This window comes from Gordionus sp. m RMFG-2023, chromosome 1 (genome assembly GCF_954871325.1).
Source record: "Gordionus sp. m RMFG-2023 chromosome 1, tfGorSpeb1-WG-v2, whole genome shotgun sequence".
NCBI lineage: Eukaryota > Metazoa > Nematomorpha > Gordioida > Chordodea > Parachordodidae > Gordionus > Gordionus sp. m RMFG-2023.
This window is the reverse complement of record NC_088775.1, coordinates 62,961,911-63,033,999: the sequence shown is the minus strand read 5'-3', so window position 1 is coordinate 63,033,999 and position 72,089 is coordinate 62,961,911. Positions and strand designations below refer to the sequence as shown.

General features: G+C 26.9%; 4 protein-coding genes across 4 annotated transcripts; 2 read left to right on the top strand and 2 right to left on the bottom strand.

The window, feature by feature from the left end:
• Positions 1-14,469: 14,469 nt before the first annotated feature.
• On the bottom strand, positions 14,470-14,853 carry LOC135928328 (ATP-dependent DNA helicase PIF1-like). Its single transcript, XM_065464776.1, has one exon. The coding sequence runs from the start codon at positions 14,851-14,853 to the stop codon at positions 14,470-14,472; it is 384 nt and encodes a 127-aa protein (XP_065320848.1).
• An 11,328-nt stretch (positions 14,854-26,181) lies between these two features.
• On the top strand, positions 26,182-27,708 carry LOC135928321 (craniofacial development protein 2-like). The gene has a single exon (XM_065464765.1). It carries the CDS (start codon positions 26,182-26,184, stop codon positions 27,706-27,708), a length of 1,527 nt encoding a protein of 508 aa, XP_065320837.1.
• Positions 27,673-29,410, top strand: LOC135931279 (uncharacterized). Its single transcript, XM_065468277.1, is given in 2 exon segments — positions 27,673-28,166; positions 28,169-29,410. Coding segments are annotated over 2 exon segments (1,620 nt in total). The 5' UTR covers positions 27,673-27,761; the 3' UTR covers positions 29,384-29,410.
• A 384-nt stretch (positions 29,411-29,794) lies between these two features.
• LOC135922027 (uncharacterized) lies at positions 29,795-48,617 on the bottom strand. The gene is made up of 4 exons (XM_065456431.1): positions 48,441-48,617; positions 47,523-48,007; positions 30,040-30,485; positions 29,795-29,945 (listed from the first exon to the last, which is right to left on the bottom strand). Exons 1-4 carry the CDS (start codon positions 48,483-48,485, stop codon positions 29,863-29,865), a joined length of 1,059 nt encoding a protein of 352 aa, XP_065312503.1. The 5' UTR covers positions 48,486-48,617; the 3' UTR covers positions 29,795-29,862.
• Positions 48,618-72,089: the final 23,472 nt, after the last annotated feature.

Genomic DNA, 72,089 nt, shown 5'->3' with positions numbered 1-72,089 from the left:
TAATAAATAAAGAGAAAATCATGCCATGGTATTGTGTAATTTTACTCATGCCTATTATTCCCAAAGGAAAGATATGAATGGAGTGATAATCGGATATGAATAATTTTTCAAAGGCAGTTAAACGGCAAAGAATCAACCGCTCATTTGCAGTAGATGATTCAATTAAAAACATTTGGCCAAAATCGTATTAAAAATATGATAGATTCGATGCGCACAATATCAATCGAAAAGCATAATTCTAAAGTCAAATAAAATAGATAAATATTAAAAATATCGATCAACTCTATATGTTTACTTGGAATTCAGGAGCGTATTCCGTGGTGATAATGTATCTTCTAATTCAGTATATAGAGGAAATTATATTCAATTAATTTATTTGCTCGCGGAAGAAAATTTACTATTGAAACATCATTTAGAAAAAGTGCAGTTTTTATTGGATTATCAAGCAATATTCAAAATGTTGATTAATTCTATTTCATATGTCTTACACCAAAAAATATTAAATATGTCGAATATTTAGATATTAGTAAATTCCAAATAATCAAAAAAATATTTATTAGATAATTTAAACGACACTTATTCTCAATTTTTCGACTTACACACGCTGGAAACCGAATTAAAGGTAGTGTTTCTGGATGTTGAAATTAGAAAGAAAAAGAATGTTAATGAAATACTTGAATTTTTAATATGCACCGATTTGATAAAAAGTTTTAAAGAGTTTTTTAAATTATGCAAATTCATCTTAACTTTGGCTTCAACAACAGAAGTGCAGAGCGGAGCTTTTCATCTTTAAAAAGAATCAAATCTTATTGCAGAAACAGGATGAGCCAAAATCGATTATCGAATCTATCTTTGATTTCGATTGAAAAAAAATTAATAAATAATTTAAAATATAGCGATAACTTTTATAATGCAATACTTGATCATTTTACTCAAAAACAAAGACGAATACCAATTATTTATAAATCTTAATGTTTTTATGGTTTTTGAGTTTGACTAAAATAAAAATAAAATTCTTTTTTAATTGCTTCCCTAGTAATAAACTTGACGCTTCGTCAATGAAATTAACCATCTATTATTTTCGAGGCTATGTAGTTTAAGATTATTACTCCTGCTCCTGAGAGCAATTGATTGCATAATTTAGATGAGCCATAATTGTCAACTGTCTATTCGTTTATATATAATTAAAAATGGAAGATAATCTTTTAGAGATTTAATATCTCACAATAATATTCACGATTACTTATCTAGCTTCCATAATATTATTTATTTAACCACCATTTGGTTTTATGATTTGGATCAGTCTTTATATTCTCTTCAAGAATTATTGATTTGGTTAGGCCTAAGAATTTTTCCTTATTAATCCATTCTATAAAACATTGTCTAAAATGGTAACACAACATTATATTAGTAGTTTCATGACTTTTTGTAAATATAGGTTGCTAAGAATTATATTGCCTTATATAGTTTTTAAATCATTATCAATTGAGGCAATGTATGAATTAATTAACCTTTTTTTTGTAATTCTCTAGAGGCAAAACTTTTTTATATCCACAATCGAAAATATATAATGCTGTAATAAATAAATAAATATTTTGTATTAAAAAATATTATCTTTAGAAATCTCTTGTAGCTGTAATAAATAAATAAATATTTTGTATTAAAAAATATTATCTTTAGAAATCTCTTGTATTGTTTTACTTCATTATTTATAAGCATAGTTAATGACAAAATATGAAATTCAGAATAATTAGCCATAAAAAGTCCCCTGAGATTGTTAAGGAAAATGACGCCCCTACTGTTTATGTAAACCCTTGATAATAAATGCACATATAAACTTATCAATTTTATTTTGTGCAATTACTGGTTTTATTTTATTAATGACATTAAATGAAGCTGATATACAGGGTTAAATCTAGTGTTGTTAATTGGTTGGTTGTGTAAAACCCAGACACGGGGTTTGAGTCTAAAAATCGACCAAACCAGCTCTGAGCATGAACCCCGAGCACAGACCCATGGTTCAGACCGGGGTCAAAAATATTTACCAAAAATATAGAAACAGCAAAATGCTGGCATTTTCTATAATTAGATGGTAAAATCCTACAAGCAACTCAGCTTAGGGTTAAAATATTTTTAATCGGGATCTCTTAGGGCTTATAAATACCAAAAAATAGGATTAAAATGAATTATTATGTTGGTTAGCCGAGCGATTATTTCCAGCTATATCATTCTAGCTCAGAATTAGATATGAACTTTCTGGTTGGATTTGTTTAATTTAATCACTATTTTTTAAACACGTATTGATTTTTTTTTGTATTTCTAATTTTAGAAATGTATGTTAGACAAGTACATTTGATAACATTCGTTTCTAAATACGGCAAGATTGAGCTTACACAATGTATTTGATAATTTTAAATATGGCTAACTCAATAATCAGCAAGAACAGGGTAGCATAAGAAATTGAATTCCTATTAGAGATCTGTAAAACACGGCCGGGCCCGGGTCAATTTTTTAAATATATCATTACATTTAAATTGATACATTTTTAAAGATGAAAAAAAAATATCATTTTTCATCACAAATTATAAATTTACACAACATAATTTCTTTTTATTATTTAAACATGCATGACGTTTAATCTTATTTTTTTTCCATATTTAATTTCAATATTTATTAAATTAAGATCTTACTTTGTTTACTCCCTTTTATTGTATATTTAAAAATAATAATACTCGTCGATTCACTGTAATCAATTATGAAGGGGAGGAATTTGTTTATAAAAAATAATAAATATACATATTGTTAAAAGAAAAGTAAAAGAAATAATTTTTTATTTTTTATTTATTAATTTTTAATTATATATTATTAAAAAAGAAAGAAAAGTCACTGAAATCAGGGAAATTTTTTATATTTTTTTATTAAAAAATAATAAATATCCTATTCTTATCGCTTGGATTGGATACTGGTGGAAATTTTTTTGTAAAAATTTTAACAATTCTTTAATTTTACCAGAGTTGTTAAACCCTACCTACATTTAAAAGTAGCACCGCTATAGCGGAAGAAATTAATATATAACGCCTCAATGTAACTGATTTTCTTCGGCATGCGCCTGAAGATTGAACCGAGTTAGCTTGTCAATTATATCAATTACACAAACTCTATAAAAAGTGTAAATTGAAGATTTTATATATTTTGACTTGAGATAGGCAGAAGAAAAATATGCTTGTTTATACCCCCCCCCCCCCAATAAATACGATCCAAAAGTATTCTAAATATCCCATTCAAGCTTAATATTGCCGAATTTAGAAACTAATGTTATCAAACGTATTTGTCTAACATAAATTTCTAAAACTAGAAAAAAAAATCAACACTTGTTTAAAAAATAGCGATGAGATTAAATAAATCCGGGCCAGAAGGTTCGAATCTAATTCTGAAATAGGATAGTATAGCTGGAAATAATCGCTCGGCTAACCAACATAATTGATTTTTATCCTATTTTTTTGGTATTTCTCAGCCCTAAGTGGTCCCTGTCCCGATTAAAAATTTTTTAACCCTAAGCTGAATTGCTGATATTTTATATTTGACCCTAGGTTCGTACTCAGAGCAGGCCCGAGCACAAAATTGGGTCGTAAATTTTACGACCAAGCAAATAACAACACTAGTTGAATCATTTTTTTATGGTGGTGGAGTTTGCTAGTTTCATCTGTTCTTTTAGTACAACTTTGGGTATAAATGCCTAAATGGCATCCCTAATTTTAAAAAAAATATAATTATATTATATAATAAATTATTATATAAATAATATACTTTAATATGTTTAGCAAAATTTGTAGAGGAGTGTATTGAGTCCTATCATCGTTTTGTTAGTAAGATTTGACTTTCAGCTTGTACATTTTCTGAACTGAATTAATTTGAAAAAAGTCCCATCTAAAATTTAAAATTGGGATTTGATTCAGGGGAAATCTATTTACATAATTTCACTATCTTCTTCTTCGCTACCAAGTGTTAATAATTCAGCAAATTAAAAAATATTATATAAATTTGGTAATGTATGGGTTTACAGTGTTGTGCAGATTTAATTCAAAACATTTGCATATTTATTAAATTTGAAAAAATTATTTGACTTGCAAAAAATTGTTATAATAACATATATATTCTTATCAATTTTTACAAGTTAAATAAATAATTTTATTTACGAACAAATTAAAAAAATATGGAAATGTTTTAAATTAGTAATTTATGGTTCAAAATTTCCAAAAATATTTTGAATAATTTTTGATATTGTGGGGAATTCAGATCAGTAGTGGGTTGGAGTAAAAAATACTATTGATAGGTTTAGATATAATTATATTACTGATCTAGATTCCTTACATGGTGAAGGATAGTAACACAAACTTAGTGCAAGCTGGCGGGGGGGGGGAGGATAATTCATGCACTCACATGGGACTAAGGAGGAATAGCTTTTACATTCAAGAAATTTCCTTTTTTTAAAATCTTCAGACCTTAAAATATAAATTACACATTTAAAAGAAGATTAATTTTTACATTAAATATAACAATTAGTAAAATCTCATTATGATAGTGTAAGGTTAAAATGTAATATATAATTTTAATCTATTTTCAGTTGTTAACGCTCCTTTTTAAAAGTAGCGAGCTCCCGCTACCACTCCTACCTTCTCAAAAGGAGCGAGCTCTTGCTCCCGCTACTACATACTAAAAGGAGCGCTTGCGCTCCATAACCGCTCCTTTGATTTTCATTTTTTTAGAAGGTACACGAAACAAAATCATATTTTTTTATCAAAACGTTTTATTTATATTATATGATATATCAAAATATTTATAATCTTTTATTAGCTTTTAAAAGTAATAAATTTTCTAAATTAGAATCTAACAAACACCCACGCGTCTCCCCTAAGACCTGTTTTGCAATACTAAATAGGCGCTCCACAGGAGCACTAGAGGGAAGCGGGGTATTGTATTTTATATAAATATTTTTTAATTCAGGGAATTGTTCAAAAATAATAATTTTGCTATCATTATTTAAAAAATATCTATCCAATATATTATCTTCATGGTGATCAATTTCATGGAATCCAAAGAAATCTTCCAAATCATTGCAAGGTTCCCGTGAACTAGTAGTAGCTATTTTTCCGTCGGGTATTTGTTTCCTTAAAAAATTAATTAATCTGCCTTTTAGTTCCATATTTTTTGGATTTTTTATCCATTCCCAATTCAATTTGAATGCAGGATGGACAAAAGCTGCAATGATATTATCATCATTATAAATATTTGAAAATCTGCAATAAAGTTATTTAAATAGATATAATTTATTTTTTATTATAAACCTTTTATTAATACCGCTTATAAGAGACTTTACAAGAGGTTGACAAAACTCTAAATCTGTTAATTCGTTTAATTTTGAAATAAGTTTAGAAATGGTTGGACTTAGGAAACCCATGTCCATATGAAGCTCCCCTTCTAGGATTTTTAGAGCTTTTTTCATAGGCTCCATAACCTAAAATTTATTTATTTCACTAAGATAACGATTATATTAATATTTACTTGACTATACTCTTTAATAAATTTACGTTCTAGGGAGTTAAAACGTATAAGCCCATGGTTATCACACAACTCATCAAGGTCCTTTTGTTTTTCATCTAATATTTTATCTAGCAAAACCATAGACTCATAATACGAATTCCAGTGGAATTTGGGCATATTAGATACCTACCCAACTTTCTGATAATATCGTCCGCCATATTTGTAGACATATTTTGTTTATTCCACAAAGATTGACACTTTTGGAATAAACTTTGAGATACTATTTGAAAGCTTCTATCCCCTAAAGCTTTCTCTGCGTCAACTGCCACCAAATTGAGATTGTGGCAAGCACATCGTGAATGTTGAGGGAGATAATCAAAGCTTTTTGCCCTATTATTTAGGATATCATCAATATCCAGAAATTGGAAATCATCATCCATCTCAGAACTTTTATCTTCAAACATTCTAAAAAATAAAAGGAAAGTTATAATTTTAAAATAAATATTTAAGATTACCTGAATGCTTTCACAAAGTTCCTACCATTATCAGTAATGGTTTTTATCACTTTATTCTGATTATTAAAGCTTTTATGTATATCAATTATCATCTTGGCCAAAACATCAAAAGTATGCTTGCCTTGAACACGTCTTAGGGCTAAAGCTGCTGATTTTCTTTGCAATGATTTTGTGTCAATCCAATGAGCTGTTACACCCAAAAAAGATATTTATAAGTTAAATTAATCAAGTACATTTAAAAATATAGGCACTACCTTCTAAATCCACTCCAGCAATCAGCTGCGGTACACACATAAGATACTCCAGAAAGCATTTCTATAATATTATCCATCAATTTATCATAACGCAAACCAGTAGCGTACGCAGGAATTTGGTCTGGGGGAGGGGGATAATAAATTTTTTTAAGAAATATTATTGTTTTTTAAAAATATCAAGCATAAATTTATCAGGACTAATAACTATTTCTAATACAAAATTTTAAATTAATGTGAATTATAAAAAAATTATATGTAAAGAATCACTTAAATGACCCAAAATAGAAATTTGAATTTTTTGAGCTTTAAAATTTAAAAGTATAAAAAATTTAAATGTTAGAAATATAAATTAATACACAAAAAGCTTAGGGAATAATTGTATTTTGTATGTTATATATTTACAATGTAAAATCCAATCTTCGTTGGGATTGAGCTAATTTTTCAATTATCTCATCCTTGCTTGTTGTCAAATGCCTATGAATATTCAAAAGATCCAAACCTTTCAATCTACTTTCAAAAGTTGTATTTCTTGGTATGTTTTTCAGAGACCTGCAGGCCTGGCCCCGGGCTGAACAGTATGGCCGGGCCCGAAATTTTTAAAAATAAACACCCGGGCTGAGCCTAAATTTTTTAAAAAAAACATCTAGGCCGGGTTGAATTTTTTTTTTAACAGTCTATACTTGAAATCGTTATTATTAGCTATAAAAATCAAAAATAAATATAATTTATTTTTAAAAAATCCGGGTCGGGCCTGAAAATTTTATTTTAAAAAAGGCCGGGCCGGGCCAGAAAATTGAGCTTAGCCGTAAAAATCTTTAAAACAATCCGGGCCATGTCCTGCAAATAGTACCTCTGCAGGGCTCTATTATTCTTCTTAAAAAAGAGAATGTTCTCTCATTAGTTTACTATTCGGAAGAGTTGCTAATATATATAAACCCATTTAATACATTGGGAATATAATCTAAAATGTGTTTGAAATAATGCAGAGCATCCATAGCATTTTTTGGGACTGTATCAACCATAGTTAATCTTATAAACATAGTTATTCAGCTAATAAAGCATCATAATATACTTTAACATCTTCATGATAAAAATCCAACAAATATTTTTTTTTCTATCACCATCTGAAAAAGGTTGGGAAGGCTTTTATGAAAATAATATTTGCAGATTGGTAAGTGCTGCATAATGAATTAAAAACCATTCATTTATTTGGTTTATAAATGTATTTGTATCTAAGATATACCCTTCTACTGATCCTATATTAATGTTTTAACTATGAGCTTGCCTTGCTGCAAGTCGAGTGAGACAAATATTAAACACGTATAGCTCTGCTTTTGACTTAACAATAACATATAAAATATGAAATTCTTCATAAACATTAGCCCTAATTTCCTTGAGTTCTAATAAAATGCTCTTCGCTATTCTCATCTTCTTAATCAAGTCATCATATTTTTGAAAAGTAATACATAAAATAGTTGTACATTAATGAGAAAAAAAATTTGGAATAAGCATTGAATCCAATAATTTTCTTGCTTCTAAGGAAAATTTCTTTCAGGTTATTGTGATATGTCAGTAATAGCAAATAATCGGCTCTTCTAACTCCATAAAAGCTGTTACTGCTTGATGGCGGTGACTCTATCTCGTAGGACAAGGTTGCAATTTCTTTCTCCCTGATGGACAATTTCAGAATAATTATTATTTGACTAGAAATTTCCTAATGGTAGATAAATATTAGGGGAGACCGGGGTAAAACGATAGGCATTTTGCATATTTACCATAAAAATATTTTAAACAAGAGTCAAACACAACAAATTATAAATCAATGTGTAGCCCCATCTCTCTTCTACAAGATAAAAAAAAGTGTAGCCCTCTACCTATAATATTTTAGGAGCTATGATTAGTTATGTAAAACTACTCATTTTCGGATAAGCACTAGGGTAAAGTGGTTAAAATAATATTTGACACATATTTATTGTTTTATTTAACAAATATTACAAATTTAAGATTTATTTATGATTTTTATTTAAAAACTAATCGATACAATAAGGACATGTAAAATAATTATCATAATTAGCACATTTAGAATGTGCCCATTCAAGGCACATTGTACATTTTAGCCATTCATCGCCCTCGCGACTATTTTTATAGTTTTTATTACAAATAACACATAAACAATTATTTTTTGATATCTTTTTTTTTCTCTGAATTAATAATTTTTTTTTATAAGGTGTAGATGTTAATATTTCTGAATTCTTTTTTTTAGATATTTTATCCGATGAAATATTGAATAATTTTGGAATAGGTATTATAGATGAAGGATTGAATACTTAATTATAATTTTTTGAGCATGATGGTAACATATCATGATAAGGTTCATCAATATCATCTGGAACATTTTCGTTCAATAATATAGATAAATCACTATCATTATTTTGAGTCACTGTAAGATTTTGAATCACTCTAATATTTTCATCATTATTTTCAAATTCAATATTTGAGTTAGCATTTGAATTATTACAGCAGATATAATCTTGTTCTGTAAATATATTTGGGTTTAAAGGAAATATGCCACATGCTAAGAATCCATTTAATATATTATTTGATGTCACTGCCCTTGGTATTTCATTTTTTAACACTCCTGGAATATCATAAATCTGAAATTGTTGCCCCACATGATTTTTAGATTGAGCATTATTAAAATTATGAAATACAATATAATTTCAATTGAGCATTTTTATTAAAGTTACCAAATTAATAATATTTAGATTGAGCATTATTAAAATTATGAAATACAATATAATTTCAATTGAGCATTTTTATTAAAGTTACCAAATTAATATTGATATTTAGATTGAGCATTATTAAAATTATGAAATACAATATAATTTCAATTGAGCATTTTTATTAAAGTTACCAAATTAATAATATTTAGATTGAGCATTATTAAAATTATGAAATACAATATAATTTCAATTGAGCATTTTTATTAAAGTTACCAAATTAATATTGATATTTAGATTGAGCATTATTAAAATTATGAAATACAATATAATTTCAATTGAGCATTTTTATTAAAGTTACCAAATTAATATTGATATTTAAATTGAGTTATTAAAATTATGAAATACAATATAATACAAACAATATAATTTAATTACTTGTTTAGGCGTTAATCCCATAAATGACCTACTTGCTTCTAATATGTAGTCACACAATCTAGATTCTTCTTCATTTGTAAATATTTGTTTATGATGATCTGAACTTTTAATACCAATTTTACATCTCCTTCTCAACGTTGTATAAGGTATGTTAAATTTTTTAGCAGACAAATTTAATGAAGTATTATTTGTTATTTTATATTTTATGGCTTCATTTATTATATTTACATCTCTCTGTATATGGTTTTTCTTTTATAATTTCTCATTATTTGATTGATACAATAAAAATTATAATAAATGAATTAATGAAAAATTAATGTGAATAATTTTATATTTTAACCGTTTTACCCATAACAGCTTTACCCCTAGGTGACATATATTATAAATATCGTTATTGCGTGACTTCTAATATAGCTAAAGATGTCAGATAAATTTTATTTTATAGCTAATACATTAAGGAACATGTGTGCCAAATTTTGAATCCTGAGGATATGTAAATTTTACTAAAAGCAAAATATACTAGAGAATGATTTTTATATTTTTTGGGTAAAAAACAGTTTTTTGACAAAATATATAAAACCAGGTAAGTTTTTTAAAAGATGAACATAGGTAAGAAATTAGATATAAAAATACATCTTCACACCAAATTTAAGGTCTTTATACTCAATGGTTAAAAAGTTATTTGCGTTAACATTGTTACCCCGTCAATCGCTTTACCCCGGTCTCCCCTACGCCACTAAAAATTTGAAAATAATAAGATAATATTAAGCCGGAAAACTTGAAATCGAAATTAATTGATAAATTTCCATATTTATTAATTTATTTGAAAATAAAATTATTTGACTTGTAAAAAGTTGTTAAAATAACATATTTATATATTCTTATTAATTTTTACAAATTAAAATTTTTATTTACAAACGAATTAAAAAATATGGAAATGCTTTAAATAAAATCTGCACAACACTCTAAACAAAAATATTTTAGAAAAATATATTCGGCATCTGCATTTTTTGGCTTTGGGGGGGGGGGGGGATTTGTCCCCCTCCGCTGCGTACGCCAATGACGCAAACCTATCTTTGCTATTAGTGTTTGGCGGCACATTACCTTTGCTGAAGGGGAAAACGTTTTTATCATTTTGACAAAGCTAGGATTGTCTACAGTTGATAAAGGAACTAGTGTCTCAATGACATAATCAATGATTGCATTATCTCCTTCAGTTTTTTGTAGGTTCATATATTTTTTGACTAAAATTTAATATTGACTGTTTTTTCTTGGCTAATATCTTTTTTATTATAACTATTGATATGATTTTCAATTTTTGAATATTGATTAACATGTACTCTCTAAATATAAATTTATAAATTAAATTAAAATTTATTTTATAAAAATCAACTTTATTTTTAACTGATAATCTAAAACATCAAATTATTAAGGTAGATTTTTTAAATAAGAAATTGACAAATATTTAATGAGCAGTATAAATATCTTTTTAGGTACTTTTTTTTTTATTTTTGTAAATTTTTTTATTATTTTGTTTTACTTATTTTATTAATATAAAATAAAAATAAATAATTATTTTCCAAGTTTATTGATCAAAATAAAATAAGAAAAAATCAAATTAAGATTAAATAAAATATAAATTTTACCATAATAAAATGTATATTTTTAATTTGGATGTTACAATTCAATTTAAAAAAATACTTTAAATTTAGAAAAAAAATGTATAAAAAGGAGGTTGAACAAGTAATGAGAAAATTAAAATAAATATTAAAATATAAAAAAGCATCATATCTGACAACCCAAGCTCAACTAATATAATGAATTGCCCAAAAATAATTAAAACCATCTTAAAAAAATTATTACAAAATAAACAAATATTGATTTTACTTTTTAATGTTTTTTTAAATTAAAGCTTGAGATTTTAGAGAAAGATATCCTTTTGTTTTAAGTTGACTTTATCATCTGTATCATCTATAAGCTTGAAATATTTTTTATATGGTGGAAATGGAAATTCGGTTTCTTCTTCTATGATCTCTAAATCCATAATATCTAAATCTATTTTTTATTATATATCTTATCTATAAAATGAATATTAATATGACTTACAAGATTTTTCAAAAAATTTTCAATATAAAAAGGAAAAACTGATGTTTAATGTTTAAAATGATTAGATGAAAAATAAATATAAAACTCGGCTCAACATTTAGTAATGAATAAATTTAAATAAAATAAAATTTTTATTTCATTAAATTTTAATTAACAAATATTATTAATATTTAAAAAATAATATAATTTATATATTAAATTTAAAGGAGCGGTGGAGCGGCGCTCTTCCGCTCCAGCCTTAAAAGAAGCTACTCCCGCTCCCGCTCCTCATTTTTAAAAAGGAGGGGCGCTCCGAGAAAATGTAGCGGCGCTCCATGAGCGCCGCTTCTTAACAACTCTGCTATTTTATATGAGATTATATAATAACTAGTTGATAACCCGTCAAAAATGACGGGGATGAGAATTTTATTCCTTCTTTTACGATAATTCTTTTTACCCCTCCCCCTCCTCCTTCAGGCCAATTCCAACCCATTAAGACTAAGAGTGATGAATTGTCTTTTTTATTCAATGATTGATGAATAATATATTTTACCTTTATTTGATAATGGAGGAATCAGAAATTTTCCTATTTTATGAGATGTGATTTCGAAATTTATATTTTAAATTACAAAAATGAATAAAAATGAAAAAATATCTCATATTAGCATCACACTGATCACCCGTCAAGAATGACGGGGAATTATAATTTGAGATGTGATTTAGAAATTTATATTTAAAATTACAAAAATGAAACAATATCTCTTATTAGCACCCTAAATACTAACATTATTTACCAGACACTTATCACCCGTCAAGAATGACGGGGAATTATAATTTGAGATGTGATTTAGAAATTTATATTTAAAATTACAAAAATGAAACAATATCTCTTATTAGCACCCTAAATACTAACATTATTTACCAGAGCTCCTGTTAGTCAGAACTGCTGTTCACTCCCCACCGCGTGAAGGTAGGAGATGGATTTTAGGGGAGAAGAATGAAAAAAAGAAGGAAGAAATAGAAAAAAAGAGACAAAGATATTAATTATAAGAAAATATAATAAATATTTATACTTCAAGAGTTGATGATTATCGGGTTACAACACATATGCATTTGTAGCCATATAAAAAATATAATATAATAAATTTTATAATATAGAAAATTTTACCTAAAAAAGGAGATTTAAAATATTTTCAAAATTGAGAGGGATGTAAGAATTTTAAGCATTAGTCGGGTATATCACCGTATCTTGACTTTTATTTGTTAATGTTTTGCCATGGCTCGTAGTTTGCCGTAAATATCCTGAAATAAAACGTGTAAATTGAAATTATAAAGTAGAATTTACTGTTGTTGGTGAGCAAGATGGTTTAGCGATGGTAAAGAAGTTCTCTTTTCTTTGCTCAATGTGGTTTCGTTTTTGAAGATGATGTTGTCTTGCTCGTAGTTTGCCGTAAATAACCTGAAAAAAAACGTGTAAATTGAAATTATAAAATAGAATTTACTGTTGTTGGTGAGGAAGATGGTTTAGCGCTGATGAAGAAGTTCTCTTTTCTTTGCTCAATGTGGTTTCGTTTTTGAAGATGATGTTGTAATTTCCTTGCTCGTAGTTTGCCGTAAATAACCTGAAATAAAACGTGTAAATTGAAATTATAAAATAGAATTTACTGTTGTTGGTGAGGAAGATGGTTTAGCGATGGTAAAGAAGTTCTCTTTTCTTTGCTCAATGTGGTTTCGTTTTTGAAGATGATGTTTTAATTTCCTCGCTCGTAGTTTGCCGTAAATAACCTGAAAAAAAACGAGTAAATTGAAATTATAAAATAGAATTTACTGTTGTTGGTGAGGAAGATGGTTTAGCGATGGTAAAGAAGTTCTCTTTTCTTTGCTCAATGTGGTTTCGTTTTTGAAGATGATGTTGTAATTTCCTTGCTCGTAGTTTGCCGTAAATAACCTGAAAAAAACGTGTAAATTGAAATTATAAAATAGAATTTACTGTTGTTGGTGAGGAAGATGGTTTAGCGATGGTGAAGAAGTTCTCTTTTCTTTGCTCAATGTGGTTTCGTTTTTGAAGATGATGTTTCCTTGCTCGTAGTTTGCCGTAAATAACCTGAAATAAAACGTGTAAATTGATATTATAAAATAAAATTTACTGTTGTTGGTGAGGAAGATGGTTTAGCGATGGTGAAGAAGTTCTCTTTTCTTTGCTCAATGTGGTTTCGTTTTTGAAGATGATGTTGTAATTTCCTTGCTCGTAGTTTGCCGTAAATAACCTGAAAAAAAACGTGTAAATTGAAATTATAAAATAGAATTTACTGTTGTTGATGAGGAAGATGGTTTAGCGATGGTAAAGAAGTTCTCTTTTCTTTGCTCAATGTGGTTTCGTTTTTGAAGATGATGTTGTAATTTCCTTGCTCGTAGTTTGCCGTAAATAACCTGAAAAAAAACGAGTAAATTGAAATTATAAAATAGAATTTACTGTTGTTGGTGAGGAAGATGGTTTAGCGATGGTGAAGAAGTTCTCTTTTCTTTGCTCAATGTGGTTTCGTTTTTGAAGATGATGTTGTAATTTCCTTGCTAGTAGTTTGCCGTAAATAACCTGAAATAAAACGTGTAAATTGAAATTATAAAATAGAATTTACTGTTGTTGGTGAGGAAGATGGTTTAGCGATGGTGAAGAAGTTCTCTTTTCTTTGCTCAATGTGGTTTCGTTTTTGAAGATGATGTAAGTGATTTGATAGTGAATAACAAAGTTGGTGACTTTTTTAAATTTCTTACAAATTATGAATTTAATATTTCATTATATATGATATTTTGTGTGAATGTTTTATCATTTTTTAAAATTTTTCCTTGTAATTCTGATGGCAAAATCATAATTTTCATATTATTTTGAGATTTACATCTAGTAAGAGCCACATATAGTTATCCATGGGCAAAGACGGGCTCAGGAAGGAATAAGCCTACATGATCAAAAGTTTGTCCTTGACTTTTATTTATTGTAATCACAAAAGCGGGAATTATAGGAAACTGTCGTCTTTTTAAAGTAAATGGTAACTGAGAGTCACTTGGAGCTAGATCTATTCGTGGGAAAAAAACTCGATAACGCTTAGTAGTGCCTGTCAATACCTCAGCGTCGATAAAATTAATATGTAAATGTCGTATGATTAAACGGGTACCATTACAAAGTCCTTTCTTTGGGCTCAAGTTGCGTAATAGCATAACAATTGTACCAACCTTAAGTGTTAGCTTGTGAGGTGGCATACCGGATGGAGTTTGTGAATGCAAAAATTCTATTGGAAAATTCATTATATCATCCTTATTATCGCCTTCAATGGAATCTGCACTTTAATAATGTTTGATAGGGCCTGAAATTATATTAATGATATCGTTGTTGAGGGTAAGTGCAATTTTATTTTTGGTGGTTAATAATATTTTAGTAGAAAGACTATCTATATCAGCAATTTCTATAGAATTACCATACACACATTTTATTAATGAATCATTTTCAAGCAAATAAGGTGGGATTTCAACATTATTTGTAGGAAGATCAGAATTGCTGCTTGATAGCCCATCTCCAATTTTAAGTAACCAAGCATTGTAATCAACTTGCTCTGATAAAATACGCATATTATCAATCAAATGTATTATTTTAAAATGACTCCATAAATCTGAACTTTTTATACAGGACTCTATAATATCGACTTTGGAGCCTTTAGGCACTACTTATAAAGTCTGTCTAAAATCACCACCTAATAAAATAACTTTTCCGCCAAATGGGTGGGAATTTTTCATAATGTCTTTAAGTAATCGGTCAATGCATCGCAAAGCGTGTTTAGTCATCATTGTGACCTCATCAATAATAATCAATTTGCTATTTTTAATATCTAGTGCTAGCTAACTATGTAAATTCATATGGGATGTAGAAGTTTCAAAGATAGGCTAATTTAAATCCGCTATGGATGGTTCTTCCCCCCTTTAAGAGAATAGAGGATATGCCGGTGGTTGCAAAAGGCAATACAATTTGATTTTTTGCTCTTATATAACACATTAAGGTATTGTAAAGATACGTTTTACCTGAACCTCCAGGGCAATCCACGAAGAAATATCTTTCTGGAATATTTTCTAATTCAATCGCTTGTATAATTAAATCGAAAGCATATTTTTGTAATCGGTTTAATTTAGATATACGCTCGATTGAATCGGCAGCTTCAACATGGGCATCATAATGTTGTTTTGGGGGGATTTTTGTAGGTGAAGGAAGATCAAAACTTTGACAGCATAAACCATGATCAAGAAAAACGTTTTCAATGTCCATTAAAGCCATGTTTATTGCAATTACTTCTGAATATTGACGCAAATAATCTTCAATCATCATAAATCTGAACCTATTCCATAGATATGCAGGATTTTCAGGCTGACAAAAAAATGCAGATAAAGGCAAAAGTATTCCGAAGTTGTGACGGCATTTGATATATTGATCCCTCTTCTAAGCATGATTCCCACTCTTTATCATCTGATAACAAATTTCTTTTAATAGCTGCCTCTTTAAAAGTACTCATTAAAATTCCATTAATAGTTTTTAAATAATCAAAACTTGTAGCCCCGCAAACATGAAGTAATAATAATCGAAGGAAGAATCGTTCACCAGAATTAGGATGAACGGTATACATTCTCGAAATTACATTTAATCGTTTTTTTCTTAGTTTCCAATGGTAATTTGTAAACACATAATGATAAGGTATTTCCCCATAAAGATATTGTCAATATGAGCATTGAATTTTAACATTAGATATCGATTATCTGGAATAACATAACGATTATCCGTAGGTTTACCGGAAAGAATTATAATACCATCTCGCCTTTTATAATATGGATACCCATCAATATTTGGTCTTGTTTCCATTTGAAAATCCTTAGGAAATATTTTGGTACATATGCCATTTTCCATGCAAGGCGATTTGGGGTTAAATATCCCGCAAGGACCATGTATCATAAAATGAATAACAATCTGAAAAAGTTTAGGTTCGAGAATTTTATCTGGCATTTCTGCACAAACAAATTTATCTATAGCTTGAGATGTTTCAATTTTGCTATCATCGTTTAAAATAATAAGTATATGGGCATGATGCAAACCTGTTTTTTGGAATTCGATTGTATATATAAAAGCCATAGATTTACCAAATAAATTTTTTTTTATTTATATCGAACAATAATTCATTTAATTTCAATTTAAAAACCCGGGCTATTAAATCTGGTCTATCTGTAGGACTTTGCCCGGGAAATAGATTTTCCTTAATTTTACGCCAATTAGGATTGCATGTAAAAGTAATAAACAAATCAGGTTTGACAAATTTGAGCACAATGGCCATTGCATCGTGATAGCGTTCTCTCTTTGAGAACCTTGAAAAGATGATGGTAAAATTACTGCTTTACCGGGAATTATATTGTTTGACCTTGTTTTCAAGTAGTCCATTAATCCAGAATATTCATCTACTCGTAATTTTGGCTGATTTTGTCTAATAAAATTTAAATTATTCGCCTCGACCTGTAAATAGGAATCAACAATATATTGTTGTGATAATTTCCCAGCAAAAAGGATTGGGTTGAACTCATTTTCACGAATTGCTAATCTAAATATTTTAAACTGTAGTAGTGAGATATTTGCCCTTGTACGCCCTGTATCTTCACCCTTTAAATCTGGTTTCCAACCAGGGTCACCAAAAGGAAATAATAGAGGATATACCATTGGAACAAGATTAGGGCTTAATATATTTATATTTATCAGATCACTACCATCAACTCGAGGATAGACCTTGATATCCCGTTTAAATGGGGGTTCACCATCATCATTTGTAAAAATCATAGCTACTTCATCTATATTAGGAATGTTATATCTTCGCTTGTCACTTGAGCGATCTGCACAAAAAATCATATTGATTTTTTGAACTGGACGATTTTCTTGAATAGCCCTATTTTTTTCTTCTTTCTCAATTTCTCCTTAAAACTAATAGAAATGGGTTATTCTGTCTTATTAAAAAATCTAATCTTTTCAAGAGATCCTCATTGCAACCAGAATTTTCTTTCATGTGTAACCTGCCATTAACAGCCTGGGTTGTCTCAAGGACATATAGTTGTGCAAATTTAGGAGGCATCCCAGTGGAAGGATATAAATGAGATGTTCGGTGATAAATTTGCCTATGAACTCTAATATGGGCCCGGGTTTAACCTATTTGAAATCTGTGCTCCCATGGATACGAACGCAAGTGAACTATTATAAGATCTTATATATTTCGTAAAGTTTGAATGAAATTCATTGTTAGGATTAGATAAAAGGTCTTGTAAAAAAGGATATATTTCATAAAGTTTGAATGAAATTCATTGTTAGGATTAGATAAAAGGTCTTGTAAAAAAGGAATATATCGGATTGATGGTATCTTAACTTTACCCTTATGACAGCAATTCTTAAATTTGCCATCTGTGGGTTTTTCCAATAAAAAATTTAGAGAATCGCAATAATCGCACTTAGTGTTGAGTAATCCACAATAATGTTCTTGTACTAATGATTGTTGTGCAGAAATATTTATCTAAAATAAATAAAATAAATTTGAGGCCTGCTAAAAATTATACATATAATTTAATATTTTTGTAATTATTCAGAGACCTGCAGGCCCGGTGTAGTATTGTAAAATCAATACCATCAAAAATCAATACGTTATTGATTCTACAATATTGTAAAATTAATACCGTATTGATAATTTATGACCGAACCTCAACTTTTACGAATAAAATCGAAAATATAATTTATAAATCTTTGATTCGACATTTATATATGAATCACAAAATTTTAAAACTCAATCAATAAGGTCCATTTAATTTATTTGAATTCATAATATCATTTATAAAACTTTGAATCAACAATTATATAGCACTTCACAAATTACAAATAATGAGTAAACAAATATAAAATATTTAGGATATCAAGAATTGTAAAATAAATAAATTCCCTGATAAATTATATAAAAGAATAGAAAATCATATTTATCATTTAAATATATTTAAAACTATTAAATCTATTTTAAATAAATTTTTTACAAATCGAAAATGGCCACCAATATTTATAAAGCGATGAAAAAATATATAATAAATAAATATTTTACAATTTTACTGGCCGCCAATATATTTGAAGCGATGCAAACATCTTAAAAATCTATACGGTATTGATTCTACAATAGCAATATATCACTACGGTATTGAATCTATAATGATAATATCAATACGGTATTGAAGTTACAATGGGTATTGATATAACAATCCTACGCCGGCTCTGATGTAAACATATGCCAGGCTTATAATAATTTTTTCTAAAATATTCCATGGGTAATTACGATTATGTAGCACATACTTATTTTATCTTATATTTTGCCCATCAAGATGATAGTGAAATAAGAATTTTCTCCTTTATTAGTTGATGAAATATATTTTTTATTGTGGACATAAATTAAAATTAATAACCATATACTTCATAAATAAATAATTAATTTTGAATAACCCCTGATGATGGATTAATCAAAAATTTTCCTATCTATCTTATAAGATGTGATTCAGAAATTTATATTTATTTAAATATTTGTTATACATAAATTAAAATTTTTAACTTGGTTTGTTTCTATTGATTTGGGTAGATTAAGATTTTGTTGAATAGTAGATTTTGGTAGTGTCTAATTTAAAAAAATTTATTTGTTAACATAAATTAAAATTTTTAACTTCGTTTGTTTCTATTGATTTGGTTAGATTAAGATTCTGTTGAATGGTACATTTCGGTAATATGATTCGTAGAATCTAATTTAAATAAATTTATTTGTTAACATAAATTAAAATTTTTAACTTTGTTTGTTTTTATTGATTTGGGTAGATTAAGATTCTGTTGAATGGTACATTTCGGTAATATGATTCGTAATCTAATTTAAATAAATTTATTTTTTAACATAAATTAAAATTTTTAACTTCGTTTGTTTTTATTGATTTGGGTAGATTAAGATTCTGTTGAATGAATAATACATTTTGGTAATATGATTCGTGGAATTTAATTTATAAAAATTTATTTATTAAGATAAATTAAAATTTTTAACTTGGTTTATTTTGATTGATTTCGGTAGATTAAGATTCTGCTGAATGGTACATTTCGGTAATATACATCGTGGAATCTAATTTAAAAAAAATCTATTTGATAACATAAATTAAATTTTTTAACTTCGTTTGTTTTTATTGATTTGGGTAGATTAAGAGTCTGTTGAATGGCACATTTCGGCAATATGATTCGTGGAATCTAATTTAAATAAATTTATTTGTTGACATAAATTAAAATTTTTAACTTGATTTGTTTTTATTGATATAGGATCACTGAAAAAATTATACTTAGATATTGTACCAAACCAAGTAAAAAAATTTAATTTATATACATTACAAATCATACCTCATAAAATATGAAAATTCTGATTCATTTTGATTTTAGAGAAAATTTCCTATCTTATAAGGTAATTAAAAATTTTAACCTGGTTTGTTTTTATTGATATAATAATTACAAAAAAAAAATATACTTGGTTGTTGGACATTGATGTAAATAGCGTATTCTGATTTATAAAAAATAATATAATTACAAAGAAACTGAAAAAATAATACTTGGTGTTGGACCAAACCAATTTTAAAATTTTAATTTATACACATTACAAATCATACCTCATAAAATAGGAAAATTCTGATCTATTTTGATTTTAGATAAATTATTTTGTAAAAATAAAACAACCTAAAAAAAGTGGATCCACATTTATTAATTAAGGCCCCTGATTACTTAATTCAAGAAATTGTTGGACTGTGATCCTCAAAATAAATCAAAAAAATTTAACCTTGTTTTGAAATTTTAATTTTTTTCTAAATTTATGTTAATTGAGGTTGGCTTTTTAAGCTAAATTATTTTGTAAAAATAAAACAACCTAAAAAAAGTTTATCCACATTTTTTAATTATAAAAAATACAATTCCATTGTCATTCAAGGTATTTCAGATAATAAAGCTAAAAAAATTTAACCTTGTTTGAAATTTTAATTTTTTTCTATGTTAATTGAGGTTGGCTTTCCTAAAAAAAGTGGATCTACATTTTTTTAATTAAGGCCCCTGATTACTGGATTTAAGAAATTGTTGGACTATGATCCTCAAAATAAATCAAAAAAATTTAACCTTGTTCTAGATTTATAAATTTTTTAATTATAAAAAATACAATTCCATTGTCATTCAAGGTATTTCAAATGATAAAGCTAGGTAATTATATATTTTCTAAATTTTAATTTTTTTCTAGATTTACGTTAATTGAGGTTGGCTTTCTTAGCTAAATTATTTTGTAAACAAAATAAATCAAAATTTTAAAAAATACTGGATTTAAGAAATTGTTGGACTGTGATCCTCAAAATAAATCAAAAAAATTTAACCTTGTTCTAGATTTATAAATTTTTTAATTATAAAAAATACAATTCCATTGTCATTCAAGGTATTTCAGATGATAAAGCTAGGTAATTATATATTTTCTAAATTTTAATATTTTTTTAGATTTATGTTAATTGAGGTTGGCTTTCTTAGCTAAATTATTTTGTAAACAAAATAAATCAAAATTGTAAAAAATTTTTTTACCTTGTTTTGGTTTCTTTAATCAAAATTGTAAAAAAAAAATTTACCTTGTTTTGTTTTCTTTCCATTATTTTGTAACCTATGAAAAAACTTTTTATATATGTGTATTAAATTATATATTATATATATTATCTTTAATCAAAATTGTAAAAAAAATTTTTACCTTGTTTTGTTTTCTTTCCATTATTTTGTAACCTATAAAAAAACTTTTTATATATGTGTATTAAATTATATATTATATATATTAATAAGAAATATCTGTAAGATGTAATAGTAGATGAAATTATGATTTTTTTTGTAATGATATGGTTAAAGAGTGATGTGGTATGGTTTTTATGGAAGTGATTTGTGAATGAATGATTTAGTTTTCACGTTGATTACCATTGATCAAATTTGCTATAATTATTTTGATTGGACAAATAATATTTAAAAGAAAACTATTGGCTAAATTTGATTGACATTTTTTGAGGATTATATATATAGATTATATTTATCAGGCGAGTACGCAGGGGGGGGGGGCAGGAGGACAAATACCCCCCCCCCTTAAAAGTCAAAAAATGCAGATGCTGGATAAATTTTTTAAAAATATTATGTTTATATTAAGTTGTATTTTATAATATTTATTTCATTCTCTTTCTTTTTCAGTATATATTTAATTACATTTATTTATCACATTCATTTACTAAGTTACTTTATCAATTAATTTCGATTTCAAGTTTTCCTTGGCCTAATATTTATCTATTATTTTCAAATTAGTCAAATAATAATTATGGACATAAGAAACTTTTTAAAACATATTGCTGATGATGAAAATCAGTCATCTTACAAAAAAGTACAAATAATTTTTTAACATTTTATAATTAGCCTAGAAGTAAGACATATGCTTCTTAAAAAGGTATTAAAGATGCCTATGATAAATATTTTATATAATAATAGATTTATATTCCACCACTCAAATTTCAATATCCACAAACTTTATGTGCAAATTGAAAGTTAAAATTTTAAAATAGCTATTTTACTAGATGGTTTTGGCTAGAATTCTCTATCCAAGAGAATGAAGCTTATTGCAAGATATGAGACCTGTTAGATAAGTCAACAAGTACAAAAATGCTGGAGAAATCTTTTACAATCAGCAAAAAACAAATTATCACAAACGCTGTGAACTGATTATTTCTTCAAATAAATCAAAGTGGGGATATGATTCCCATTTTATCACATATTGACAAAAATAGGTTAAAATAGCAAAAGAAAATAGATGTAAGATCAAACAGTTTAAATTTGTCTCCCTCGACTTGCAGCGAGGCAAGCTCATCGTCCTAACATTATATAGGGTCAGTAGAAGAATATTATATAATAAATGTCTTTATCATACTCTAGATACATTTATAACCCAAATAAATGAACGGTTTTTAATACATTAGGCAGAATTTAGCAATCTGCAGGTATATCTTCCACAAAAAACCTTTCCAACCTTTTTCAGATGGTAATAGAAAAAAAATAAAATATTGATTTTTTTCATGAAGATGTTAAAGATGTTGCCTTATTAACTGAATGCCAACTATATTATAAAAGATTAACTATGGTTGATATAGTCCCAAAAAATGCTATGGATGCTTTGCATCATTTCAAACATCTTTAAGATTATTTTCCCAGAGTATTTAAATTATAATATATATTAGCAACTCTTCACATTACTACTGTAATGAGATGACATTCTCTTCTTTAAGAAGAATAAAAACATACCTGAGTACAACTTCTGACAGTATATTGAATGGTTTGGCCCTTTTGAATATTCATAAGCATTTGACGCCAAGCACAGATGAGATAATTGAAAAATTAACCAGTTCCTTTACATTATAAATTTATAATATGCTTCTTAATATTTTTTGTGCGATTTATTTTTTAATGTGTTATATATTTTTTCATAAATACTTTTTAAGTTATTACATACAAAATACAATTATTCCTAAGAAACTTGTGTAATTAATTATATTTCCAACATTTAAATTTTTTTTACTTTATATATATTAAATTTCTATTTTGGGTGATTTATTTTATAGTGATTTATATGCTGTTTATCTCGACTTAATATTTTATAATTCACATTTATTTTATAGTTATTTATATGCCGGTTGAAATATTTAATTTTTTATAATTCACACTAATTTAAAATTCTGTATTAGAAATAGTTGTTTGTCCTAAAAAATTTATGCTTGATATTTTTAAATAGCAATATTTTAATTACCCCCCCCCACCCCCCCCCACCCCCTCCCACCAAATTCCTCCATACGCGCCTGACATTTATTATGATTATTATGCCCCTATCGTCCACCAATATGAATTCGTTATTATTAAAAATTGATGAACGGAAAATGTGCAAAAATTTGCTATGTTCAGGGATTTACTTATAAACTAGGTGGTAATAACTAACGGGAATCCTTATAGTTAAAATCTTAAAAAACTTCTTCTTGCGACGTCTGAAACAAAGAGCAACCATGCTTATTCCTATTACAATGTTTGGGCACAGAATGTCGCTTAATATATTACTGGGAGACAATTATGAATCAATGACATCGGATAAATTAACTAATTCATTCACAAGATCATTTGCTAAAATGTATTTTTTCGCTAGTGTTTTGGAAATTAAAATTACTGGCATTTTTTTAACAGCGCTTTATTTCACATTTAATTTGCTATCGAATATTGTGGCAAATGGAAAAAAAATTTTTTAAATGCGATCGATTTGAATATCTATCTTCAACTAAATTTTGAAGCACCACCTATGAGATGAAAATAGGTTTCTATTCTGAATTTTGCTTAGGAATCAGTAGGACCATCTAAAAAATTTGTAGCCAAACAATCTTTTATACGATTGTTAAGCATTTTTACTAATCTCTCAGCTTTAGAATAAACAATTTAAAAATGCTTTTATTTATGGACTTCCATTTCCATATCGAAGTACTAAGAATATTTCTGAATTTAGTTATTTTATTCAAATCCAGTCTGAATAACAAAATTTTTACTTAAAAATATTTATAATTGGCCAATTTAAATGACCGAGCCGGTGTAACGTTGTAGAATGACTGCGATTTACAATATCGAAAATTCACACTCATACCAATCTAATAGTGTAAAAATTGAGCGTTTGCGTTTTGCCGTACTTTCTTTAATAAAAAAACGTAAAGCGTTTAAATTGAGACAAAAGTATCGTCGATTCATAATTTTAACTAAGGTTTCATTTATAGTAAACATTAATCTTCAAGCGTTGCGTTATTAAAAAATAGCGCCAATAAATAGGTACAAATTTAACGCTATGATAAAATTTGAAAAATATGTTATGATGCGTTTATAAAAAATATGCGATACAATTATAAAAACAATAGTATTAAAAAGGATTATGATTTTTCTTAAATATTAAATAAAATAATTATCACTATTTTAGCTTATCAAAATTGAATCAGCTGTAATAACGCTGCGTTTAACGCAACACTTGAAGATAACGCGTTTACTATAAATGCAGCGTAAGTTATAAAAAAAAATTGGTTTTTTATATTATATTATCGTATGCCTTTTTATTTTATTAATTTTCGAAATGCACTTTTTAAAATAAGTTATTTTTTTTAACATTTCATATAATAATAATTTTTATTTACAATATAATTGAGCTAATAAGATTTTAGGGCTGTGCTGATCCACATATTTTTCACCGATCCGATATTTTTACTGATCCCCCCCCCCCCTTGTATTAAATGTAATTAAGAAATCAATATTTTTTATGCAAAAAATCGAATTCTGCATAATTTTTTATTTCTACAATAATTAAAAAAAGTTTACGGATATTGCTAGTATTAAATAAATTTTACATTATTCCTCCCCGCGAAATTAGAATTTTTCAGATAACGGATTTTGCAAAATTATCCTTGTCCTTTGTAAAATATTTCCATAATTCAGATACCATATTTAAAAATATTCTTTTATTTAAAGTATAAATAATAAAATTGGAGTCATCATTTAAAAAGATTTATAATATAAAACTTTGGGTGTTCCTTTCTATTTTATAAAAAAAACTTTTAAAATACTATAAATCTATTTTAAAAAATAAATAAAATTTAAGGGGTTTTGTGCATTTGCATTGTTTATAAAAAATTAATTAGAAAATATTATTAATGTAAAATAAATATACATAAAATAACAAAAAAAGGAGAAGTAAAAAGATCGGATCGGTTTTTACAGGTATCGGCTCGATCCGATATTTTTGAAAAACGCTAAATATATTTTTAGTATCCCCCCCCCCTCAATTTTTAGTTGGGTAATACGATTTTGTCGGCTTTCTTTCCAGAAATCAGAGTTTATAAAGAACTGGTCATAGACCAACGTCCAAAAAGAATGAATAAAACAGTACTTGAAAGAAGCAAACAAGTTTAAGTTTCTAAAATGGTTTCTAACGCCAAGCGGTAATTTGACCAATTTGCACGATACAATAATATAGCTTTGTTATATATCGTTCTAAATTTGAAATTATTATTGATAAATATTTCTATTAGTAATTGATTTTAGACATTTAAAAAAAATATTTTTTCCTTTTTTTTGTCTTAACATATATTCAATGCATATGATGATTCATTTATTAAATCTAAAAAGTTTAAATAAATATAAAATAAAAAAAACCATAGTATAAATAAATTACGTTGACAATTAATAAATATTATAACATAGGGTAATTTAATTTACAAACAATAGAAAAAGTTTGATAAATCTCTCCCAAAATCCTACCTTCAGCCTCATCGTGGCGGGGGAGTGGCAACGTCTTTTGGCGGCAAATGGAGGTCTAAAAGGTTCCCTGTGATCTGGGTCTAGAATAGGATCACCGTCTCCTCGACGGGGTGTAAAAACCACTTAAAGAGGTTGATGTCAGGAAGGGCATCCGATTGTAAAAACCATGCTACAAAAATTTCCCTATGGTTACAACAAAGCATGGGCGGGGTACAGCCCAAAGTACCCCGTGGGCCTCCTCATCCGCCTACGACAAAAAGAAGGATGGGAAACCTGGTGGAACCACTATTCATGAAAATGAAACCTATGACGGCCATAAACGACCTAATAAAAAGTGGAGAAACCAGTTTACGGGTGATCGAGTTAGGGTCGCGACATGGAATGTTGGGAGTATGACGGGAAGAGCGGGAGAAGTCGTCGATGTATTGCACAGAAGACATATAGATGTGTGCTGCATACAGGAGACTAGATGGAAAGGAAATGGGACCAGAATGATTGGCAAGACTAGCGAAAAGTATAAATTCTTTTGGCAAGGAGGTAATGATGGTAAGGCTGGAGTTGGGGTATTGGTTGCGGAGAAATTGGTAGACAAAGTAGTCGAAGTGAGAAGGCTAGACAACCAGATAATGGTTATCAAGATGATTATTGGTAGAAAGCTATATAATATGATCTCGGCATATGTTCCTCAGGTTGGAAGAAGTGAAGAAGAGAAAGATGTATTTTGGGACAGTCTATTGGGGGTGACATCGAGACTGGCAAATGAAGAGGGGATTATCCTGGCTGGTGATCTGAATGGACATGTGGGAGCGAGTAGTGAGGGTTATGAAGGAGTACATGGAGGGTTCAGTTATGGCATGAGAAATTTGGAAGGAGAGAGGATTTTAGAATTTAGTGATGCTATGGATATGATTGTTTGTAATACAATGTTTAAGAAAGAATCAGAGAAGCTGGTGACTTATAAGTCGGGTAGTACCAAAAGTGTTGTGGATTACTTGTTATTAAGGAGATGTGATCGATGTATAATAAAAAATGTGAAAGTGATACCGGGAGAGGAATGTATAAATCAGCATCGACTAGTTGTAGGAGATCTCACTCTTAAAGGTGCCAGGGTCACTAAAAGAAAGTTTGTCCCAAGGCTGAAGGTTTGGAAATTGAAGGAGGAGAATGCTAGACGTCAATTCAATATGGCATTGGCGATTAGGGAGGCGGAGGTGGCACAAGCATCTGGGGTGAATGACAAGTGGGAAGCCATGAAGAAAGCTTGGGTAATGACAACTGAGGAGGTATGTGGATGGACAAAAGGGCCGCCTAGACATAAGGAGACTTGGTGGTGGAGCCCAGAGGTAGCGAAAGCCGTGGATGAGAAACGGAGGTGTTTCAAAGTATGGTATAATAGCAAAGAAAATAGTGATAATGATATTTACAAGATGGCTAAAAGAAATGCTAAGAAATTAATAGCGAAGGCTCAAGAAGAAAAAAGACACGAGTTTGCTAAAGAAATGAAATGCGCTGATGGAATTGGAAATATGGTTAGAATGGCAAAACAGATGTCAAAAAAGAGGCAGGATGTGATAGGTGTAAAGTGTTTGAAAAATATGGAAGGAAAAATGACGATTGATAGTAGTGGTATTAAGAACACCTGGAAGATTTACATGAAAGGACTTTTGAATAAGAAAATGAATGGAATAATAATATTAGTTGTGCAAAGGTAGAAGGTCCAGGGTGTAAATTTGGCAAGGACGAGATAAGGAGAGCAGTGAAAAAGATGAAGAAAGGGAAGGCATCGGGTTTAACGATGGTGGTATCAGAGATGTTTAAAGGTTCTGATGATTTAGGGATTGAATGGTTAATGAATTTAGCAAATCAGATTGTCACAGAAGGTACTATTCCCGAGGACTGGCGAAGAAGTATAATTATCCCAGTATACAAGGGGAAAGGTGATCCTTTAGATTGTGGGTCTTACAGAGCTATTAAACTCTTGGAACATGCAATGAAAGTTTTTGAGAGAGTGTTAGAAAAGCGGATAAGGGAACAAATCAAAATTGATGAAATGCAGTTTGGTTTTACATCGGGAAAAGGCACGACAGATGCAATTTTTGTGGTGAGACAAATTCAGGAGAAGTATCTTGCGAAGGAAAAGAAACTCTATTATGCGTTTGTGATTTGGAGAAAGCATTTGATAGGGTGCCGCGTGAGATTACAAGATGGGCCTTGAGAAAATCCGGTGTGGAGGAATGGTTAGTTACCGCAGTGATGGCAATGTATGTTGGAGCACAAACAGCAGTACGGACGGATCATGATGATAGTGACAGCTTTGAGGTGAAGGTAGGACTTCATCAAGGATCCGTGCTGAGTCCATTATTATTTATCTTAGTAATGGATGTGGTGGCTAGAGAAATGCGTGAAGGACTTCCCTGGGAGATATTATATGCAGATGACCTTGTATTAATGGCAAACAGTGAGGGAGAATTGAGGGATAAAGTTAGTAAATGGAAGATGACTATGGAAGCAAAGGGCCTGAAAATGAATGCATCAAAAACAAAGGTGATGATTGGTGGGGAAAATCTAAAGATAGAAGAATCAGGTAAGTGGCCTTGTGGTGTATGTGGGAAAGGAGTTGCTAGAAATTCTATCCAATGCACCAGATGCCAGAAATGGGTACATAAAAGATGTAGTGGGAAAAAAGGCAGTTTGATGTTAGAAAGAATGACCTTTATTTGTAAAACATGCATGAAAGGGATACATAATAATGATAACCTAAAAAATGGTGGTCTGGATATTGGCAATGGGTTAACCCTAGAAAAAGTGGATAAGTTTTGTTATTTAGGTGATATGCTAAACGCAGATGGTGGTGTAGATTCTGCTGTTGTTGCAAGGATCAGACAAGCTTGGAAGAAGTTCAGAGAGATGTCATCTATTCTTACAAATAAAAAAGTTTCTCTGAAGTTAAAGGGGAAAGTTTACGTAAGCTGCGTGAGGAGTTGTTTAGTTTATGGCGGTGAAACATGGGCAATGAAAGCAATTCACGAAGCCAAATTAGAAAGAACAGAGATGAGGATGGTTAGATGGATGTGTGGGGTATCTCTGAGAGAGAGAAAAACTAGCAAGGAATTGCGAGCAAGATTAGGTATAGAAATGATTGGTATGGTAATGCGACGAAATAGACTAAGATGGTTTGGGCATGTGGAACGTATGACAAGAGATGACTGGGTAAAGAGATGCACAATGATGGAAGTAGGAGGATCAAGACCTAGAGGAAGACCCAAGATGACGTGGACAAATGTGATAGCGGCGGATATGAGAAGCTTGAATCTTACAAGTATTGATGCTCAGGACCGTCAAAAATGGAAAAGAAAAATCAGAGGGAAAACTGGCCTACCCGGGTAAACCTGGAAATCGCCATAAAACGGAGAAGAAGAAGAAAAAGTTTGGTAAATATAAATCTAAAATGAAAATATTTTTTAAAAATGATCTAAGTTAAATTGCAAATCTTATAAAATTTTAAACAATATTTAATATCACAAAATTTAGATTATCATTATGATCAGCGGAAAAAACAAGATATATTTCAAACTTTAATTTATAAAATTAACACGCATTTACAAAAATAATCAAGCATTTTTTTTATATTAATAATAAATAAAAATTAATGCAGTAGCTAACTGCAGTTAAAGTTCCACAAAAAGGGTAACTAGTTGCTTTAAATTATTAGGAGCAAGTACCCGATAAGTTAACTTAATAAAACTCTACAAAAGGTTCCATTTTATATAATGAATCCAATTACATAATTTTCTGAATGTGAATATATATATTTTGATATTATATTTATAATGAAATAAAAATATTAAATATTATTGTATATATTTTTAGGCAACATTTTCAAGATCTTTGATAAATTTATTCATGTAGCAATCAATATTTTTCAAATATGATGGTATTTCAGGTAAATCTAGAATTATTATTTTTTTAAATTTAAAATATTATCGATAAAATTAAGGATTCAATTAAAATATACTGCATAATATATATTTTTTAGTATATACGTCTCATGTAAAGCCATGAAAGAAAATCAAACGTATCCATAATTTCGGGCTGCTGTGCATTTGAGGTGGGGCGTTCTAATACTTTATAACATTCATTTGATTTAAAAGAGGTGGAAACGACATTTATAGATCTTAACTTATGAGCTTTACTTTCGCTGTCAATCGAATTTGATGATTTCAATGGTCTGCCTCGTCTTTTCTTGTAATCTAAGGTCGTAAAAAGGTTAGTTTTAGGAGATTCATATCCTTGTTTAACTTTTAAATCGAGCTGGCTCTTTGCTGTAAAGGGTGTGTCGGCTATCTTATCATGGAATTTATTATGATCCGGAGAGGAGGGTTTAGCAAATGCAAGATCGTTCTTAAGATGATATAGGAAAGAATTCATTAAATTTTTGATCGGAGAATCGTTTAAGGCGTATTTCCTTTGAGCTAGACAATGACTTTTGCTTTTGTTTATAATAAATGTATAATGTAATTGAATATTGATATGTTGTGAAAATATACACAAGGACAAGGAAAGATACACTAAGCTTATCAATAAACAACATTAGGTTGGTCAAATTAAAAAAAAAAAATTAAACTTTATTATTTAGTAGTAAATTTGGGCCCGAACAATTAATAGAAAAATGTTAGTAGCCAAATATGGCTGCTTCAAGATAGACTGTACTTCTATTTTTTAAAAATATAGATATAATTAGTGCTGTTAACCATCACCTTTAATAGGTAACTAATTATATTATTTCAAAATTACTAATTTAAAGTTACTTTGTAAATATTTTATATAACCAATCATTTTTAATATAATTGTATTTTTACCAAAGAAATTTAAAAAAATGATATAATTAATGAAATTAATTGCATTGAAAAAATACTGCATAATTATTTATAATTAGCGTAGACAAGTGGAGGGGGGGCTACCAAGTAAAATATGATTAGGTAAAATTTTTGTTTCCATACTACTCCGATATTGATATCTGACGACATTTGCTTTCATTTCTCTTAATTGATTAAACCCTCTACTTAATTTTCTTATTCTATAAATAAATATCAAAAATTGTTTCTTCTATTCAAAAAAGTGCGTGATTTTTTTTACTACAGAGATAGACACATTACTATTTATAATTATTTCACCTAAAAAATTTGTTATAAATTATATTTTAAAAAAATAAAAATTGGATGCTTCCTAGAGAGGCTATAATTCGTATGGGATCGCATTTATTTTTTTTTACTTTACTAAACAATCGCTCAGCCTTAGGACTTGTATTTTTTGCCACCTGACTCAAAAAAATTCTCAGACGTATGGGGCGGGTATTGCAGACCATTAATGCAAATATACTTATTCATTGAGAATGTCTTTTATGTGCACAGTATAAAAATATTTTTATATGCATTTTATTTAATATATTTTTTGTAATTTATGGCCTAATAATTTAATCTTGCTAGATGAGGATTTCATAGGGCAATACATCTGTTTAATATATTTCAGAGACCGCAGACCCGGCCCTAAGCCCGAGCCGTATTTTAATTTTTTTAAATATACCAGGGCCAAAACAAAATATTTTAAATCGTCATTAATAGTTAAAATAATCCGGGCGCCGTGAAATGGTACCTCTGCAGGTCTCTTTTTGATTATATTATTTAGCATCGTTACCATTTTTTAATTGAATTTTATATAAATTAATATTTTATTTTCTCCAAAATAAAATTTATAGTCGCTTTTATCTCTCTTTTATTTTTTTGAAATCAACAATAAGGTATATTCGAAAATAAAATGTGCAAAATCGCTTGAGAGAAGGACAGCAAAAATTCACCTTGCTCTGAGGTAAAAAAGTTCGTCCAATAATTCCTGTTATATTTACACTGAAACTATGTGGCTCATTAACATCCAATTAACTACTCACATTATCAGAACACCAGAGCTCCTGTTAGTCAGCTATTTAAAAAAATAGCCATAGCGTTAGCACGCTCTTTTCTAGAGTAGTTAAGTAGCGCGATACTTCGCTACTTTAAAATTTTATATTATAATCTTTAATTATAATTTATATTTCAAAAAATGGGAAATTAACAGATAGTCAGAATAATTTTATAATTGATAAAGGTCAGGCAATTTTCTTTGATAATAATCTCATTTATTTGTACTAAGATATCCTGCTCCCAGAAGTGAATGGTAAGAATTTTCAAGAAATGAAAGTCTTTAATATTAGATCTCACAGGAGATTGTTGGCACATGAAGACAAAATAAAGTATCTATGTACTGATTTTTATTAACTTAATTGGAAAGAGCAGTTAAATAAGCTATTGGGAATGTTGATTAATCTAATGCCCAACGAAGATACATTAGATAATAAATCGTCAATTTTTAAATCTATATTACTCAAATGAATATTTTTGATAATTTTTCTTATACAAAAAGTTTAGAAGATTTAAAAGCTGCAACAAATGTTTATTAAGGTAAAGTACTTATACTATATTTAAAATGTTAATTTTATGTAAATAGATTTGATATATATTAAAAAAATTTATAAAAAAGCAAATTTCTCAAAAAAATTGCTAATAGGAAGCTATTTTTTGCCAAATGGCGTTAACGGCAACGTACTATTTTTAAAAGTAGCGTTTAACAACACTGCCTTAGATCTCTGCAAGTTCCTTTTTTTAACCCAAAAAGTCTGAGCCCAAATTTTTATTTTAAACTCCATTCCAAAATTTTAATTTAAAAATGTAATTAAAGGGTAATTCCATACCAAATCGATAACTTTTCGGCCAAACCTTTTTAATTTCGATAAAATTTTGTATGCTGAGAGAATATCACTTGAAAGCATCGAATCCAAGATTTTAGCTTCCTAGTACTCATAGTTCCAGAGATATCAATGGTCAAAAGTGCCAAAAATGACCTTTTTTCGAAAAATACGATTTTTTGAAATTGAGATAAGTTAAATAATAATGATTTTAAAAATATAAGTTATATGTCATTTTGTAACTCTATTAAAGGCCTTTTATTAAATATTAAGGATTTTTTTGAAATAATATTGTTGCGGTTTTTAATTATGTTATAAATTTTAAACATAAAAATTCCAGGTGTTTCGCTTTCCAAATTTTTTTGAATTTAATATTTTCTTATTCTCTAACATTATATCTATTCAAAAAAAAATTTAAACTTGAGACAGCCATGGGTTTTATAGTTATTACGATTTAAAAAATCAAAAAATAAATATTTTTTTCAAAAATAGATGGCGCTCCTTTATAAAATAACGTATTTTGTTATAATTATTATTTTTTTAAACTTTTTTTCACTTTTAAACATAAATAATAAGATTTTCCAGCATTACTATCAGGAAAAAATATTATATAGATCGTTTGATAGGCTTACTTATTATTAGAGATCTGCAAAGTTAGGCCCGGCCCGGACGGGCTTTCAGCTTAATTCTATTTAAAATAATCGGGTTGGGCCGGGCCTAATATTTTGAAAAAAAATTCGGGCCGGGTCGGGTCGGACCTTGGAAACTTCTTTAAATATATATAAATTTATCAATTTTATATTGAATATTTTATTTAAAATAAAAATATTTGATTTTATTTATTGAAACTATTTATCAATTTTATATTGAATATTTTATTTAAAATAAAAATATTTGATTTTATTTATTGAAACTAAACGACATATATGTCTTTTATTTTGAGTAATTATAAAAATTAATTCCTATATAAATTCGGGCTGGTAACTGTTTTTAAAAAAATTCGGGTTCGGGTCGGGCCAGCAAAACTTTTTTAAAAAAAATTTCGGGCCGGTCTTGAAAATTAGGCCCGATGCAGATCACTACTTATTATTATTGCTATATATTGATAACTTGTAAAAATTAGTTTTTATAATAAATGATTAAATTACCTAAAAAGATAGTTAAGATTCCGATATCTCATACAAGAAAATATTAATTGTTGAAAGATAAAAGCTAGTTTCATGTACCTGCCCTAATATTAATTAATTTTTTTTTACAAATATTTTGAATTTAATTATTTTTCTTCTTAAAATTATTTATAATTTATAAATATAAATGCGTAAATCCTTTTAAAGAATCTAAACACTTTAATTATAAAAAGAACCTGCGTAAGGTCATGACGTGGATGACCCAAACATTGAGGCGGAACATTATATTTGTGATAAATGCCGTAAAAAGTTATCACAAAAAAATATCGAAAATATAAATTCTGATAGTGAATATGTAAATAACAGCACAGCATCAACATCAATAGATAAAATCAATATAACTTTAAATGAAATAGCAGAGTAAAATGTAGTATCTGTATCTAGATAGATTTTTTAGAAAGGTATCTGTATCTAGATATTTTTTTAGAGGTATCTGAATCTGTTTTTAGATACTTTTTAAGATTGACTGTAAAATTTATTTTATTTCATGAGCTTATGAAATAAATAAATATATATATTATATATTAATATTTATTAATACTATAATATAGAATTATATATATGTCGTAATTTTTAAAGGGATAATGACTATACGGGATTTAAAGGGATCTCTTTAAAATTTCAATTTTTTAAAGGATAAAGAACTATAGGGGAATTATCATGTTTTGATCGTGATAAAGAGGAATCTTATTTTAAAAGCGTTTTCCACGAGTTTCGTTGCGTTTTTTAATTCTCAATGTTGTTTTTTTGGCCTTATGATATAAGATATGTCTAGTATAGGGTATCAATCGATAGCTAATCAAAAGATCTATTCAACTGGAGATCAATCTCTGCCCCATAATTGGCGGTCTAGGGGGTAGGGGTGGGGGGGAGGTGTAAAAAATAATTTTTTTGATATGGGTATCAATCGATAGCCAATCAAAAGATCTATTCAACTGGAGGTTACTCTCTGCCCAATAATGGGCGGTCTGGGTGGGGTGGGAGTGGGGGAGGGGTGTAAAAAATAATTTTTAATATGGGTATCAATCGATAGCTAATCAAAGGATCTATTCAACTGGAGGTTAATCTCTGCGCCATAATGGGCGGTCTGGGGGCTTGGGGAGGGTAGTAAAAAATAATTTTTTTGGATATGGGTATCAATCGATAGCTAATCAAAAGATCTATTCAACTGGAGGACAATCTCTGCCCCATAATGGGTGGTCTAGAGGGGTAGGGGTAAGGGGGGGTGTAAAAAATAATTTTTTTAATATGGGTATTAATCGATAGCTAGTCAAAGGATCAATTCAACTGGAGGTCAATCACTGCCCCATAATTGGCGGTCTAGGGGGTAGGGGTGGGGGGTGTAAAAAATATTTTTTTTGATATGGGTATCTATCGATAGCTAATTAAAGGATCTTTAATTGGAGGTCAATCTCTACCCCATAATGGGCGGTCTGGAAGGGAGGGGGGGTGGGAAAAAAGTTCTTTAATTTTAGATTTTGGCATCTATTCCAGGAATGATTGTATAGTTGTTAGTCATAGAATTTTTTATAAATTTGATATTGGGTTTGATTTTCAGGCATAACTAATTGGGGCATTATTAAAAATGATAATATTTTGAATTTATTAATATATAAAAAAGAAATTTGAAATTAAGTAAAAAAAAATATTCTAAATCTTCACTACCCCCCCCCCCCCTTTTATAATTTTTTTATCTTTTCCTTTTTTTGATGATAAAAAAAATTTTCTTGGAAATACATTTTTAGAAAATATTCCAAAATTGAAAGGATACGTTTGTTAGTATTTTTATCATTAATCATTTCCTTAAAAAATAACAGACATCCTCCCATATATAATTTTTATATTAAATAAAATGGAAATGACATTTAATAATATTATTAAAAATTTAAAAAACATTTTAAAATAGAGAAGGAGAAAGAGGAAGAATTAGCTATCGATGAATACCCATATCCAAAAAAATTTATTTTAAATCCCCCTACCCCCCTAGATTACCCATTATGGGGCAGAGATTGACCTCCAATTGAATAGATCCTTTGATTAGCTATCGATTGATACCCATATTAAAAAAATTATTTTTTACACACCCCCCTACCCCTCTAGACCACCCATTATGGGGCAGAGATTGACCTCCAGTTGAATAGATATTTTAATTAGCTATCGATTTATACGCATATCAAAAAAAATTATTATTTACCCCCCCCCCAAGCCCCCAGACCGCCCATTATGGGGCAGAGATTAACTTCCAGTTGAATAGATCCTTTGATTAGCTATCGATTGATACCCATATTAAAAATTATTTTTTACACCCCCCCCCCAGACCGCCTATTATGGGGTAGAGATTGACCTCCAGTTAAAGATCTTTTGATTGGCTATCGATTGATACCCATATTAAAAAAATTCTTTTTTACACCCCCCCTACCCCTCTAGACCACCCATTATGGGGCAGAGATTGACCTCCAGTTGAATAAATATTTTGATTAGCTATCGATTCATACCCATATCAAAAAAAATTATTTTTTACCACCCCCCCCCAAGCCCCCAGACCGCCCATTATGGGGCAGAGATTAACTTCCAGTTGAATAGATCCTTTGATTAGCTATCGATTGATACCCATATTAAAAATTATTTTTTAAACCCCCTCCCCAGACCGCCCATTATGGGGTAGAGATTGACCTCCAGTTAAAGATCCTTTGATTAGCTATCGATTGATACCCATATTAAAAATTATTTTTTACACCACCCCCCCCCCCAGACCGCCCATTATGGGGTAGAGATTGACCTCCAGTTAAAGATCTTTTAGCTATCGATTGATACCCATATTAAAAATTATTTTTTACCACCCCCCCCCCCCAAGCCCTAAGACCGCCCATTATGGGGCAGAGATTAACCTCCAGTTGAATAGATCCTTTGATTAGCTATCGATTGATACCCATATTAAAAATTATTTTTTACACCACCCCCCCCCAGACCGCCCATTATGGGGTAGAGATTGACCTCCAGTTAAAGATCTTTTGATTGGCTATCGATTGATACCCATATTAAATATTATTTTTTACACCACCCCACCCCCCCCCTTCTCCCAGACCGCCCATTATGGGATAGAGATTGACCTCCAGTTAAAGATCTTTTGATTGGCTATCGATTGATATCCATATCAAAAAAAATTATTTTTTACACCCCTCACCCACTCCCACCCCGACCGCCCATTATTGGGCAGAGAACCTCCAGTTGAATAGATCTTTTGATTGGCTATCGATTGATACCCATATCAAAAAATTATATTTTACACACCCCCCCCCCCCCCCACTTCCCTAGACCGCCCATTATGGGGCAGAGATTGATCTCCAGTTGAATAGATCTTTTGATTAGCTATCGATTGATACCCTATACTAGACATATCTTATATCATAAAGCCAAAAAAAACAAAATTAAAAAACGCAACGAAACTCGTGGAAAACGCTTTTAAAATAAGATTCCTCTTTATCACGATTAAAACGTGATAATCCCTTATTATCATTCCTTAATTTAAAACCCTAATTTTTTAGTTATCCCTTTAAATCCCGCGAAGATCCCAAATAGTCATGATCCCTTTAAAAATTACGACATATACATAAAATATTAAAACTTATATATAAAAAATATATATAAATATTCATTAATTTAAATATTATGTCCGAGTTTATCAATAAACCATACAAATTTTAATATTACAATATGGAAATTGTAAATTTTATTTTATAACTAAATTTTTAATTTTATATATTTATTTAGATCTATATCGATGAAGAAGAGGAAGCAACAACAAGTTCTATTGCTTTACCATGGCCAATAAGAAAATATTGGACAAGGCTCATCCTCCAATAATATTTTTGCTAAAAGACCTTTGACTTTAACTCAAGGCACTTTAGATGATTTAATTATTGCTTTTATTATAGATGGAATGCAGCCATTTTCAATTGTTGAAAATCCTTCTTTTAAAAAAATGATCAACACTTTGGCTCCACACAAAAATATAATTTGCCGACAGACAGTTGTTGATAGAATTTCCCAAAGATGGGAAAATGAAAAGAAAGAAATAATTAAAAGTCTCATAGAACCATCATTAATATGCATAACAGCAGATTTTTGGAGTGCCTATTGCCGGTATAGCTAACATTTAAATTTGTATAATAATTAATTAAGAATAAATTATTTCAGCAATTTTAAGAAATTTTAATTTTTAGTACATACATAGGAGTAACCGCTCACTATATAAATCCAATAAGTTTGGAAAGAAAAAATATAGCGTTGGCTTGTAAAAGAATGACTGGGGGTCATACATATGATAAAATAGCAAAAAATTTACAAGATATAGCTAAGGATTATTGCATTCAAAATAAAATTTCAAAGACCATTACAGATAATGCCAAAAATTTCATAAAATGTTTTAGGTTTATTTTATTATAAATAAATATAAACATAATATATGATTGATTACTTAATTTATTAAAGAGTTTTCAAGCCAATTGAAAATAATACAAGTGAATCAATTGATGATCTGGAAGATGAAGCAGTTGTGCCAATTTCTATATCAAATCTTTATAATACTGCACAGGATTCTGAATTATCAGAATCATTTAGTTTACCTCATCACCAATGTTGTGTCAGTCACACATTGAATCTTATAGCCACTGTGGATGCCAATAGAGCCAAGCAGTGTAAACAATATCAGAGGGTAAAACTAATTTTAATTAATTAAGTAATATTTTCTTCATTAGATATATAGCACAACACTACATAAATGCCAAAATATATGGAATAGGCAAAATAAGTCTCCTATTTCATCTGAGATTATTAAGGAATATATTGGTCGTTATTTTATATGTCCTAATATAACTAGATGGAACTCCACCTATAATGCCTTACAATTAATGTCAGAAATTATAAAGGCTAAATCTGACAAAGTGGACAAGATATGTGAAGGAATAAAACTACCTAGGTTTTTACCTAATGAATGTGATTTTATTCATGAATATTGTTTAGTAAGTTATAAATAATACTTATATATATAGCATTATTTTAAATTAGCTAATGAAGCCAATAGCTAATTCCCTTGATATTTTGCAGGGAGATAAGTATATGTACACAGCTTATTACTGTGCAACTATTTCACAACTTATTATCAAATTAAAGAATTTTAAAGAAATGAACCTGAGATTCTGTTTACCACTCTTAGATGCCTTACTTAAAGGGATTGAGGATAGGTAAATTAATATAATAAATTAAAAATATTTATAATTCTAGGTTTATTGTGACCTTATTTGAAGATGATAATTTTATATCAACCATGCTCCACCCTTTTTTTAAACTTGATTGGACATGGTTGCAAATGGAAGAAAATCTTAATAAAAGAAAGCAATTGATACAAAGATTAGCTGGTGAATTATCAAAGTCATCAACTGACTGTAAGCAAATAACCTGCCAAAAAAACAAATAATTTGATTTCAGATTTTTTTCAGTACCCTACAGCAGATATAATTTCTAATAATGATTTAAATTTTGATAATCAACAAATTTTAAATAATTTTTTCAAAAATGAATGTAGAGATTTTAGCATTTTTAAAGAATACCCTGATATAAAATTGTTATTTATTAAATATAACACTACAATTCCTTCAAGCGCCCCTGTGGAAAGACTATTTAGTGTTGCTAAAAATGTCTTTACAGATAAACGAGGATGCCTAAATGATCAAAATTTTGAAAATATTTTATTACTGAAATCTAATAATTATTTATAATTATTTAATCATATATTTTCATATATTATATTAAAATCATTATTTTAGTTATATTCTGATAAATGTTATATCGTGTCAATAAATTTTTTAGCTCATTTCATGAATTTTCACAATATAATATTAATTTAGGTTTATGCAAACCTATAAGAGCATAATAAAAAATGTATCTTGATAACTTTTTAGACGCTGTATCTGTATCTAGATAACTTTTGAGACTATGTATCTGTATCTAGATCCATTTAAAAAGTATCTTTTAACAACTCTGTGAAATAGGAATATCTCCTATTAAGAAAAAAAAAACTAACCGAAAAAAATTATCCAAAAAAAGGCAGCAAAAATAACAAAAAGGATTATATATAATAATTAACAATCCAGATTCGGATACGAAAGATAAAAATGATATACTCAATAACATGAAATTACAATATCCCAATTTATCTAAAAATAAAAAATATCAATTGCTGACCATTCTGCTTCCTAATTGGAGCGCAAATAAAATAAAAACGACATTCAACGCTACATATCATATGGCATATAATTCCAAAATCATTTTAGAAGAAAGGGGGATTCTTTCAACTCCAAATCGAAAGCCTGCAAATATCTCAATCAAAAAACAGTTGATATTGTTAAAAAATTTTTTTTGCAGTGATGAAGTTAGTAGGGTATTACCAGGAAAAAAAGATTGCATATCTATCATTGAAAAGGGGGAACGAGTGAACGCTCAAAAAAGGTTAGTTCTTAATAATTTGAAAGAATTATATAATCATTTTAAGGCGAGTAATTCAAACTTAACAATTGGATTTTCGAAATTTGCTAGCTTAAGACCAAAAAATTGTATATTAGCAGGGGCTAGCGGAACACATAGTGTATGCGTTTGTAGCATACACCAGAATATTAAACTTATGATCTTAGGCTGTGAATTAGCAAAATTGACTAAAAATGGTGAGGATACATTAACAACTTATAGAGATGTTATAGGCAGAATGATTTGCAATCCCCCGTTACCCACCTGTTATTTTGGTGACTGCAACGAATATTAATATATCCACGTGAAGATCCTTTGATAGAGGATCTGATAATCGATGAGATTAGAGGATATGTAAAATGTGCATATGGAAACGATTGATGGTTAGGATTTGTACAAGTGAATGTAATTAGAGATGAAGTAAAAATTAATTTTCTTCACCCTAAAGGACCAGCAAATTCTTTTGTTTATCCAGCTGCACAAAATATCCTTTTCATACCAAAAAATAATATTTTAACAATAGTTAGCCCATCAACGGCTACTGAGCGTACATATAATTTATCGCAAAACGAAATTTTCATGGCGTCAAGAAAACTAAATATGAATTTTAATTTTTCTATTATATTTTTAAAATTTATAAAATAATTTTTCGAAAATTTAAATTTTTTATAAAAAAAAATGATTATAACCGCAGCTAAATAATCTCATTTTATGATATTAATGCTGGAAAATCTTATTATTTATGTTTAAAAGTGAAAAAAAGTTTAAAAAATAATAATTATAATAAAACACGTTATTTTATAAAGGAGCGCCATCTATTTTTGAAAAAAATATTTATTTTTTGATTTTTTAAATCGTAATAACTAAAAAACCCATGGCTGTCCCAAGCTTAAATCTTTTTTATGAATAGATATAAGGTTAGAGAATAAGAAAATATTAAATTCAAAAAAATTTGGAAAGCGAAACACCTGGAATTTTTATGTATAAAATTTATAATGTAAATTAAAACAGCAACAATATTATTTCAAAAAATCCTTAATATTTAATAAAAGTCCTTTAATAGAGTTACAAAATGACATATAACTTATATTTTTAAAATCATTATTTTTTAACTTATCTCAGTTTCAAAAATCGTATTTTTTGAAAAATGAGTACTAGGAAGCTAAACATTTGGATTCGATGCTTTCAAATGATATTCTCTCAACATACAAAATTTTATCGAAATTAAAGAGGTCGGGCCGAAAAGTTATCGATTTAATATGAAATTACCCTAAACCCATTTTTATAAAGTTAGATAAAATAATAATCAATAATGGAAATCTTAATTTTACTTGAAAATTTAGGCCTGAGGCTAACTCGACATTTATAAAAAACATAACTCAAGCCCAGTAAAAATATTTTTAAAAATGTAGGTTCAAGTCTGGCCCAATAATGCTCTAATTTTCTAGCCCATTCACCTGCTTATGTCTTATATCGTAGGTCAAACGGCAAAACCTAGTAAGTGATCTTTTAAAAATTGTTCAGGAAAACTTTTTTTTATTTACAAGAAAATTAATTATTTATAAGATAATAAATAGGATAAAGCTTTATACAACCAATGTGCTTGCCTCATAATTTTTTTCCATAAAATAAATATTATTTTTTAGGTGGTCCTAAGTATCCCTATGCGATAAATAAACTGTTTCTAATAATTAGTATGTTTTAAGCTCATGGGCGATGAAGAGGACCTACATTTATGCGAAAAAACGTATTTTTAAAAATGCCATTTACGAGGTGTTGCAGTATGAAATTCTGACCTAATATTTAGAATGATGTATGTTATCGAATTATAATTTAAAAAATATATTTGTTTTCTCCACATAAATTTCTGTTAATCTGTTTTAATTTGTGAGCAGGGTCGTTTTACTCCTCCTCAGATTCCACCATTTTTCTAAAAATAAAATTGACCCCATTGACATATTCCCCCCATTTTTTAAAATTCCAAAAATCAATCACATAATTTCCCAGAAATTTTTTAAAAATTTAATTTAATTATAAAGATTCTAAAAAACAGAAAATGTCTATTAGTCGTTTATCTCATTCTATATTACAGGGTTTCCCATTCAAAAAAGGAAAAGTCTCGATCAAAAAAGAAAAAGTCCGATCAAAAAAGAAAAAGTCTGATCAAAAAAGAAAAAGTCCGATCAAAAAAGAAAAAATCCGATCAAAAAAGAAAAAATGTCAAAAAAAAGGAAAAGGTTCAATCAAAAAAGGAAAAGTGTCAAACAAAAAAGGAAAAGGTCCAATCAAAAAAGGAAAATTCCCAAAATGAAAGAAAAAGTGTCAATCAAAAAAGGAAAATTCCCATTCAAAATAGTAATTTTTAAATTTTTTTTATTTATTTTTGTTATTCCTTCTTATTTTATTTCTAACTTTTTGCGATTTCTTTACTTTATTTTTCTTACTATAACTTTTCTCAATTTATATTTCTTCACCTCTTTGTTCCATTTTTTTAAACAATTCTTCACTTTTTTTTATCATTCATACAATATTCCATCTATAATTTTTTCTCCTTATATTGTGATGTTCACATAAAATTTTAACCTTTTCAATCTCTTTAAGTCATTTTTAATCTTTATTTTTTTGACCTTTTCTCAATTTTTTTCTTCTCATTTTTGATAATTCTTTTTAGGAATTATATTTAATTTTCACTTAATTTTTGGCAACATTTTCCTCATTTTTACGTTTAATTATTCATATATTATAGAATATAATCTTAAATATAACTACAAAAAAATACTTACTTGCTCAAAAGTATAAATGCGTCTTGAATAAATATTAAAATTTTAAAAATGATTATATTTTATTAATTTACATATCGTTTGGTAGTACAGTTCAAACTTATTTAATTTTAAAAAGGTACATTACATTATAACCAAATGATCAATTTATTGTAATTAAATAAATTGATATATATAAAAATTTTCTGCCAAAAATTAAGTGAAAATTAAATATAATTCCTAAAAAGAATTATCAAAAATGAGAAGAAAAAAAATAAAGATTAAAAATGACTTAAAGAGATTGAAAAGTTTAGAATTGTATGTGAAAGATTACAATATAAGGAGAAAAAATCATAAAAAGAATATTGTATGCATGATGAAAAAAAGTGAAGAATTGTTAAAAAAAATGGAGCAGAAAGGTGAAGAATAACGGAAAATTTATATATTATTTTTAAAAAAACAAAAGAATTATAAAAAAATGAGAAGAAAAATAAATTGAGAAAAGATATAGTAAGAAATAATGTAAAGAAATCGCAAAAAGTTATAAATAAAATATGAAGGAATAACAAAAATAAATAAAAATTTAAGAAAATTTGACAAGAAAATAAAAATAAAAATTACGATTTTCCTTTTTGATTGACACTTTCCTTTTTTGTTTGACACTTTTCCTTTTTTGATTGAATCTTTTCCTTTTTTGATCAAACTTTTTCCTAAACCTTTGGGACTTTTTCATTTTTGATTGACATTTTTCCTTTTTTGTTTGAGCCTTTTCCTCTTTTGATTGAACCTTTTCCTTTTATGATTGATTCTTTTCTTTTTTGATTGAACCTTTTCCTTTTATGATTGAAACTTTTATTTTTTTGATTGAGACTTTTCCTTTTTTAAATGGGAAACCCTTTATATAATTAATATAAAAATTTTCGCAAAAGTTTTCCAGCCCATATTAAATTTTTTTTAAAATTTGGCCCGTTAAAATTTCAAGAATATTATGGCTGGCTCATTAAATTTTTTTGAAAAGTCCGCCCTAGTCTATTAAATTTTTAAAAATTTTCTGGCCATCTTTTAATATCGATAACTAATTTTTCCCCATTGTCAATTAAGGCTTTTATATCCCTCCTTTATAGCTATAAATTTAAATAAAAATCGTTTTATAAATCAAATGTGTTTGATATCTGTATTTATTTGTACATATCATAAATTATTTGTTTAATTGGTTTTAGTTATATAGCTCTGAAATACACATATTATTGTAATTTATTTTCAAATAGCATTAATAAAAATATTGGCAGGAAATTGAAAAATATATATCAAAACTTTAATGTCCAGACTGGCCTATTAAATTTTACAAAAAATCAGAGACTTGTTAGGCCCTCTCTGATTTTTTAAGTAAAAATTGTCTGGGCAGACCAGGTAAAAAGATTAGCATTTTCCATTTTTACCATAATATTTTGGAACATTAACAAAACAGAACAAATTATATCTTTATATGTAGTCAAATCCCTCATCTACAAAATAAAAAAAGTGTTATCAACCCATAATACTGTAGGAGCTGTGATTAATTATGTGAAGTAGAAGTCTGCATTGGGTGGGGTTTCTGCCCGCCCACCTGGGGGGTTAAGAAATTTAAACAATAGGCGAGCGGGTTAAAATAAATTTAAAATTTTTGTTCAAAAACAAACTAAAAAAAATCATAATTATTTAAATGATCAATAATAATATTCTTTTTTTTATTGTACCAACGTTTTTTTTTAAGTGAAGAACACACCTAGCTATATTATGTACAACAATAAAACTTTTTGCTTATAATAAATAAACTTTTTTGTGTAATAAAAACTAAAATTTCATTCTGTGGGAATGTAATAAAACTTTTCTCTTAAAACAAATAATCATTTTTGGATAATGAAAATTAAAATTTCCTTTTTTGAGTCTGCAATCTGCATTGTATTATTTTTTTTAGTAATAATTGTTTATCTTTATATTTGCCCTTTTCATTTTCATTTTATCATATAATATATAAATTTTATTTTTTATAACATAATTTTTAATAAAAAAATATTTTTAATTTAATTTTTATTTTAAAATTATATTATGAATAAAGAATATTTATCTAAAAAAATAAAAAATAATTTTTACAAGTTAAAGGATAATGAATTAGACAATAAACTCAAATCTTCAATGTGGAAACAATTTAAAATCATTTTCGATGAAAATGACAAAAAGCTAGATTGGATTTGCTGTACTGATTGTGAATCTATCTATAATATAATAACAAAACACATCCTTCTTTATCGGCATCAATGTTCATCTGTAAATTATAAAGATTTTATAGATAATAAAAAATAACCGGATATTTTCAAAAAGGCAATTCTCAATTAAACAAAACGATAAAATCTGGTCTAATTGCCAATTTGTAGAGGTGTAATGCTTAATTTTTTTTTTATTAGATGCTTAAAAAATTGAAATAATGACCATAATAAGCAGGGTTGGGTTAAATTTTTTTAAATATAATGGGCTTTAGATTAATGGGTGGGTGGGCAAAAAATTTTAGACTAATAGGTGGGGTGGGCGGGTATATATTTTTTTGAAAACTATGGGAGGGCGTGTTAAATTATTTTAAAACATTGGGTGGGCGGGTTTTTTGTCCAAAAACCCACTCAATGCAGACCTCTATTGTGACGTGTGCCATTTTATCCTACGCCCAGGGTAAAGTGGCTAAGGGTTAAAATAAAATTGAACATAACTATATGGTTAATTGAACAAAATTTGTAATTTTGATATTTATTCACCACTTTTAATATAAACTAATTAATACAATACTGCAATGTAAAAAAAAATATATCAAAAATAGCATATTTTGAATGGGTTCATTATAGGCACATCGTACATTTCAATAATTGTTCCTCTTTGCAACTATTCATAAGATTATATCCCAAATAACAAATACACTATTTATTAATGTTCCTTTTTGCATAAAAGTATCTTTTTACAGCTTAAATCAGACGGAACATTTTAAACATTTTACCTATCAACTTTACCCCAAGGTGATATATATTGTGTAAATCGTTATTGCCTGACTTCTAGTTAAGCTATAAACTACCGATATTTTTATTTTAAAGCTATGACTCTAAGGAACATGTATTCAAAATTTTAAATTCTGAGCTTTATACTAAAAGGAAAAAAAACTAGTGGGTGATTTTTATAATTTTTGTGTTAAAAACGGGTTTTTGGAAAAATATGTTAAACTTTAAACGTTTTTCAAAAGCTTTATAATTGTTACCCTGTCAAATGCTTTACCCTGGTTTCCCATATGAATCACCTGGCCTGTTAAACTTTTTGGCTGTAGGCCATTTTAATTTTTTTAAATTTACGATGTCAGTGGGGCTTTGCAAATCTCTGCTATAAAATAGAGCTCTGCAAAAGTCATTTTTCTTATAAAAAAAATCGATTCGGATTGGTCAGGTCAAATATTTTTTTAAAAAAATTTAGACTAGGCTGAAATTTTGAAATAAAATTGATATATTTTTAAAATTTTTGCAAGAAATATGGTGCTAATATTTTTTTTCATTTATTTGTAGAATGATCAAAAAACTCGATTATATTCAGTGAAAAGGTTTATTGAAAAAAAATCAATTTCTATATTTAAATAAATTCAGGCCACGTCAACAAATAATCTTATTTTGGAGGCTTTAAGGAAGAAATATAAAACTTCATCTGGAATCAAGCTGGGCAATTTTTTAAAAATTTTTTGGATGGGTCTGAAAAATTAGGCCTGGAGTAATTATTTTGGAAAGGCAGTGATATTTATTTTTTTGCGAACTATTGGATTATATTGACCTCATCAACTTTATCACTTATTGTATAAAAGGAATAAGAAGTATCTTGCATCATACTTTTATTTAGTAGAAGATACAATTAATATCTTAAAGGTACTCTGTATCTTCTATATAAGATACTTTTTTATAAATTTTTTATCTATATTCTTTTTTAAGGATCTGCCCAACATTGGAAGGGCATTACTATTATTATATACTATTATCATTTATTTTATATTATATTATATAGATAAGAATTACAAGATTGTTGAATGGTAATTAGAATGATAGTAAAGTGCTAAGAGGGTAGGGAACAAGAAAAAGTGAGCAACAGACCTGCAAAAGAAAGTGTGTAAGGTAAGACCCCAAATATATATTAATAAAATCTAACACATTTTGTAAATTTTGATTTGGCAACCTGGTTAAGATATATATGTAATAACAAAAAATTTTAATTTCAAAACATACTTTTCAACAAGTTTCTTGTTAATCCTTAAATTACCCATATTATCATGGTTAGGATATATCTTATGTTGATGCATGCTTTTTGGTTCTTTAAACAGTGATGATTCTGGTATAATATCTGGTTCTAAATAAATAGTTGACTTTTGGTTCTGAACAGGACATATTTTAATTTTTTTTATATTAATATGATTTGTAATTGATTTATTATCATTAATATTTGAATACTCTTTAGAAGTTTTATGATATTTATTTAATATTTTTTTCATTTGCAAACTGGAATGATTATCTTTCAATAATATTTTTGAATTGCCACTATATTTTTGGGATAAACCAATAAATGTGCTTCTAGATTCAATACTTTTTTTATCCATTCTAGTTTTGTAATTTTTTATCAATCTTCTTTTTAATTTTTGATTTTCTAATAAAGAGGCTAATTGAGCTTTTTGAATAGCTTTTTCTTCTTTCCATAAAATACCATCATGTGATTCCTAAATTAAAATTTTTAAAACCATTGAAATTATATAAAACAGAGGCAAGGTTTTTTTTATCTATCTAAGTGTATTGTTTAAAAATTATATAATTATGATGTGCTCATCAATCATTTTTTTTAAAAAAACTAAATTTGCACTATTGTTTTGCTTATAAGTTTTAATAAATGTTTAGCAACTATAACTTCATCTAAAATTTTATTTAAAAAAATCTTAAGTGGGTGCTCAAAAAAATTAAATGTGCTACTTTTGTCTATGGGCTAAAGGATCCTTTCTGATAATAAATTAAATAACAGATATAAAAAAACAATACATCAAATTAGAGTACTTAGCATCTTTTTTAAACATATAATATAAAGATTACTTCAAGTAGCTACATATAATAAGATATTAACAATTATAAATAAATTATATAGCTAAATTTATTTTGTACTTTGGGTATGAGCAGAATATTTTTCCTAGGCCGAAGTTGTGGCATTAGCTTAAATATTAAACGACGATTATTTTTATGTGCTATAACTGACACATTTCACCAATCAGCTACCGTTATTCGATATTGTTGTGATATAATGTGTTTAATTTTTATTTAAAATGTTTATATTTTTACTGTTCTGAGGCGATATTTTTATACATAAAAACATTTCTTCTATATTAACAAGAAAAACAGAATTACTTAAATAAAAATCACTAATATCGATAACATTTAGATTTTGACTTTTAATATATAAAGTTTTATTTTACTTTAAAATTGGAATTTGATTAGGCTTAATTACTTTACTATGCCCGTGTTTAATTACCTACCAAACATTTAATTATGGTATAATCCGACCTACGTCATTCTCTACAGTTATTATCTTCGAAATTACAACGTCGAGCAGTAGAGTAAATTACGTTACAACTCTAAGAATTCTAACACATTTTATTGAAGCTATTATGAAAAATTAAGATTCGGAAACAGTAATCGACTGGAGACAAAATCTACCCCCCCCCCACCCCCCACCTCCCAATGAGAGATGACCTGCATTTAATAACGGTTCATAATCTAAACTAATGTTGTTAAAAGGTTTAGGTGAGTCGGCTATGCTGCCCCAGATTTTTGGTCTTTTTTTAGACTTCCAACCGAGTTGAAGTCGAAAAACGACCTCAACTCAAAACCTGGGTCAATTTTTTCGACCCCCACTCAAAATTTTGGTGGTTTTTGTTTTGGCTCTACCATGGTCGAAGTAAAAAAAAGGCGACCTAGACTTAAAATACAAGATGTGTATTTTAACTCCAACTCAAAATTTGGGTAGTTTTTTTTAAACGTAGGCACAAAGTTGTGATCAATTTTTTGACCCGACCCAAAATATGGGACATTTTTTCTAACCCGATAAAGTCTGGGTCGTTAATTTCACCTTACCCTAAATTAAATCAACGTCTACTTTATGACTAAGAGCCAAATCGGGTGGAGACCAATAAATATATTAATATATAATATATAAACCTTTCGATATTAATATTATCCTCAAGACCCGCCCATTAAAAGGATTCTCGAGTGAATCGGTCTGAAAATTAAAAGAAATTTCCTTTCTCAGAAATATTTATAATTTTTTACAATATATGATATAGTTATCAAATTAACAATGATAAAAATTATTTAAACAATATAGTCGTCCTTCTAAAAAAGTGAGTCTATCTATATCTTCGGTGATCAGGAAAACTAATTATTAAATTATTTTTTAATAATAATCATAGGTGTGTTTTGGAATCATCATGGGCGTATCTTAGTGGGTCCAATGACATATATCATTGAGTGGGTCACGAATATTTATAAATTTTTACAATGTATCGTATAGATTTGAGGCCCTAAAATATCAAAATCCTCAAGCCCAGCCTGGCTTGATGGGAATTTATTTTTTGCCCGGCCCGGCCTGGTTTTAATTGTTTACTAAGGATTCCTGGGTCGAGTTGGCTCGCCCGATTTCTAATTCTTTTAAATGCAAGGGCTAAACCAAAATTGTATTGTTGAACACTAAAATAAACAACTATTTATAGTCTTGGTAGGTGATTAAATTAGAAATACTATAATTTATGGATACGTCTATGAAATATCAAGATTAATAAAATATATACAAAAAAAATTCCAAAATCTTGCCCCAGAAACATTTTTGCCCGACCCATTAAAAAAATTCAGAAGGTCGGGCAGTGCTTTGGAGATCTCATATATAGGTATCAAATATAAGCTAATGAAAAAATATGCTGACAGCAATATTGATTATATTTATAAATAGGCCGGTCTAGATTTTAGGGGTCAGGAATGAATTAAACTTTATATACCATATATATTCATTATATGTTTAAATCCAAAGCTAATTGAAAAACAATTTGTTAGTATAATCATCAACTTAATTGGCGAGTCTTGATCTAGTTTCGATAATTTTTACAAAATTAAATATCAAATAATATAAAAAAAATTTTTGATGAGACAGCTAGCTTATTGTTGCTCGATATTATCAAATTCTTATTGGAATTCTGTCAAAAATATTAATTTCGAGAATAAATAAAAAAAATATTCTCTTGGATATTGTGTTTATAAAATTTAAAACCCCATTGAAAATTACCAAAGTCCAATATTTGACAATTATAAGAAATTGCTTAAAAATCAGAGGATGCAAATATTAATTTTATTTCAATCAGAAACTTAATCTTATTTAAAACCAGAATTTGTTTGTGTTACTAAATATGGTCAAATTTGTTACAATTCAAAATTCAAATTTTTTTTTTTAAACTTAATAAAGTATTATAATAATATTTTAATAGTTGTTGGAGGTGAAGTTGCAAACGAAATGTTTTTTTTGTCCCTATTTACTTAAGTTTATTAAAGGCATACTAGTTATTAGTATTCTCTATAAATAATTTTGAACTAATTATTAATATTTGAAATATTAAGTTATTAAAGTTAATAATTTGTTTTTATTAAAAAAAAAAGAAAAAAAAGAAATTTGAATATGTAATTATAATGAAATTATTTGAATATATGCAATTATTATAAAGTTATTTACTCGATTATGATTAATTTTTTTTGAATATGCGATTAGGACTAAATTATTTTAATATTTAATAATATATATTATGCAAATGAAATGTTATATAAAAGACAAGAAAAATTTCTTTTATATTTTTGTTTTGTATTTTCTAATAAATTTTAAATAAAATTTGAGTTATTAAATAATTAAATTTTAATAAATTAATTTGGTTCTATTAATTGGGCAACCTGTTTGAACTAATACAATAGTTTTTAAGTATTGAAATCAGGAAGCTAATTGGATTAATTTATTTTATAACATGAAAGAAAATTCAAATTTAGGATTTCACTGCCATCTTATTCGTTTAGATTTTATTTTTTTAAGATTAATTCGAGACACCAAAATGGAAAAACCATTTATTATTTATTCTTTTTATATAAATATTAAATAATATGAATTAATTAAAAATTTAATTATTTAAACGAATTTCATCTTCAATAAATTTTGTTGTGCAAGAACGAAGCCCGGAAAAATTTTTGCCCTGGTTCGGGTTTAGTCTAATATAAAAAAAATAGGCGGTTTCGGTTCGGTTTAGGGAAATATTTTTGAACCCGAGTTTGGTTCTGGGTTCAGCTCGGGTTTAAGAATTTTTGTATTGATAAAAAAAAAATTATATATTTAAATCAAAATTAAAAAACTAGACATAAAAAATAAATTTTTTATTTTATTTATAGGCAAAATTTAGTTAAAAATACAAAGCATAGTCATGTAGCAATTTTAAAAATTTTATTTAGACGTATTTATTTATATTAACAATATCCAATATAATAATTTCCACTTTGATTTGTTCACTTTCATTTTCCTCTAATTAATAATCTTTGAGAATGAGTTAAAAATTAAAAATAAATGGCGCAAATGAATTTAATTGTTTAAAATTTATTAACACCCCAATAGGAATTTTTGAGAATAAATTTAAACAAACTTTAAAATGGCGTAAATGAATTAGGCTGTTTAAAATTTATTAACACTTCACTTAATTGGAAATTTAAAAAATATTATATAATCTCAATGATTTTTATTTACAATAATATCTTAATATATGATTTTAAACAATACTCTGAACCCGGTTGAACCCGGGTTCCATTTGGGATTTTAAAAATTATATAAACGGGGTTCAGGTTCAGTTCGGGTTCAGATTTTTTCCCCAAAACCAGGGTTTTCTTCCTCGGGTTCGGGTTCGGTTTGAATCCTTGTGCAAGAATATTTATCTAAAATTATGTATACCCCCCACCACCCTCCCTCCCAATGTTAAAAATTATCATATTGGTTAAGTGTCTCTTTATTTATTTAATTTGAATGTATTTTTTACTTAAATTTACAAAATAGGCAATATTATGAAATAAAAAAATGATATTTAATAAATAAAAGTCTTGTTATACTCATTTTGCTCAAAATATTTATTTTAAATTCACCCGCCCATTGGTTTAAAAAGTATATTTTAACCAGCCCACTCATTGGTCTTATGATTACATTGTTCTAACTCATACCTACTAAAAAAACCGCATATTGCAGATTATTAATACATATTTGCCTTCCACCGCTCCTATAGAGCTTATATTTTTGTTTGCAAATTTAATTAAAGGATTATACTGGAGGACAAGATGATGTTTTATTGAAAAATTAGTTCTTTTAAAGAATGTTATATGATAATCTTTGATTGTAATTAAATTACATTAAACTACACAATAATATATTAATAAACAAGTTTTATACTATCTCCCACATTCTTAAATATTTTAAAAAATCTTGCTATTTCATACTTGCTTTTTTTTTGAAGAATTAGATATTATTTTTATTGGCTTAATAAATTATTGTCTTGCAACTTATTAAGAGTCAGTTACAAATTTTGCTATATTTTGTTAATTATTGTCTTCATACGCGTACACAAGAATTCGTTATAGAGGGAGGGTAATTAAATTATTTAAAGAATTATTCAAGGAGTTATTTAAGAATATCTTAAGTTTCAGAAATTTATTAGGTCCAGTGACTATAAAATATTGACAATTTCTAATATACAAATTAAAATATAAATTAATAATAAAATATTAAATATTTACAATCTTTATAAAAAAAAATTTAAGCATTTAAAATTTGATATATGAATTCTAAGTATTATCTCGGGGCAGTATTTCCTTATCATATTTAAGACTAATATAACTTATACTTGAAATTTATACTATAAATATATTTTAAGATTTTTAAAATGTTTCGAGAAATATGCTCATGAAAAGTTTTAACAGCAAAATTTAAATTTTAACACGTCAAAAAAAACTTTTTAATTTTTTACTTTGCTAATTAATTTTTTTATAAGTTATTTCGACTAAATATAAATTCTAAATGATAATAATCTCAATTTTATCACGTTAAAAATATTGACAATTTTAGCTTAATATCTTGAAATTAATTTTTAATTAAATGTAAAGACCTTGGGTTAGTTTTGGAGGGGTGCGCATTAGCCATTTTTAAGCAGGGATTTATTTTTAATTAAAAAATAAAACTATAGTTATAAAAACACGAGAAACCACAAGTTTATTTAGGGTCGTGATATATAATATGGATGAACCTGGTACTGGTACATTTAACATATTTGGCAATGTGTGATAATACATTTGCGTTAATATATTTGTAGAAATATCTTAATTATTTTCTAAAAATAATTCACAAATTGAAGAGAACCAGCATAAATTACAAGGATAATTAAATTTGGATTTAAATTTAAAAATTATATATTATATGATTTTTTGAATATAACGATCTGCTTGTTTAACAATACAAAGCTAATTACGTAATAAAAATTATAAAAATTATAACATTTTTAGATTTATATATATTCTTGAATAGGTTTTAGGTTTATAATGTTTTATGATGCTATTTAATAATTTTTATGTGATCATAGATATATTTTTACCATCCTACGATTACGAAATCTAATGCCAATGAAGATAAATAACTTTTAAATTATATTTGTATTAATAAATTCAAAGATCTAATCTATAATAGAAAGGTTTTGTAAAGAATTTTTTTTTTGTTCTATGCAATGGTTCTATGAGAGAATGATTTTAATATTAATTAATCTATAAATATGTTGACTAAAAATAATCTCATATTTAAAAATGCGCCATTTTTAGTTAATCGCTCGTCTTAAATTTAAACTATACTCTGAAAGTTACTCCTTTTGATATTATTAATATATCTTTCAAGGGAAAAAGGAAGGGAATTTAACTTTTTTGAATTTAATTTTAGAGACAGGTGCTAAAAAGATAAAATCAACTCCCTTCGGAAAATTCGATATTAATTATCAAATTTAACTAAAAGTTAAATACATTCCAGCATTATAGGCGCGTAGCCAGGAATTTTCTACGGAGGAGAGGTATAATTTTTTTAATATTAAAATGATTTTTTAGGAGCATAAAATTTATTAGAACTAATTATCATATAAAATTTATTGGAGCAATAAAATTTATTAGAACCAATCATTTTTAAAAATATGATAATTTCGAACATAAATAATAAAATAATGGAAAATACTAAATATTAAAATAATGGAAAATACTAAATATTAAAATAATGGAAAATACTAAATATTAAAAGGGAATATAATACGGTTAGAAAATATCATAGCTATATAAACAGGTATGTAAATCACAATAAAATAAATATATCATTCATAAATGAAAATTTAATCATATTTGCGATTGCGCCAATTTTTTAATAAATTGTTCTGTGTTGGAGATTAAATCTAGTCTATTCAATCAATTTTAATATGTCACACTTTTGATATAGGTTTTATTTGTGCTTGTAGTATCTTTGTCAAAATATTTAATTTTAATATTTGGGAAACTTAGAAGATATATTTTAAGGTATGCAACGCTACCATGGTATTTATTGGAGGATTGTCTGCAAAAATAAATCTTTTATTAAATTCGGAATTAATTGGCCTTCAGATACATTTATATAATATGAATAAAATTTAGATAAATATTTAACTTTTCAATATCAAGATTTGATATCAAATCGTTCATTAACTTGAGTCAAAATTAAATCCAAAAGTGAAATAAAAACATTGAATCCACGTTAATATTGAAACGATTTGTTCGTCGGTAAAGTCGAGGCTTGTGAATCTCAAATAATTTCGCTTTCACCTCAACAATCACATAAATCTCGAGAAATTCCTGGTTGCTATTATCTCTTGGTCTTTCTAAGTGTAATATAAAAATATTCGAGAATTCTTATGACTTCAGCCAAATCCTTAAAATATTGCATAAAATTGTTGTGTAATAAATAATTTATTAATATATTCCAATGAAAAAAATTGGCAGTCATATAAAATCAAATAATGTATCAGCTTCAGATGAAACATGTGTTTCAGGTGATTCTGATATTTCTCCAAGGGTATACATATTCTAGATCCAAAAAATGCTGGAACAGCTTGATGTCGAAGGCCCCATCTTATCGTGCAGGCTTTTTGCAGTTTCTTTTTTCCTGAAGCACAAGGAGTTTCAGAAATAATTGTATTCAAAAAAATTCTGCTTTGGATATCTGAACATTCTATACACTAAAAAATTTCTAATCATAATAGAGGTAAATTAAATAGATTTCTTTTGATTAATAAAATTTTCATATATCCATCAGTATTTAAGGTTTAAAAAATGTAAAATAAACTTTAAATTTTCATGAGATAAAATATTAATATACAAGAAATAAATATTTAAATTAATTTTAACCTTGCTAATATTTAGAATAGAATATGACCAAATTTGAAAGAGAATTGCAATTCAAGAAGCCCTTTTATATTTCAAAAATTCTTGGGGCGTGGGATTTTTCCCCTATCCCCACCCCCCCCTCTCGCTACCTGCGTGTCTTAGCCCTTCTATATTTTTTCTAAAAATTTTGCTGCGGTGGGGGGGGGGGGGGGAGATCCCCCAGCTGGCTAATCACTTGTAACATTATATTATATACACTTACCTATTTTTATATATAGGATTCGAAATTAGTTGAATCTAGATTAAGCAAATCTATTGATAAAAACTATGTCTATAGTTATGATAATATAAAATCTGTTTCAAACCAAATATAGTCAATGCCCGGTAGCTATTTGATCATGAAAATATGACGCCATTATAAAATAATGTCAGCCCTCAAATAAATATAGAAAATTAGAAAAATGGTTAAGAGGACCAGACAACGAAAAGAATATGAAAATTACTTACAAATTAAATAAAGTCCCTTTATCGGAGATTTATATTCACACATGCCCTTCAACCAAGCGTGACATCGGTTTAATGTATCACGATCGATGAAAATTATATATTCCTTATGCGAATATATTATAACAACTTAAAATTTCAAAATAAGTATTAACCAAGAAAATAAAAGACAAATATTTTAAGATAAAAACGCTAAAAATAATTTGAAAGTTTTGAACTCATCCTTAATAAAAAATTCAGCCCTCATAGACATCTTTAAAGGTAGCCACTTCTTAAAAGAAGGTGGTTGCATAATCTGCAATGTGTCAAGAGTAAATAATCGAATGAGCGCGATATGATAGCTGCATCAATCCTTTCCTAAAATAATTATTACATTCTGTAATATTAGCTGACTAAGGTTAACGAGAGATAAGCAACTATTTCTCATTGGGCTTAATTAATTAAAATTGAAAACTTTGTTATTGAGAAAGGAATAAATCAATGGAATAAATAAAAGATAATACTTTGGGGAGACAGAAAAATGGATTTGTCTAACTTACTTTCTTGAATCAACCTTCGTGTTAGAGTTCACATTTTATTGAACTTAATTAATACTTATTTATTTAATAATATATTTATTTATTATATTACTTCTTTCATTAATATTTTTTTCTTAACTTTGTTACCTACGCATCAGGTTAATCCAGGATATGAAGCTCGCCTTCCCCCGACTAAAAGATAATAAATTGCTCAAATATTTTTAAAATCTAAAAACCATATCACCCAATTTGAAAAATAAATTTGACTTAAAGATTAACAATTTCTGAGAGGATATATAATAAATTTTAGATATTATATTATCAAAAATAAATTTCTTTTTCTATGAAATATACTGAAATTTACACCTATAAATTACTATGCACATGCCCGTAAATGAAATGAATAATAATAAAGGTTGATTATCAGCTAATAAAATAATCTATAATATATGTTCACCAGGATTTTGATTATGGCACATCGATTTGATATTACGCATAATATATACGTGACAAAATTCTAATAGAAATAATATACTTATTTATATTCGATTATACTATTTTTAAAGAGTGTCTTTATAAGAAAGGAAAGAGGAAATGGCCATTTCATTATTTATTTATTTCTTTTCTATTGAATTAGAAGAATTATTGGGCCATATAATAATATAATTCATGCATTATAATTAAATTAATAATATTGTCGATAAATATTTTTCCATTATAATAGTTAATTGGTTTTGTATAAAGCCATTCTTGACTAGAGGAAATATGTTTAATGTCATATTATAATTTATTAGATTATATAATTACCATTATTAAAAGATATATCCAATTAAGGGCAACTTTTTATATGCCGCCAACTATCATTCTTAAGATATTCTATTACAAATAATTTTCAGTAAAAGAATTAGTTTTGTTATCAAAATTTATTACCATTTAGTATTCACTAATGGCCTATAATTTACTTTTAATAAAATCAAAAAAAGAGGTGACCTAAGTTAATGTGAGCAAATTTATAGTCTTAAACTAGAGCCCTCCTGTCAGACAAAACTTGATAGGCTGTCTTGCAAAATCATATATTCAAGATGGGTGCTTAAACAATGGTTTTCTTGGGTTATAATGGACTCTTATATGTACACACAGGGTTCTAAAATTGAAATTCTAACATTTTTTTTGATAACTTACTTAAGCATCATTTTAAGTTGGAACAAAACTATTTCTGAAAATAATACTTCAGGCTATATATAACTTGAAAGTATAAAATAAGTCTGATCCTAGGTAAAGTTTATAACGAGACTGTATTTTAACATTTTTTCTTACGGTCACTGTCATATATGATTATAATATTTACAAATAAATTTTGTGCTTTACAATTAGCCTGAGCGGCTCGCTGATTAAGCAATCATGAGCTTCGACCTGAGTTTGATCCAAGATGCTACCAATTTTTTCTGAACATGGGTATGATATTTGGATAAAACGATTGGTATTTTGCATTTTTAATAAAAAAATTTAAAACAGAACAAAACAAATAATAAAATTTATATGTAGCCAAATCCCTCATCACCAAAATAAAACTTAAGTATAGGGTAAATGTGCCATAAATGATTATGTTTAAAAACTGGCCACCACCCTTTAACTTTTTATCTATTGGACCGATTTTCTCAAAATAAGTCAAAATGTGTATATTTATGATATGTATCTTACCTAAGTTCATTTATTGAATAGAGCAATCCAATAAAAAAATATTTTAAATAAACTGTTTTTAGTACCTCTTTCTGGAAAAATCACATTACACATTTTTTTTGTTTGGTGAAAAAATTACTAATTTAGATTACTGATATTTTTTATAAATATTATCCTTAGGCATTTAGCATTATTCACACAAAAAATTAGACTTTAAAAGTTTTATTTAATAGACATATAAAGGCGCTTAATAATAATAGAGAGGTGAGTATTGTATGGCCATATATTGAGTGGCCACAATTAGCACATTTACATATTCATATTGAAATGGAAAGCTCGTGCAAAATAACATTTGGTGAAATTTCAAATGATGAACAAGCTTAAGAGTGTTTAACAAAAAGATAATTTAGATATTAATTTATAATATTATCATAAAATAGATAATGATAAATTGAGATAGTATATAATTAATTTTTTATATAATTAAAAAATGTAGAAATATATTAACATAGGTCTTTTACAAGTATTACATAATGCATATTTATAATAAAATTCTTAAATAATATATTATGGCCAGTTAACACATAGTATGTTTTGACTGGCCAGAAAAACAATATTCACATAACCTCATCTAGCTCATAAACTATTATAGATAGAGTTTTGATTCAAATTTTATTTTAAAGATTAACAATTAAGCCATTAATATAAAATTTGTTTGGTTAAACCCAAATCTTAATACCTTTTTTTCAAAAAAGCAAAAACATGGCCATTCATGGCACTCCCCTACTCTAACTTATAACTTAAGTGTGCCATTTTATCACAAGCTTAAGGTAAAATGGCTAAGCATCAGGGTAAAGTGGTTAGAGAATTGAACATAATTTTATTGTTTTATTGAACAAAATATTTCAATCATGACATTTATTCAACAAATTTATCAATAGAATATTTAAATATAAAAATTTTATAAAATTAGCACATACTGAGTGTGTAAATTGTAGGCACATCATAAATTGTTATTCTTTTCCTTTGCAATGAAACTATTTTTAAAATTTAAATCCAAATAACATACAAACTATTTATAAATGTTCTTTTTGCTCAAAAATATCTTCTTATATGGTGTAAACGTTAATATTTAAAATTATATTTTTACAACTTTAATCAGATGGAACATTTTAATTGTTTTACCCATAAATAATTTACCTCAAGGTGTTATATATTATACAAATCGTTTTTGCGTGACTTCCAGTATAAATTTTATTTAATAGCTATGACTTTATGGATCATGTATAAAAAAATTTAAATTCTGAGCTCTAATATATTTTGCGAAAAGCATAAAAAACTAGTTGGTTCAAAACGCTTTTTGGCCAGATATGTCAAATCAAGAATATTTAAAAAATAAACATAAGTAAGAAATTAAATATAAAAATATATCTTCACACCAACTTTAAGGTTTTTATGCTCAAGGAGTTAAAAAGTTATTCGCGTTAACATACCCCGGTCTCCTTCATAGCAGATAGGAAGCTAGACAATGATTTGAAGATCTGCTATATATTAAAAATGGGTCTCATTGCATTTTAATAAAATTGTTGACATGACTGTATAACATCAACCACCTGATGCCCACCCGCCCCTCCTCCCCAAGAAATTACATAACAAATGTGACCTCTTAATTTATTCACATAGAAATAATAAAGCTTCCTTATTTAATTAAGGAGGAAAAGCAAAATTACATAACAAAATTTTAGATTATATCATCGGTCTCATTGCAAAATCTTCTAACTAACAAAATTTGAAAATACGTCATTTTGCATTTATGGGTTTATTAATATGTCTTACATCATATCTTAAAGGTTTAAGCTAATACTCGAGAGAAATGCATTTTATCATAATTATTTATAGCGCCAATTTGGAAAATTTATGTTTATATATTCCACAATCACTTTTATAATTTTTGTATCTAATATACTATATATTTAAGTTATAGAGAATTATTTATCATTTAAATAGGTTATTATTTTACTTTACCTTTTTTCTTTCTTACTATGTCTGATCGCCTTTCAACGATTATTTTTTAAAATTGACCTGAAAAAAATCCTTGTCCACATTCTGCTTGACCAGGTTAAAATTATTCAAAGCCAGTCACACTAAGTCCAAGAGAATTTCTGTCCATATTTGACTGACCAGAGTCAAGTTTTATGATTTCTATATTATAAAAAAAACTAGATTTTTAATGAACTATAATTTTTCGATCAATCAAATATTTTAAATCTTTGACAACTTAGCACTCATTTTGCTATTTAAGCTTTAAAGAATAAAAAAATTATGACAAAAATGTAAGATGTAAAAAAAATCGTTTAATCCAATATATCTTTTTTACAATCTACTTGACTAAATATATTAAATTAATTTTTGCAATAAAAACTATTTTTTAACTCATAATTGTAAATTCAAATTTATTCAGAATTTCTATTAAATCTTTGTTTTAGCGATATATTGAATTTATTTAGAATTTTGCAAGATTAAATTTTCTTCCCAGTAATTTAAGAATATTAGCTATATTATAATAAGTGGAGCATTGCATTGGAATATGGATGAGGATACTTATTTTAACAAAAACGAATTGAAAATTTAAAGTATGGGATTTGGATTGAAAAATAAAAAGAAATAAATTATGAGAATTCAACATGGTTATTATAAGCTATAAATTAATATAATTATTAGATTATATAAGTGTATATAATTATGTTATTAAAAATAGAATTAATAAGTAAAATATTATAATAGTATTAATATTTTATTTTAAGAATAATAGATATGGTACCAGATCAATAAGTAATAATAATGTTGTATGGGGAAGATAATTCATACGGAACCCATATAACAATTATTTTTTTAAAAGGTGTCGTATATTATATTATTACTCTACCTTTAATTATTTATTCAGTTGTTAAATTGCATATTATATTATATTATATATTATTTTAATTTATTTTTATAATAAATTTTCCTTCTTAAGTAGTAACATAATGTAGAATGATTTATTTATAACATTTACATTTTACTGTTTATATTTTTAATTTTCAAAAATGTTAAATTAATTAAAAAATTAAAATTATTTGACAAAATATACGAATATTTATATAAGATTCGTTCGATAATAGAAAAAATAAATGTTCAATAAATTTTAGATGCCATATAGCGAATATTTTAAATATATATTATTACGGCTGATGATTCTAATTCTTCTTAATTTACCGCTTTCTAGTAAGTTCTTATGATTTTATGTAATATGTAGTGGGGAATTTAGCAAATTCAGGGTTGTGCTTAATAAATCCGAATTTTTAGAAAATTTAAATAGTTTATAGCGTATGTCTGTTAATTTTGAAAAGCGTAATTTTGCCTAAATCGTGTTCCAATATGTATATAGTACTATCTTTTGAGTTTTAGGAAAACCATAATCATGAGTTCTCTCCAATAGGATCTTTTATATAAATAACATAAAATTAATACTTTTTCCGGTTTTTTTTACAGGTGTTATGCCAATATATCGTTAAAAATTAAGTTTCCTTTATAATTTTTTGAATTGAATTATTGATAAATGATTTTTAATGAATCCCGCCATCATCTTAAATTTAGGGTTGGCTTACAATGGCAATACAATTATTGACGCATTTAAAGGAGAAGGGTCAACTGAGAATTTGACTCCCCCCCACCCTCTACGAAATATATTATAAATGGAAAACTCATTGAGAAAAAACAAAATAAATGTATTAAACAACGGTATTATTTTGTAATACATTTTTTCCCTATATGATTATATTTTCTAGAATCATTTTAATTAGAAAAATTTGTTGTCTTAAAATTTGTTTGTAATATTAAAAATAATAATCTAGTTCCGAATTTTTTCAAAAAATTTAATCCCCCCCCCCCCTATCCGAACTAAAATTCGATATAGATCACTGAATACAATAGATATTAATATTGGTTTCAAACTATTATATTGGTCTAAATTTTATTATACCTATATTGTATTGGTATTGTATTGGCTTATGTTGGAATCAGTGGCTTCACTCCACTTTGGATGCTTATATTTTTTTAAATTACCTTTTTTTAGCCAATATGCTAACATTTTTTTTGGTATATTTATATAATAAAATATTTTTTATTATCAATCATTAATGTAAAATTTAAAAAAAAACTTTTAAATTTAGAAAATGAGTGATATGATATTGAATATGAAATGAATAGCATAATAAATGTGATTTTTATAAAATTATATAAGATGCTTTTAGATGCTTGGATAGATGTTGATATGAGTCTGCAGATAAACTTATAAATTTGTGACATTCTTTACACAATACAATAATATAATTATTGTTATGTTCATGTTGGGTGACTTCAGAAAATTTTCCATTTAATGCTTAATTTATATTTATAATTGTATTCTCCTTGTGTACTTCATTATTTTTCATTTTTCCGATTCAATAATTACATTTTCGATAACTTAGTTAATAATTTGGTAGTCATGAATGCGATTTTAAATGAAATATGATATTTGTTTTAACAAATTGCTACAATATAATCTTAAACTTTAATAGGAGACAGGATATCATGCGAGCCCTAAAAGATAAACGCTAATAAAATTAAAATAACTTGATAATATTGAATAAATAATATCTTTTTTTATTCCACTTATTTACTTTGATGCTATACATAAGAATGTTTTAAAAAATTATACTTTTTTAAAATTAATTTTTCCGAAAAAAAAATTGGGCAAGGATGAATTATTCCATGAGGCCCTATTGAGCTGATAATATTGATTTTTTTTAAATACAAAAAGGATATATATATTATTGTAACCACTTTATTGATAAAAATATACCATAATGGTAAATAATTATTAAAATTTAGTGAAATTTATTGACAATTTAAACATATAACGAATGGATTAAAATTGCAATAGGATCCATATGCCTAAAAAGAGTATAGGCCCATAAAATTTTAGATGTTTAGATAATTATATAGTTTCTTTATCTTTCTTGAATATTTGTCTTGATGTAGACTAATGTTGTTTTATTAATCTTGATTTATATCTTCTTACTGTTGCGTAACCTAAGTTTGTTTTCTCCATAACAGCTAGCAAGGACTGATTTTCATGAAATATATTAATGATTTCATCAATTGTTGTTTCTTCTTTCTATTATGATTTTTTAACATATTCAAATTTTCAGAAATAAACTTTAAAAATTTCTCAGAAAGCTCATCTATACCTCTGAAAAGTAACCCCAAACCCTCAATATCTTTAAAATTTAATTTTATGGTAATTTAAATATATTTTTTGTTAAAATAAAGAATAATTTTATATAGAATAAGGGTTAATCTTTTGTATAAGATAGGTATTGGATAATTAAAATTATTATTATTTTTTATCATTGATAAATTGCAACATTTAAAAGTTACTTTTGAGGGTATAAATCATATATTTTGTTATGAAAATTTAATATTTATTCCAATAATAAAATAAATTATAGCCGCATATGCATGTACTTATACATATTTGATTAAAAAAATTAACCATTAGAGTTGATACTCTGGAAAAAAAACCTTAAGGTTCAAAATAACCTCGTTTTCTGAATATAATTATTTCTGAGACTTCTTGTGCTTCAGTTTTGGATCTAGGAGATATTTTTATGCCCTTAATATCAGAATTCCCAGAAATAGATATTTTACTTGAAACAGACATTTTACCTTAAGCTGATCCATATTAGATTTAATATGACTGCCGAATTTTTTCTTTGAAACGCGATATATTACAACTTAAAAAACCAAATAATATCGACCAAGAATTTATCGAAATTTATGTGATTGTTGAGGTAAAGCAAAATTATATGATTTTGAGATTTGCAAGCCTTGATTTTCACCTATAAACAAATCGTTTCAATATTAACGTGGACTCAATTGAGGATTACTATAAAATAACCGTTTATATTCCACTTTTGGATTTAATTTTGACTTTGATTTATCAAATGGCACTATCCATTTAAAAATACATTATCTTATAACTCCCTCTGATCTGAGGATATATCAAATCTTGATATGAAAAAATTAAATATTTAGCTAATTTTTATTCATAAAATAATAATGTTACTGAAGACCAAATAATTTTAGAATTTAAATTGTATGAAAGATTCATTTTTGTAGATAATCCTCCAAGAAATAGAGTGGAAGCATTGCATACTTTAAAATATTTTTTGTAAGTTTTCCAAATATATTAAATACACTATATTTTGGCCAGAGACCTGCAGGCCCGGGCCGTGCCGTATTTTAAATTTTTTAAATATACCCGGGCCGGGTCTAAGAAAAATTTTTTTAAACATATCCGGGCCGGGCCTAAAGATTTTTTTTAAAATATATCCGGGCCGGGCCTAAGATTGTTAAACCCGGGCCGGGCCGGGCCTTAATATTTTTTATAAAAACTTTTACATTATGAGTTAATGGTTATAAGATTATATTATAGTTATGATTAATATAATATTGGGTGATGGTTAACACTACCTAACACCCACAGATCGATCTAATTATTAATTTCCTGCAAATTTATTCAAAGTATTAATATATTTTTTTATAATTCATATCTAAATTTTTACAACATATTTTACCAAAACAATCAAATAAAGGAATATCTTAAATAAGCCCCAATATTCAAGTATTAATAATATATTTTTTTATAATTCATATCTAAATTTTTAGAATATTTAGCAAAACAATCAAATAAAGGAATATCATGGCACAAAATACTAATGATATAATTAATAAAATTAAAAATAATATTTATTCTTTTAGAAATACAAATAATAATTTAAAATCTGAAATATGGGCTAAATTTAACATCATCATAGATGAAAATAAAAAAAACATTGGCTACGTACAATATAAGAATTGTTCAAGTATATTATCTTATATTATAAACATGGTACATCACATTTAAAAAGACATAAATGTGATGGTAAATCCATGAAAATTAATAAAAAATTTTTACACCTGAAAAACCAACCTATAAATGTAATATAAAATATTTAAAAGAAAAATTTATAGATCATTCCTTAACACTTTGCGCAAAAGATATTGGACCTTTCGAAATGATAGCTGGGGGTTTCTTGAATTCAGCCAGGCTCTACTCGATGTTGGGGCAAAGTATGGTAAAATAGATATCAACTCATTGATTTCACATCCCACCACTCTATCACCCCACCTTAAAGAAAAATGTAATAAAATAAGAAACATTTTGGTTGATACCATTGCCCCAGTAATCAAGAATCGATTTATGGCTGCTTCCACTGATATATGGTGCGATGACCATAAAAAGAACTCGTTTATAACAGTTAACATTCACTATATATCAGATGACTGGAAGTTAGTGAAGAGAAACCTATTTACCGCTAAATTTAAAGAAGTGTCAAAGACTAGCAAAGTAGTTAAGGATGAACTATTAAAAAAATTTCATAATTTTAATTTTAACACTAACGATTTTATTAATATAATATTTGTTACAGACCAAGGTAAAAATATTATAAAAGCATTGGAGTTAAATGAACGATTAAATTGTTCTTGTCATATATTAAATACAATTTTAAGAAATTCATTTAACTTCAAATATTTGGAAAGTAATGCCCCATTAATAAAATTAACAATAGATAATACTAAAATATTAGTGGGGCATTTAAAACAAAGTAATAAATGCCAGCATTTGAAAGCCCTTTATCAAGATATAGAAGTCCGCTGGAACTCTTAATACAATATGCTCAAATCTGTTTATTCTCAAAATGAAGAAATTATAAAAGTTCTTCAAGAACATGGGGGATCGGAAAAGTATTATATTATAGACTTTCCGATCCTTCAGGATCTAGTCAAAATTCTTGAGAATTTTAACAGAGCTATTGTTGAGTTACAGTCGGACTCTTGTACTCTTTTTAAAGTGGTAATTTGGTATTATGAACTTCATGAAGTTTGTAATACCTTTCAAAGCGAAAAAGGAGAAATAAAATTGATTTTACTCATTATAAAGCATTTTTTAATTGAAAAATTTGTTTTACATAAGTATCATTTTATTTTTCTTTTTCTCTGTCCCAAATTCAAGCAATTACGTATGTTCTCAGGGAAAGATCGCAAGATGACGGAAAACTATATAAAAGATTATAAATTACAAGAGGCTCAGAAAGTAAATGAAATACCATCGACCAGTCAAATTACGACTGTTGTTAAACAAACTGAATCGTTTTATGACAAATGGGGCGATGGTAATTCTGGTAATATGTCAATACCCGATGATGAATATTATAATTACATAAATAAAAAAATAGATGAAACATTTAAGGTGGATAATTCGTTAGAGTGGTGGGCGGCTCATCAAAGCGAATTTCCAATTTTAGCAAAATTGGCAAAACGGGTATTGGCAATTCCTGCTTCAAGTGCAAGCTATGAGGGGAATTTTTCCACTACTGGGAGAATTCTTGAAGAAAGAAGAAGTAATCTTCAACCTGAAAAGGTAGATATGCTTCTCTTTCTTCATGATAATTTGTGAATTTTTAATATCTTTCTTGAGTATAGGGTTTCGTCAATCATGCTGGTTTTTTACTTTGCAAAATGTCAAATATTTATTGCATTTATTATATTTTACCTTGAGTCATGTAAGTTTTTAATCCAACATTTTTCATTATTTTTTTTACAATATTATATATAATACAATTATCTTCTTTTGTTAAAAATTTATATTAGAAAATAAATTATATTAATATTGTGCAATAAGATTATATTTTCAAAATACTATTTATTATACATGCATTTTTTTAAATAGAGATTTATTTTTATTTTATAAATTAAATAGTAAATTAAATACAATATATTATATTCTCAAAATATTTTCCATTTTTATAAATTAAATATTAGTTTTATTTTTTTTAAATGCAATTATAGTATATGCTCAAAATATTATTACCGTTCTTATGAATATTAGTTTTATTTTTATAAATGCAATATAAAATATAATATATGCTCAAAATATCCATTTTTATAAATAACAGTTTTATAATTTTTATAAATTCTATATAATATTCTCAAAATATTAGCTTTTTTCATATATTTTTTAAATAATAAGCGATAATACTCGCTGAAAAATATGGTAAAATACCTCATAGGTGAATTTTTGTATATACCAGGTCGAATATAATTTTAAAAAATTCCGACGGGCCTTAAATTTTTAAATCCGGGCCGGGCCGTAAAAAATTTTTATAAAAAATATCCGGGCCGGGCCTAAAAAAATTTAAAACCGGGCCGGGCCGTGCAAATGGTGCCTCTGCAGGTCTCTGATTTTGGCAATGATATCAATTTGTAGCACAAATGAGAGAACATTCTCTTCATTTTAGAGGAAAACCTATATCAAAGGTATGACATATTAAAATTGATTGAATAGACTAGCTTTACTCATCGAGATCTAATCTCCAACACAGAACAATTTATTAAAAAATTGGCGCAATCGCAATGAACATTAATTTATTTTATTGTGTTTAAATACCTGTTTATATAGCTATTATATTTAACCGTATTATATTCGCTCTTAATATTTTGAATTTTCCAATATTTTATTATTTGTGTTCGAAATTATCATATTTTCAAATATTATTGGTTCTAATAAATTTTATTTGATGCTTAATTCTAATAAATTTTATTATATTATGATTTCTAATAAATTTTTAATGCTCCAAAAAAAATTATTTCGATATAAAAAAAATTATTCCCCCCTCATAGAAAATTTCTGGCTACGCACCTGACCATTTAGATTAACTAATAAAATTTTTGTAAAAATATCTATATCTTATTGAATGCAAAATTGATGGAGATATAGATATTTTTAAATAATTTGTAACCGTTACAAGATCCTTTCTAAAAGTTTAAATAAAACTTAGATACAAATATCCACGATACTGCCCAACCATGATAATATTATATATCATATTCACTTAATTAAACATTGTGCATTATAATAAGGAAATAAAAATATTTTATCCAATAGGATACTTAATAAATCACTGATCAGACACACACCGGGTTAGAGGCTTGTAGGTTAAAAACATAATTTTCAAAATCGATTATTTTGAAAAGTATTATATTAATTTTATTAAGATTAAAAGTAAGGTTTTCATTCTATTTGTACATTATAAAGTGAGATTTATCAATTAGGATCTATAATGATTCTGATCAAAATTTACCAACTAGCCGTAGTCTTCCCTAAATAAATATTAATTATTATTAAAAATTTGTGTAAAAAAAATACTCATGGGTTAATTTTGTTTGAAGGATATTATGGTATATTTAAAAAAATCATGCTTTATAACAATTTTTGTGATAATTAAGTATATACCACTTTAATTCTTAAATTTAAAATTTTGATCACATCTGTTATAATTACATAATTATCTATATACTTAATGTTATTTATATTAAATATAGCTTAATTGGGGTATAAATGTATTATATATCTATTATTACTTTAAGTTTTTATAAATGATTATCCAATTCAATATATACTTTATAATTATACTTATATATTAATTATAAAAGTAAATATAAATTAAATTTTTGAAATATAAAATAATTTATAGAATCTAATTGAGATGAAGATAGATTTATAGCATACGGTGTAAAAATATTAAATTTTTATAACATAAATCTTGAATATATATGTAATTTTAGTTAATTGACTTTTATGGTCTTTTCTTTATATCACAGTAAATATTATAACTAAAGCTATTAAGCTAAAAACAAAAATAATATAAAATACGTGTGGGACATCTTTTAAAGAAATTGTGATTAATCAATCATCTATCCATATTTTTTTAAAAAAATAATTAGTAGAAAATAGTGGAATATCTTAAATTTTATGCATAGCAAGTTTTCAATTTATGATAATATTACAAGCTTTGAAAATAAAAATGGGAAAATTATATTATAACATGCCTAAAATATATTTTTATTATACTTCACTACTTATTTACGACTATGACCAGTTAATTATGTAATTTATTATAATATCTAAGTATAATGATTATCAACTTTACTATGTATATTGTAAATATTATTTATAATATTTAATATATAATAGGTATTAATATAAATCTTATTTTATATTGTTTAAACCTCAGATAGTGAAAATATATATTGTAAAATGATCATTTTTTAAAAAAATTGGGATCTTATGATATAATAAATTATCATTAATTTCCGACAAAGTTATATAAAAAAATAAACGATTTTTAATGGATGAATAAAGAAATAAATACCATAATTTTTGGTTCATTTCCATTCAAAATAATAATTTTTTAAAAATTATTGAATATCAATTTAAAAAAATAATACAAATATTAGGTTTACTAGTGTCACGGATGTCTCACAATTAGAGTCCGAAAAATCAGGAAATGCGAAATATTTACTATTTATTTTCTTATAATATTTTGTAATAAATAGAATAAAATAGTTTAACATTATTAATTATCAAAGTAATGCTGAATATTTAAATTCAAAATAAAATTAAAATAGAGAATAAAATAAATTTTTTGAGTTTGAGCTTTTCCTTATAAGTTTTTAAAATTTGGATTGTAGGCCAGGCCGGACCTCGATCTAAAATAAATTTGCCACCTGGCTGCGGACTGGCTTGGGCTAAAATTTTGATCCTATAATAGTAAAAGAGGGTTCTGGATTCAGATTGGGTTTAAAAATTTGAAATTGTTTTGTTGTGAAAATTTTGTCTAATTTAATATTGACCATAGATGTCTAAAATGAATTATTAGATTCGTATCCAAATGTTCCGTATAATTAGTCATTAAACTAAAATACCTAAATTTTAAGAGAATATTTAAAATAAGATAAAAGAGGAGGGATAAATTCTTGGGCTAATTAGAACCGACTTACCCGACTGTAGGTTGGATTGTATTGAGTTATTTTAATTAATTGTTAATTTAGTGCATATCAGGTCGGAAAATATTTATTTTTGGTGGATCGGAATAGCTGGTTTGGGAATATTTTTTTTTATCATTTTAAACTTAATCAGTGATATCAATAAATCATGGTTTGATTGTATATTGTTTTACAATTCCATTTTTAGATTATTTCAAGAAAATTAATAGAAATTTTTTTAATATTTTGATTTTCGAGTTGGGTCGGGAATATGGAATTAATTTTATGTTCGAGTTGAGAAAAATGTTTTCTTCCTATAAGTATTATTGGATTGGATCAAAAAAATTTGAAATAAATAGATTTGGGTATCTTTGTCAAATTTTCATGTCCGGGGTATTTTTGTCTAAATCATTTAGTCCGGCCTTTGATATTTCAACATTAAACAACAATAATATATTTTCACGAATTTATTTCTCCACAATTATTTTATATTGCAGCTTTTAAATTTTTATTGCCTATTTTTTTCATTTAATTTTTATGTTCTAATGGTTTTTTAGATTATAATATGTAATAAAGAAAAGAAAGCATTGTTTTACTTGTAAAAAAAACCATTTAAGAAATATGCATACTTACCGACAAAAATAAATAATGCTATATAAAATTTTCTGATATGGTAAACTTAAACACAGTTCATCAACTGTGTCTCTTGTCTTATCTTTGATTCGAATAGAATGAATAAATTTTCTTTAATTATAATTTATTGTTTTTCCTACTTACCAAAAAATTTGGTATATCCAGGGTTGGGTAAAAATTTTAAAAAATATTTGTTGCTAAAAATTTTTGGAAAAATTATTTATATACAAATACTTAGACGAATACTTTTTTAGAAATAAATATTTATACTAATAGAGCTTTGCTAGTCTCATTCTAAAAAAAGTTTAAATATGAAATTAAAGTAAAAGCCTCATTTATAATGTATGTAAAATTTAAATTAACATTAAGTAAATAAAAACGTCATTAGTGAGAATTATCCATATATTGAAATAAAATAAGGACTCTAACATGTAGATAATTAGGATTCTAATTTACTATTAAATAATGAGTCTAATCAGGCGCGTAACCAGGAATTTTTACAGGGTGATAATTTTTTTTATATTAAAATGAATTTTTTTGGAACTTACATTTATTAGAACAAAAAATCAAGTTAAATTTATTAGAACGAATCATACTTTCAGAAATGAATATTTCGAACACAAAAATTTAAATATTGGAAAACATTTAAAGCGATGTTAAAATATATAGCTATTAAACCGTTATATAAATCACAAAAGAATCAAAATATTGTTCATAAACGAAAATTTAATCTTTTTAGCCATTGTGCCAATTTTTCAATAATTTGTTCTGTGTTGGGAATTAGATGTCGATGTATATTAAGTAAAACTATTTCATTTAAATTTTAGAAATACCTTTGATATGGGTTTTAATTCTCTATAATGGAGAAAAAGTTCTCTCATTTGTGCTTGTACTAATTGGTATATTTGGCAAAATACACAATAATTTTAATATATTTGGAAAAACTCCAAAATATATTTTAAAGTGGAGGAATTAATCTTTATTTCATACCAAGATTTAAATTCTTAAATAAATTAATTAAAAAGAATTG

Bases quoted from the DNA above. Each gene is read 5' to 3' on its own strand.
- LOC135928321 (XM_065464765.1), top strand. From the start codon at position 26,182: ATGGTTACAACAAAGCATGGGCGGGGTACAGCCCAAAGTACCCCGTGG.
- LOC135928328 (XM_065464776.1), bottom strand. From the start codon at position 14,853: ATGAATTTTCCAATAGAATTTTTGCATTCACAAACTCCATCCGGTATG.
- LOC135922027 (XM_065456431.1), bottom strand. From the start codon at position 48,485: ATGCCACAACTTCGGCCTAGGAAAAATATTCTGCTCATACCCAAA. The intron at 30,486-47,522 runs GTATGTTTTGAA...TATAAACAAAAG, and splicing joins AACAAGAAACTTGTTGAAAA to CAAAAGTCATTGTCTAGCTC. The intron at 29,946-30,039 runs GTATATACTAAA...TAATAATTCTAG, and splicing joins TTCATGGCTTTACATGAGAC to ATTTACCTGAAATACCATCA.